The sequence below is a fragment of the Thermobia domestica genome, chromosome 2 (genome assembly GCF_964235325.1).
Source record: "Thermobia domestica chromosome 2, izTheDome1.hap1.1, whole genome shotgun sequence".
NCBI lineage: Eukaryota > Metazoa > Arthropoda > Insecta > Zygentoma > Lepismatidae > Thermobia > Thermobia domestica.
The window spans coordinates 315,293,895-315,365,983 of record NC_137455.1 but is presented as its reverse complement, the minus strand read 5'-3'; the positions used below and the strand labels follow the sequence as shown (position 1 = coordinate 315,365,983).

Genomic DNA, 72,089 nt, shown 5'->3' with positions numbered 1-72,089 from the left:
TTTTTGAGAACAGTTACTACAAACATTATTTACATCTTTTTTTACATTTATTTTTAAACCAATTCAATCAAAGAATGTTACCCTAATAGCTACAGAAACAATTCGTTCGAACTAGAAAAACACACTGTTTTCACCAATTAGCACTTTCACTTTTCTATGGAGTGATATATTGTCCTTGATTATTGAAGTTTCTATACATTTTCCTTCAGTGTATATAAATTAAATATTTGCTCTTGTTATAATGAGAAAAGGACGGTTGATTGTATATTCCTTACAAGTAGAAGTAAATGTTAATGAACGTACGAGGGCTGTCTAAAAAGTATCCGACCTTTGGCCAGAAAAATAGTTGCGAATACCTGACAGATCTGGGACCCTAATCCCCTTCAAAGTAGGCCCCTTGTGCTTCCACACACTTAGCCCACCGATCCTTCCACTGCTGGAAACACCGCTTGAAGTCTTCTTTTGGAATATTGTTCAGCTCCGTCGTCGTGTTCCGCATTATGTCTTCTCTACTCTCAAAACGGGATCCCTTCAGAGGCGTCTTCAATTTTGGAAACAACCAGAAGTCACAAGGAGCCAGGTCTGGAGAGTAGGGAGGTTGGCGAACGGTTGTAATTAGATGTTTGGCTAAGAACGTGTGGATCAATTGGGATGAATGTGCTGGGGCGTTGTCATGATGGACGTGTCAGTTCTTCGCTGTCCACATGTCTGGTCTTTTGCTCCGGACTGCGTCACGGAGTCGCCTGAGAACATCTTGATAGTACTCCTTTGTCACTGTTTGTCCTTCCGGTGCGTACTCGTGATGCACAATTCCACGGGCATCGAAGAAAACAGTCAGCAACACCTTGATTTTGCTTCACACCTGCCGCGCTTTCTTCGGCCTTGGAGAATCGGGATGCTTCCATTGAGACGATTGTTGTTTTGTTTCTGAGTCGTACCCGTACACCCATGACTCATCTCCAGTTATCACGGTATTCAGATACACAGGATGAGTGTTGGTGGTCTCCAGAAGGTCTTGTGCAACGTCAAAACGAGTGTCTTTTTGTTCCTGAGACAACAACTTGGGTACAAATTTAGCAGCCACTCGTTTCATGTTCAAATCGTCACGCAAAATTGCATGTGCAGAATCTTTACTCACTCCAACATCTTCTGCAATCTCCCGCACTGTCAAACGGCGATCTGCCATCACCAAATTTCGCACCCGCTCAACAACAGCTGCATTCCGAGCAGTTTGGGGCCTGCCGCTACGCTGCTCACTCTCGACTGATGTGCGGCCATCTTTGAATCGGTTGAACCATTGTTTAATTTGGGTTACACCCATCGCATCTTCTCCAAACACCTGCTGAATCTTACGAATTGTTTGGCTTTGAGAATCACCCAGCCTTTGACAGAATTTGATGCAGTATCTTTGCTCAATTCGTTCAGTCATCTTGCGAGAAACACTAAATCCGACGAACACTACCAACAGCACCTCTTTCGCGACGACCAGCTCACAACTGGCACACACGAACGCGGTGAAAAAATTCAATTTCGCAGAAATAGGAATTTAAATTAGAAACTGAATCCAATTGACTAACGTAAGTAGATAAGTCAATGAAAAGTTTTGTTAATGCTGGAGTCAAGTGCGGATTTCATATGTTGTAAAGTCAGTTAGCTTTAATATTTCATACTGTTTATTCTCTAATAAAGAATGGTTTAAAAAAATTTATTTTAATATTATCTTATTTTTTCTTATTTTCTGAAAAGATGAGAGAATTGCTGGCGGTCATCTTGCCGAACGAGGCCAGTTTCCCTTTATGGTGGCTTACCAAGTGGGTTGCTGCTACTGTGGAGGTACTCTTCTCAATGAAGAATGGATTTTGACAGCTGGACATTGTGTGTAAGTTCGAAACTATACCGTTTTAAGTTCATGTTTTGCTTTAACCATACCTTGTGTTTCTATTAAGTCTTATTAGTTGTTTCCAGCAAGAGTTCAAGCTACCAACGCATGATAGTAACCTATCTTGACGATAGATAGGGGCAGCGCAGCTAGAAAATATTAAGAGTATCAAAACATTTTTGCCTAGATGTATATACATGCACTATTCGTAATTTTTAAATGTTTTGAAGTTTGCATATTAACATGAGTAACATACTGAGGTGTTCTTGCATTGTAGCAAATTATCGTATGTTTTGCACATGTTAATTATTTCTATGCAGATAATAGCGAACAACTAATATATATATATATATATATATATATATATATATATAGACAAATTGATAGATAGATAGATAGATAGATTACAGATCTTCGAAAATTATATTTTATTATACATTTTAACTTTTCATCACACAAATGCCATAAAATAATGGGAATATCAAATTATTCTGGACTACTTTTCAGTGGCACACCGATATGTAGGTAGTAGAAGATTTGGAAATCTTATTGGTGACGGCTTATAATGATGAATAAAAAATATTACATATTCTCCAAACCCAAAAAATAATAGTTTTGACCTTCAAAATATCTTATTCATGCAGGAACTAACTTTCATGATCAAACTATGCATCGATGTTTGTTGGAAGGTAGCCGTTAAACAAGAAATATTAATAAAGGCCATGATAAAAGAAGGAACCCTATGAGCAAGAAAATACAGAAATTAGAGAATGAAAAACCGGCTCTGTAATTAAAGCCACTTTTTTATTCAAAAGTTTCGGACTTAACACATTCGTGAGACGTTAGACGAGTATATTCCACCAAAACACATTTACCAAACAGTTAAGCACCCAGTAATGAAGATATTTTGGGGAGATACTTCTTTACAGAGTGCTAAGATTACTTATTCATATTGAAGGGACTATAAACAGTAACAAATACATCTACGTGCTACAATTCAGAGTAGTACCAAAATTCAATAATTTCTACGGAATGGATCTGCCATTTTTAGCAAGACTTAGCACTGTGTCATATGTCTTTTTAAAAACAGTCAAACTACTTTACCAAGAGAATGAAATAAACGTTTCAGACTGGCTGGAAACTCTCCTTTCTTGTCGGAAATTTGTGGTATGCTTACTAGAATGAGATCAGAAGGAAGAATTGCACAAGAAAAGACAAAATTGTTTCCATTCTAAAGAAAGTAAGGTTTCTTAATAATGCACTCAGAGCAATGTTGGAAATACTTGTGGACTCAATGCCACAGTAAATATAAATGTTATTTCACGTCAATGAAACACGTTCACGACAATAAAACTCTATTATGCTCCCATAAGTTTGTGTATTATGTGAATATATGATACACAGTATAAAATGTCGTTAATTTCATTATTTTGCACAAGGGATTACGTACAAGGATTTACGATTAAAAAATAGCAGAAATTTATTTTACGCAAATGGTATAACGTTGTAATATAATGTTGTAATGATGTAATGTTGTAATACTGTATGATGTCGGAAATATCATAAGCAGTTCAAACAAAATATTTTAAATTATTCATAAAGATACAGTACCATATGCAATTGAAATAGTAAACACATGACTACATACTAATAAGAAAGACGTTTGTGGAATGTGAAAATAGTAAATGGAGAGAAAGTTCAGAAGCCCACGAAATTCATATCTACATTTATATAACCTTGAATCGAAAGAAGAACTTGAATGTATATACATCCTACCACTCATTTACTATGACTTTATTTCAAATTTTCGGAATTAACATTAAACGAGTACTATCAAGTTTCGCTGTCCCTCCTTCATCTACCTAAGAAACGCCGAGAACTTCATTACTTCTCTGCAGCTCAGCCTTGTATGAAGCTTTCAATTGATGATTCGTTTTAGTCAAATCGTGAAACATTTTAAACATATTTCCAGCATAATGTATTGATTATATTGAACTTGAATATATTTCTTTCATTTTAGACACTCTAATGAGTTCACTGTAACTTTGGGAGCTCTTGATCCATATAACCCTAGCCAAGATCCTGGGTCTTTGGTTATAAAGGGAAAGGAGGTTCATGTACACCCTCAGTATGATTTTCCAATCAATGACCTAGCACTTTTGAAGCTGCCACAACCAATCAATTTCACAGGTAATTACTTTGTCTTACTTTCATTAATTGTAAGGTAGCATTTTTCAGGAAATTTCTACAATGATTTATGACAAATTCCAAACTATGTGGACTCTAATAGTGTTTAAACAAAGGATGGTCTAAACTTATCCCATATTGTTTATTTTCTGAATAGTAAGAATAGACAATACCTACTCTCAATATATCTGGTTTTTGATGTGATTTCATTCTTTCCTCTTCTAACTTTGAATTATTTTGCTTTTTTCTATGATTAAACAATGTTTAAAATGCTGTCTACAATTTTCTCTGCAATCTAATCAAAATGGTCTTATTTTCCCAAACTGGAAATTTGTTTATCGGTTTTGGCTTTTAGCGATTCCAAGTTTCAATGAAATTTGGGAAACGAGTTAAGCTAGTTATTAATTATATTTAGACATTTTTACGGGAAAAAATCCATTCGTATAAAACCAGCACGCTATGTAATCTCATATAGAAACTGTAACGGATTAGATACACTTTTCATTTTTCACAGATCTTTCTAAAACACTTCCAAAAGAACATTGCTTATCAAAAAGAAAATATGCAATGAATTTCGTCAACTTCAAAGATTTCCTTAACAAGCAATTTCACAAAACACATTTTAATTTGAGCGTCAGGCTAATCTATACCACCTGAAAGAACTAAAATCACAGTCTTTTCTAAACTGGTTTTAATCTGAAGCACAAGAATTACTGAAAACAGTCAACAGAATGTACAACATAATCTAACAAAACCGAATGAATTTTTATGTAAAACATCGTGAAACTCGAAAAAATCACGTGAAGATAGTAACCAGCCTACTTTATTCTTTACTGATTTTCTCTATGCAGGGCGATTGGTTGGGAAACTTTGACAAAACTTTACGACATATTATACTAAAATCGAAAAGTTATAACGGAAATAATCGATGAATATATTTTTTAAATTTAGGTGGAGGGAGAAATTGTAAAATCTCTATACAACTTGAGAGAAGGTAACAAAGTTTAATCCCAAACACTGGGAATTACGAACAACAGTCAAAGAAAACGTATATTATATTGTATGAAAACAGAATGAGCTTAGAAAATTTTACGCGCAACTCTGGAAGAAATTGAATTGAGAGTCAGGGACAGGAGAGTAAATTCACTAGTATATAGTTTGCTAATTTTAACTTCTCAAAGAGGAGATAATTGGAAAGACTTTAACAAAATGTAAGACGTATTACACCAAAATCGAACACTTTTGAACGAAAACAATCATTGAATGTATTTTTTTAAATTTATAGGGAAGATGAGTTAGTTTATAATTTCATTCTTGGGAGATTTGATACTAAGTTTCGAGAGCTGGTATTCACAATGCCATAAAAATAATATACAAATATACTTGAAGTTATATAATAAACGAAAACTTTTTACGTGATTTAAATAGGGAAAAATAGTTTATTCTTTTTTAAATTTGTACGGCAGCAACGTGAGGTTGATTTCATCTCTTCTGCATACATTGTAGTCAATAGATTGTGTTCCCGAACAACATAATTAATTTTGCAACTAAAACCAAGGCACTCACAACAAGCTTATTCGAAATCAGATAATCATAACTAGTAAAATATTTGCTAACGCTTGCTTTATTATTATTATTATTATTATTATTATTATTATTATTATGTAAAAGAAACTATTAATATTTTCATACTTTGAAAGAATAATATTGGCTTGCATTTAATATGTAAAAACCCTGAACCCTTAAACTCATTGGTACCCCTAGAATAACTTGCTGTCTACGATCCTGCAATAGAAACTAAATTCACTGCAGCACATGAAAATCTTAGTCGGAAAGATTCAACTTTATAATACGCAAATTTCCCATACGTTTTTCCTTTACTTTTATTTGGTCATTGCTGAATTCGACTAAGTACATTCTACTACGATTCTTACTTTGGTCGTCTCGATTATTACGTTTTAAAACATTTCTTTTATTGTTCTGCAATTTTAATGTCACTAGTAACATATTTATGATCACGTGGTTTTCAAGTCAATGGAAATCTACCATTATAGAAAAGTGACCTCAAGGTTTAGATGTTAAGAGATAATATGTCGTATGTGAGAAGCACTTTGTGAAACAATTGAAAATGTTTCTTATATAAAACATATAAAATAAGATTATATTACGCATAATACAAACAACAAAACAACTTTCGTTAATTGGTGTAATAGGTTACGTTATTGCTTTTGTAAACAAAACAATATGGTGATTTTTTTTAGCAGGTGAGATTACATTAAAATTCAAAATAACAATCAAAAACAATTTAATCTAATACGTAGTTTTGTTGTAAATAAAGTAAGTATTCGACAAAATAAATGTTACTTTCATTCAAAATATCTCACATTAAAACTAAATTATGGTTGGTTTTGCCGTAGACACCATTCAACCTGTTGCCCTACCATCTAGAAACGCTGGAGATTTTGCCGAAAGTTCAGCAGTTGTAACTGGATGGGGAAAGGACGAAAGTCGTAAGTCAAATTGTACTTTTAATATAGGAGTGGATAGAACACGAGACATTGTGAGTTGTGTTTCACTCCACTGCAACTTTTGATATTTTTCTTCGATTTATGCATTAATGTATTTTAGATTATGAATACTAACAGTACCACTTTAATCTATTTTACTTTAATTTGTCTTTTGTAATAACTACTTCATTCAGACTTCAATATACATTAGTTAAGAGTATTGATATTAGTATTCAATTTTCATGCGGTGGTAGAAGGCGAATGTCAAATCAAATACCAAATAGTAAATTACTTTCTAAGAAATGAAGCCTCTATGAAGAAAGTTGAATTTTCATGTAAAACTCAGGTAAACAAATGATACAGATTTCAGATAACTTTTACCAGTATTTGTGAGTGTCAATTTTCTCGACATGTGAAGAGCCCACAAGAACATTCAGAGTAAAAGTTTGACGCATAAAGAATCAAAATTAGAACACATAATCTTCAGCATTAAACTACACTTTTGCAGTGATCATTCTAAAGTAAGACTTTTTTTTGCATTTAATTTCTTACCTTCTTCCATGTTTGCGGAACATTGCAATGAGGCGCAAGAAAATAATAACTGAGCAACAAAAAGTTAAAAGCATGTGATATTGATAAGTAATTTGAAAGCTGTCTTTTTACATACCTCTCTTTAAGAAAAAATAACCAAAAAATATGAAACAATAAAACTACAATAAATCGGTTAAAGGAGTAGGATCAGACTGAATAAGGGAGACGACTTAACCCTCGGACTACCAACGAGGTGTACTTTGTGCACCCCCTCTGTATATTTTTTGTATCTACTCTTCCAATCAGTTCTTTAAAATTGTAAAAAAAAAAATTAGTGCTCAACATGTTTAGCTAAAGCGTACACCTTACAGTAGTTCAAATTAAATGGTAGTGTGTTAGTCATAAAATTTGCTATTTTAAGTTGGTGGACACAAAGTTGATAAGAGATATGAATGAGGTTTAGTAATGTTATTCCTAGACGGAAGTATAGTAAATAGCAGTATCCCGCCTTTTTGAATTTGGCGGTTAAACTTATCTCACGTTCTGTTAATTTTGAGAGTTTTAAGTTAGTGTGTCTCATAAATTTATTATTTTAAGTTGATGAAGACAAAATACCCCCTCTTGGTAGTCCCCCTACAAAAAATACCTAGGTAGTGCGAGGGTTAAAAATTCTGCAAATGCAGTAGATTCCAAATATATAAAACTGTCGTTGAGGGAAATTAGCAGATTTAAAGAAGGAAAGAATAAATCAAACACGATAGAATAATTAGAATAAATAAAGTGCAATAGCAAAAGAAGGAAACAGAAGTTTGAAAATCAATTAACACTACGTGATTGAAGGGTGCATAGTAAATTGAAGAGAGATGATGAAACTGTGTCTGGTAATAAGAATATAACCAACACATTATTCGAAATTTTCTGTAAACATCTATACAATTAGAATGATAAAAATGGATCGATAGAGAAAAATAAACATAAAGAAGCATTAAATGTATTGGAAAAAGAGGTGGACAACTTATTAGAGGGAAGAAGAATGGACATTTTCAGCGGACGACAGAATTTCACTACAGGTGATTAAGTGTTGAGGGAATATTAGCGAAGGTACTTTCAAACATATTTTCATCATTCATCAACAGAAGGAAAATATTAAACTGGGATGAGACTGATACATATTACGCATCTTCTGTTATAGAAGAAACGGTGTAAGGAACGTGTAGATACCAGCAACAATTCAGTCAGTAATGTAGACACCATCCACTAACATTAGTTTGAATCGACATTAGTAAGTTCTAGAGTTTAGTCACAGGGAAAAGAAAAACAGAAACAAGTCATTTTTTTACATGATTCAGAAGTTCTTACTTTAAATCAAGTCGTGGAAAGAAGTAATAAATGCACATCTCTGCATTGGAAGTAATATTAAGTGAATTAGACGTAATGAGATATAATTTATCGACAATTGTCGTATTGGAAGAGGACTTTGGGACTTTACACAGGTAATGAATAACGTTATCAACTTATATTTGCAGATAATATAATTATCTTTCCTTTGAGTCGAAAATAACTTTAAGCTGCTATTGTACATTAGACGAAAAGCGTCTTATTAATTCTCTTCTCATTTTCGAGATGATCCGAGTGCAACATCTTGAGTCCCGTTAACAACACTTTTTACCTAAGTGTTAGATTTCAAACAACGTTTTTCTATTACGTAATTCATAAGTATAAAAGACAATAAATTAATAAAATTGTTGTACACAATGAAGATCGTTGCTCAACGTTAAAAGATGAGCAGGTATTTTGATCAATATATTCCAATAATAAATATAGCTCGTATGTAAAATATCGTACATGACTTTACAAATCGAAATTAGAAAAGCTTTGAGCTAAAGAAAGAATTCTTCCAGAACTAAGACAACACTTCTCAAAAACTTACCAAAATGGGACAAGAAAGCTATTTCTCAGCTCGTGTGCAACACTACTTTAAACCATAACGAAAGAGTTGACTGACTGATTTAAAACATAAAAGTTGGACAAAATATAAATTTATGTAAGACAAACGAAAGTTAAGTAACTACAGGAATAAGTCAACATTTTGTTCAAATAAACACCCGAATATTTTTTTAACCAAAATCAAGACTTAAATTAGTAAGTCCTTACGTAAAACACTAAAATATACTACGCTGGTAATTCTTTCTTGAAGTTTAAAGCCCTTTTCAGTACCGAGCTTATATAATACCTGGAACCAAAGTTTAAGGTAGAAATCAAAACAGCGTAATGCGTTAATGCATCAAAAATACACTCTCGTGTCACTAGGTTACCGAAGATTGTATACCACACTTTTAAATACATTAAGACTTGATCATTTGTTTATTTTTCAGATCATTTCCGCGAGTACCTCAAGTGGACTGAGAGAACGGTAATTAGTAATGAGCAATGTTCTAAATACTATCATGTTAGAACATCGGGAGTTTGTGCTGTAGGTGCAGCTACAGATGGTGGATGTAATGTAAGTATTATGAATATATTATTATGTAAAATGAAGTGGAAAAATACTATAGCATATCTATATCTTGTCAGTCCAAAATATTAAGTTAATACTATTAATTAATATGCCAAACCTATTCTTCCACTATCACTTCTATCCTTTTCCATCAAGTTCAAATTTATACTAGTTACAATATTTCTCCTAGCCTGCTGCAAGGTGTTTCTGCAACATATATTGCAACTGCAGGCTTTTTCCGTCTACTAGTAATGTGCATATTAAACATCTTGACTATATATTCGCACCATATTTCAGTATTAATTTTTACTATGGAATTCGTTTAATTTGGCTATCGTATCGTTACCTGACTGACTCTGCACACAACTCAAAAGGTACCCAACACAACTTAGTGCTTGTTTCTGCTCGTCCTCAACTTAAATAATTTTATACTTATTCGAAATTCCAAACGAATCAGCATTTAATCTCTATTTTGCTTTTTTCTCCTGGCTCTTCTTTCTTTCTTTTCACTTTAGCAGTAAAGAATATCACCTTAGCAGTACAAGAATCCTCATTGTCCCAAGCCAAGAAAATAGAGTACAAGAATATCACTTTAGTAACACAAGAATCCTCATTGTCTCAAGTTAGGATTGCTATTCATTTACTTTTTAGAATATTTTTGTACATTTTAGAGCATTTTATTATTGTGAATAAAAATATTGCTTTAACATTTTCTCAATTTATCTTTATGTTTTTAAAGAAAATGTCTGTTTGTAATAGATGATATTGTAAGCATTATTTAAAAGTCTTAAAACTCATCAAATGAAATCAATCAACATAACGAAAAAATAAACTGTTATCATTAGTGTTTATTTATGGAACTATTAGTATCTTCTTTAAATTTTATGGATTCTTATATAGTAGTTCATGTATAGAAGAGCATGTCGCAGTTATTCATTTAAGTTATACAGTTTTTAATAACATGCTGCTTACACATATTTCAGTAGTAATGAATATCCAGATTACGCTAATTTGAAAATCCATCTTTAGAATTACAATATAATTAAAACAAATTTAAATATATTTTCAGGGAGACAGTGGCGGTCCTCTTCTAGTGAATGAAGGAGGTCGATATGTTCAGATTGGAGTTTACTCATGGTATGATGGAAAGTGTCCTCCACAAAAACCTCAAGGTTATACCCGTCTCACCTATTTCTTAGACTGGATTTCAAATACAACAGGAATACCACTGTAACATGGACATGCAACAAACTTGTAAATATTGTTGTATAAGAACAATGAATGAAATAAAGTTATTATAGTTTAGTTATTTATGCTACCACGATGTTTACATATTATTTCAAATACAAAAATATTATTATTATTATTATTATTTACAGTTATTAATAATGATAATAATGGTTATAATTACATATATTGGTATTGCATACTTCTTAGTAGTACAAGTTTATAGTTTTGGTTACGGCTTGTGGGATTTGCAATGAACAACTTTCGTATGATTGAAGCTTTTTAAAGTCTGTGGCATAACTTACCACAGTATTAACCCTTGTATATGTAGTAATGTACGTATAATACAAAGCCGTGACATCTGTTTTGCAGTACACAATAAGTTTTCAGTGGAGAAGGCGCCAAACTCTCGTACTGCGGTCGGTGGGTCTAATTACTGAACAGGCGTGCAATGAAAGTGAGAACTGAATTCAGTTTTGTCATTTCAGATTTTGTTTCAGAGGGAGGTAAATTCTCCATTATTACCTATGAATTAGATAATAATAATAATTAGCTAATAATATTGGTTTAGTCGGTTCTTATAGTACATACTCCAACACTAGCGAAGGAAGAAATTAATTTTAATATGCAGATGGAGAAAGTTTTGTTACAGAACGGCAATACAGTTTGAAAGATTTTAATAATTATTTTGAATCTCAATCTATAACAATAACGCTGGTAGAAAATCATCTAAAAAGCAAAGTAACAGAGATGTTTTTCTTGGTTTTGAGCATTAAAAAGGTTTTAAAAAGAATAAATTACATATTGGACACAAATTACCAAGATTTCACTCTCACAACATAATTAATATGCACAGTAATGTGGCTGATGGTATGTTTGTGGAAAGCGATGATGAAAAGTTTCCAAACAGATGAAAAGTTAAAATTTAAAAAGAAAAAATACTGTTCTATTATTTCCATAAAGTCTGATACTTGGTTTTTTTATGTCATGATAAAGATATAATGCAGAAGAGAGGAATTGAGAATAACATACACTGAAGATAATAGCAATAATGATCTTTAGGATAAATGGACTCGAACTGTATCCGGCGCAACTGCATCTCATAATGAGAACACAACTATAAAGAATATGGAAGTAAGAATATCAATAAGTTCATTATGAAAGCAAGTTAAATTTAGAAATATTGAAAGAACTGCAAACCATTTATTCATTTAATAGGTACTCAAAAGACAGTAACTGGCTAATTCTTACAGATTTATGTAACTACGTAATATAACTCAAGATGACTCAATATGCCTAATTTTGTAATTGTAACTTTCAAAACTGATAGAATTCAATATTAGACTAAATGATCATCATCATAAGTATTCTGTCACTAATGCAGGCCATTTGTCACAACTGAGAAACTTTCATAGTACACGGTCTTCAACTAACATCTTCGTCTTCACTTACAATTTTTCTGTTTTGATATCGTCCATCATTTCTAGCCACCTTATCCTTATCTCTTTCATTCCTGCTACCATACCTCTAGTACGTCCTTCATGATACAGTTCTTCCTTAGCCTAAGTCAAAACGAATCTCTCTATTCCTCATTTCAATTACATCGCAAATTTTTATTTTCTACCTCACCATTTCTAACACCCTCTTATTTGTTTCCTGCTCGATCCAGCTTATTATTTCCATTCTTTTCAACACATAATGGTATAACAACTGCATTACCTTTACCATTCCTGTAAGACTTGCATATTGGGTTGCCCGATCTTACATTTCTTCTGCAAGTTTTTAATTTTTCGTTTACATTTTATACTATACGTTTTCACGTTACTTTTAAAACGATTTCTTCTGTATTTTTAGACGAAAACTATTGTTCTCGACGTTTTTAGAATGTTTAATAAATTAGTGCATGTTTTATAAAAATTAGAGTAAGTGATTTTACACAATTTTGACAATGCAGCTTGACGTTGAAACTTAGTATTCATTGAGATAAGCTACACTCAGCGTTTATATTTTCTATTTAACTAGCACTCCAACCCGATTGAGAATAATTGGTTTCAGGATCTAATTGATTGAACGCATAAAAGAGGATTGTTAAGAGACGCAAAGTATTTATTAAAATACAATAAAAATGGAATAAAAATTTATATAATATACTGGTTTGATTGGAATTGATTTTAGTGTCTAATTCAATACCAAGGTTTCCTAATAGAGAGATTACTTTAATGACTTACTACTTAGCTCCATAAAGCTTTGGAATGTCTGAGATGAACAGATTTAACTGATTAATAGGTACTTTTGCATTCTTCAGGAAAATAATAATTTTGATGCTCCTTTAAAAATGTCTTCACTAGAAGATGGAAGATAATTTTACCCAAGGGTTCCGACTACTCTAATTGCTTTGGAACAACCCCCAAATTTACCATTTTCAAGTTCCCTTGTAACATTTTCAATGAAAAAATATGCACCCTCAAATAATCTCATTGGAGCAACCTATACCCAAAAACCTACCTGTGAGCAAACCTGACTTCCTTTAACATTAACAGAGCTTTAACATTTCACACGGAGTTCTTACCTTCTAAAACCACAAGTTTCACCACAAAATAAACAAAATTTATGTTCAACACTGCACTCGAGTCTGCGAATTTTTTGGGTCAAGACATTCCGCCAATTCTGATATTAGATACACCAATACTGACGCATCTGAGAATGTTACCAAGACTGTGCTACAATTGGGTTACTTTCATATGCATAACATAGAATATATACTTTAGTTTTTAGGTCAGAACAATACTTTTTTTATGCTGTATAAATTGCTCTACATATGCTGGAATATATTCCAGAAATCAGTTTCTCCGTACAATGACTTGCATACACTAGCGTTGTCAGCTGCTAGACTTCACTCGAGTTCTTGTTTCGTGGATAAAATTAAATAATAATAATAATAATAATAATAATAATAATAATAATAATAATAATAATAATAATAATAATAATAATAATAATAATAATAATAATAATAATAGTAATAATAATAATAATAATAATAATAATAATAATAATAATAATAAGAAGAAGAAGAAGAAGAAGAAGAAGAATGAGAAATGCAACTATGGTTGCCAGAATTTTTCAGAGAAAAAAAGAAAATTTACTATTTTTAATACAAAAAACGGAAGATGTATGATATTCAGAATACATATAAATCAAAAAGCATATACTTTTTTTCATAATAACGTAGAATAATATTAATTAAAAATAGGCAGTGTCATTAAAAATAATCGCAACACATAAACCATTACAATGTTACAATTTCCGGTGGTAAGTTATGTGATTTGGATCAGACTTTAAATCATTTCGGTGAGCAGCTGATATCACTCTTGGGACCAGTAAATTGGCCACATAAATCGTGTGATATCGTACCTTTGGACTATTTCTTTTGTGGTAGTTTGTAGTTTTATTCTTACACGGGGAAACCAGCTTTTATTGAAGCCTTGGAAGCAAACATTACTCGCGTTATTCCCCAAATTACAGGCGTTATGTTCGAGCGATTGGTCGAAAATTGGACCTTTAGAATGGATCACTTAAGAGATCTCATCACTGCGAAATTAAAATACCGCTAATTTTACAGTAATTATGTGGCATCTTCAAATAGATAAATGATAATCTAAATGTGGAACAAGAGCGCCCTAGACAATATTCTTTTGCATGAGGTACCGTTATCACCTAGTAGTTTTCCGTTTGCAGCCATTTAGAAACGCGAAAACAAATTTCGATTTTCTAAATGTATTATGATACTGTAAATCACTGTATTTTAATTTTGAAGTGATAAGGCCTTTTAAAGCATAGCTATGGCCAACATTTGATTAAAGTGTTTCACCGTTTCTACTCACAGGAAGCAAATGCATAATTTATTTGTCTTCTAATATTATTTTGCATTGATTTTCAACAATCTGGCGCAAATTCAATGTTTGGACCTTTCACAAGTAATTAAAATTTAAAAATTTGTAGGTAATGTTGACACCACCATTACAAAAATGTTGGAGGTAGGGGACAAAAATTTCTTCTTTAAGTATGCAAGTTTCAGTAATTATTTCCTCCGTACAACTGCTTGCAAACAGAATGCTGCCAGCTACAGGATATGATTTGTATTGAAGCCATTAAATCTTTATACAAGTAAATCTTTTCTAGGTCTAATTCGCTACTACCTCGTACTTAAATTAATATATTACAACAATTTCTATAAAGCTCGCAGTTTGTTCCAATTATAAAAGATTCGCCTCGATATGAAAGATATACGTTATTGTTATTATATACGTTAACATATACGTTATTGTTATTATCATTATTATCTGTTGTTTAAAATATATGGTGGTATAGCATTAGGGAAGGTGGAAAAGTTGGCGCAATACAATTATTCATTCTGGATATGGAATTGTCACCTACATCATTAGCATGGTAATTTAATTTCGCCCTAGGCTCCGTAGGTCTACGAGAAGGCCCTGAGTCAACTTGAACAAACTCAGATATGGTGTCAACTGTGTAGGAACGAAGCGATCCGATATTGTACTTTGTGCCTACAGTCAGGACGTATTCTGTTTTTAAGTATAATATACATGGTGAGTCAAAAGTCCTTGGACACCTGCATAAGTTTGAAAATCGACCGGAAAAGTAAAAATGATGATGGGAACAGAGGTTTGATAAGGGGCCGCAACTTTTGGAATGTATCATTCATGGCCTCTATCTTGAAATCCAACCTTTTTCTACTCAAGTCAATTTTTTTAAATGGGAAGTGTTGTGTGACACATCAATTAACACTAGCTTGAGCTCAGGAATTTAGTGGTGTAATTTGTTTTTTCTATCTTGTACAGTTTAGAAGTTATTAATGTTCAAAGGTAGGAAACTACCTTGATACTGAATGCTACAACACATGTTCTACGTGTTGTCTATCCCGTGCAATGCACAACTGTAGTCCCCGCAACCACTCTGACTGCACACGGAGGAGAATGTCTCCTGAAATTCGGTCACAGGCATGTTGGATGCGTTCCTCCAGGTGTCTCAAATCACGGATTGTCTCAGCATACACTATCAGCTTAAGATGCCCCCATAGATAAAAATCAAGGGGCGTTAAGTCAGGGGATCTGGGCGGCCACTACGGCGACCAATCCACTTCCCTGGCAGTTGTTCATCCAACCATTCACGGACACCATGTCCATAGTGTGGAGGGGCTCCATCGTGCTGAAAATAAAATGGAAAAATGCCGTTAGCGTTCAGTGTGGCAGGGAACACAAGGTCCTGCACCAGCATCACATACTGTGGTGCAGTTAAGGTGTTGTAAATGAAAAATGGCCCAATGATGCGGGTGTCCCATATGCCACACCACACCATCACCTTCGCTGGACTATGTTCTCGACTATGTTCAGGTCAACCCAGTTGGGATTGGCGTCACACCAATATCGACAATTATGTCGATTAACCTCCCCGTTCAAAGTGAAATACGCCTCGTCACTGAACAATATGCCCTTGGTAAATGCAGGATCCAGTTCTTGTTGTTCAGTAGCCCACATGCAGAACTCCAACTGGCGATCAGGGTCATTTTCGTTCAGTTTATGTTGCATGTGCAGCTTGTAAGGATGCCACTGATTGGCGTGCAATATCCGGGCAACGGAGGATTGGCTTATTGCACATGCTAGGGACACACCACGGGTACTTCGTTTAGGACTTTTCACAAACGACGCAACAACCGCCGTTGCAGTTTCCTCATTGGTGGCAGTCTTTGGTCGCTCACTACGTGCCCTATCTTGAACAGAGCCCGGCTCCCGGAATTTGGTGATCACGTGAGCCACCGATCTGTGCGATACCGGTTCTCTGTCTGAGCGCCGTCTGTTGTAGTCAACTGCTATTGTTCGGTAGCTGCGTTCCCCTGATATAAGGATGATTTCGATCTTCTGTTCACGTGTCAAACCCATTTTAGATCACCTGGAACAAAGAGAGAACTGGGTCTGTATTAAGGTAATTTCCCACCTTTGAACATTAATAACTTCTAAATGTACAAGATAGAAAAAAAAAACAAATTACACCACTACATTCCTGACCTCAAGCTAGTGTTATTTGATGTGTCATACACTCCCTTTCCATTTAAAAAAATGACCTGAATCCAAAATGGCGGATTTTAAGATGATGGCCATGAATGACATACACTCCAAAAGTTGCTGCCCCTCATCAAACCTCTGTTCCCATCATCACTTTTTACTTTTCCCGTCGATTTTCAAATTATGCAGGTGTCCAAGGACTTTTGACACACCTTGTATATATATATATTTCTTGTAGTAGCAGACTGGCAACCCTTAGTAGCAACGTCTATTATCTGTCAATATTTACAACACTGATAACAACAATATTGTGGCAAATTGTACCTGAATTTGATATTGGATCTCAATAGTTGTTCTGTTTCATCAAGACGAGTGATGGGCACTTTTTAGGAGAGGGTCAAAGAATAAAAGAAGAAACTTTAGACTGCCAACATAATTAAAAACAAAGGGGTATATTTTACAAAATTCTTTTATGCGAGGTTGTATTACTGATTCAAGTTTCTCAAAATCTTAAATGAGTAGAGATGCATTGACTTTCAGAAGCGAGGTTAAGTCCCTGATTCTGATACAACTCTTTCAAAGAAATTCTATTCTTCTTTCCATTCATCAGATTAGAAATCATATTTCGAGCCAGACAGAACCTTTCATTGTGCTATGTCTAGCCCGCGAGCCATAGTTTGTTCACCATTGGTATATACCATGATGCCCGTATTTATAAATATAAGTGGAAAGCATATGTAACCTCCTGCGATATAATACATTTTTGATATGTACAAACAAACTAACACCACAACACGAACAATGGCGTACACATACTTCGTCAATGTGATTTCAAGCTCTGAAGTTCATATCATTTAGGTGGTTGTGTGTATATATATACCTTTATTTTATGTTCCCATAATATCCTGTTCAAGCAGGAAGGGTTAAAAGCCTGAAACTTCTTTTGGGCTCGCCACTACCTATAAAACAAGTCGTATGTAATTCATTATTCAGCTGGTTTTACACGTATCATCCACCGATGGTTAATCATGCTTGTTTAGCCACAAATGTCTTTCAAATGGTTACACTATACATTTGTATGAGGCTTGACGCGGTATCTCCTGGCACTTACAAAATTATATGATGCCTCGGGTTCTCGAGAAACATAATTTTTTAACTTCCGAACATGAACTTAATAGTGCCATTACAGTATATAATATTGTAGAACACATTTTATGAGCTTCCATTCGTTCATGTTTTCATAACAAAAAAAATGTTTAACGTAATTTATGATTCATATCTTTTTCGATCCTAACGTGCCCTATAGGGAACATGAAATAGCTGTTTTTTAAATAAGTCTAGTGGGTAATGATTGAATAATGATGATTGGAGTTTGCAAGATTGACTTCCGCCTTTATATGTTGTTGAAAGATGTGAGTGCGTAAAGAGATGCATTTTTCGAACCAAAATTTTCTACTTCGCTCTTCAAAAGTGTTGGTAATAGTCGCAGTCAGGAAGAATGGAATTTCAGCTAGCAGATGTAGGTAAGTACATTAATTTTTAGTTAGAATTTTTCCTTGTGCTGTGAAGGTGATTTTAATTATTCCTAAGAGAATAGTAAAGACATATATAACAGTAATTAATCATTGGTACTTTCGTGGATACTAGAGTATACATGTAAACTTGAATGCTGCCTGCAGGGGACATTCGGTTTTATATTGAAGAAAATATTGGAACATAAATTCTTCCAAAGTTGGGTGTTCTAAATAGACGAGCTGTTTATCGTGTATTTATAAATTTTATAGTATAATATCTTATTATGTTATTTTTGTAAACATCTACATACCATAAGAGACTTAGAGAAGCAATTGAAACTAAAAGTAAGGATCTTAATATTAAAAACTGCACAAAAATTGATTTTTCCATAATTATTAAATTATTTTGAATATGCACATCAGATTTGAACTTTAGGATCTACTGTAGTTGCTGAAAAGTTATATGTATATTTTCCGGAAGGATTACTTTACGAACTGCAAACAATATTGAAAGAGAATGCTAATTTCAACATCTCTTGTTTCGAAAAGAGACATTGAAATAAATTTAGCAAAGTACAATGAGGTAGAGTTTTCATTATTCCACTTTCTCCCACATTCTTATTCCACTGACTGTTTCACTATCACTCACTTCGAATTATCCACATTTTGTTAAGATCACAGAATAAATGGCGGTCGTTTAAAAAATATATATTTATAAAAAAATACAGAAGAAAAACTATGATTATCAGCTTACAGAATTTTATACTAAAATAACTTAACTTTGCAGTGGAAATTTCTTATATTACTAAATATTGGTTTATCTGTTTTTTTTTTTTTTAATTCAGCAGCTGTCGTTAACTTTATATGCTCAGAACTGAGCAAGGATTATTAGGAGCACGGTTTATTAGATGCTGAAGATAACGATCCAAGTTGGATTTCAAATAATAACCACGTTGTATTTGATAAGATGGTGATGTGTTCGATGTGAAAAAAAGACTGTGTTAATTGCAGTATAACTCAATCTTCATCAGATAATGGTAATCATCAAAGAAGACAGCAATAGAAAAAGATGACTTGAGTTTCATCCCCTTCCAGAAGCTCCAGAATATGATGAAATACTACCAGTTCCTATTAACCTGCCAACAGAAGAATATTTCAGAAGATGAAGAAAGAATGGATTTTTTCCTGGCGACGTGATTTTAGTATCTCTTCTCGAGCTATCAGCCAGGTGAAGGTATTGAATCCCGACGTTTCGAATGCAGACATCGCATTCATTTTGAGGGATTTTGATCTTCTTACAATCCCTAAAGATGAATGTGAAATCTGCAATCGAAATGTCGGAGGGCAATACCTTCACCTGGTTGATATCCCGAGAAGAGGTTCTAAAATTTGTAATAAATCTTCTAAACCATATTTGAAGCAATCTGCTTACATACTAATCAGAGATACTTATCTGATACCGGAAAGCTACTCAATAGTACAGTACAAGAAATCAAAACTTTTTTGTCATTAGTATTATTATGTCCGACCTGAAATTCCCCAGAACTCCAATGTAATGTGAAACACAATCAAAGGTTACTGTTGTTGCTCATAACATGCGAAGGAACAGGTATTGCATACTTAGAAAACAGTTGAAATTACTTGACGACGGAAAAGTTTCAGCGGAAGAGAAATCTTGTAACGTTTTTTTTGAAGTGTAATGTAAAACTTTACACTTAAATGTAAAAAATAATACATTTGTTCTTGAATCTTTAAAAATATACAAGAAGAATTTAAAAAGTAAACTTACATTTGCAATTTCTTTTTCCAGGGATTGGCAACACTGCTTGTAACCTGCGCTGAGTATGTGTAGTTGGCAACACCTCGAGACGTGTTTCGTATTCCTGTATTAGTCGTTGGAGTGTAGCTTACTGTTAAACATGGCAGCTTCATTGGCGATCTGCACCAAAAAGAAATGAGAGCAGTGATTCGCTTTTTGTATGCGGAAGGTGTAAAACCTGTGGACATTACTCGTCGAACTCAAGCACAGTATGGTGGCAACTGTTTATCGCGAAGAAAGATCTAAGTATGGATAGAGAGTTTCAAACAGCGAAGAACTTTATGTAACGTTGAAACATCCGGCAGGCCAACGACTGAGGAACTTGGATACATCATCCCGAACCGCAAAATGAGGCTGAGAGCATGGTTTTGAACCACCCATCATCACGAGAATTTAAAAAATTTAAACGTCAGCCATCAGCTGTACATTGATGCGGTGCAAAATTGGTTACAGACGCAACCGAAAAACTTCTATTCTGAAGGAATTAAAAAAAAAAAAAGAACTTGTGAAACTTTGTGAAAAGTGCATTGATGTCCAGGGAGGTTACGTAATGTTTTAGTTTTCTATCATTGCAATAAGCACAGCTTTTCTCAAAGTGCCTTTAGTTTTTAAATTGTTTTCGTATAATAAAAGCGTAAACAGAGATTTAACTATTCATCGTCTAAGATAAACGTAATCAAACAAAATGAAATCTCAATGTAACGTATTACTGCTATAGCGTTAAAGGCTAAAGGAGACAAGTAATAAGGAAAAGTGATAAAAAGTAGCCGAATGAGAAAGTGGGAGGAAACAGAACAACCCGGAAAGCCCACGACCTCAATGTTGTCCACTACAAACGCGCTTGCCAAGGGGTCGAATGAAGGACTCTTCGACCGGGAAGTAACAACACTATCATTGAACTGCCACACCACAAGCGTAAAGAAACAAAATTATAAATATTTCTATACCGAATACTCCGTTTCAAACAAAAGAATTAAAATAAAATAGCATTTTTTTAAGAAGTTATAAGGTAATTATTGTATACAAGAAGACCTGATATCCCATGAAGGGGTCATGGGGTTACTCGTAACCCACCCTAAGAACTAATATTTTAGGACTTATATTAAATATATATAAAGCAAAATTAGAAATATGAGATTAGTAAATCCCAGAACTGAGGAGGATAGAGCGACAATTTATTTTAGTAATAGCAGTTTATGAGGACAATTTTGTAATTGTTGATTCAGGTTTCTTATGCTAAAGGAAGACAACTACGTCAGAAATAGTCAAAATTATCCAAATATTGATTTTTCTTTTAGATTCTTGTTTATGTAATGCGGAGTACTGTGCTTATAATATGCTACTGAAATCACACAGCTATACTTGGGATATGAACTACAATCTTTGAAACAAAATAGAGAGTAAAAAGTAAAAAAAAAAAAAAAAAAAAATCACTTATGAACAAATCATCTGCATTGCTATTACAAATAATAAATAATATAAAATTGGAATATTCTTCTGAACCGAAAGGCTGGAGCCCAACACCTTCCCAATGTACCGTTCTGCCCCCTCCCAAAATAAATAATAATAATAAAAAGAACTTCTGTTTCGTTCTATAGTTTCCAATGAAAAATTATATCCCGCAAGAAATCTCTTTGGCAAAAAATAAGTCCTGAAAAACGTCTGAAACCATCCCTGACACAAAATAATATAGTGCTGTGAATAATCTCTAGAAATTCTTTGTTAATCTTTACGTGATAATGTTCTTACATATTAGAACGTGTCAGTATTTATAAACGCATTGCTATGATTCATGGTTTGGTGATAATCCTTTATCTTGCGCTCTTATCTTTTGAGAATGTTATCAAAGTAAATTTGCTGTTGTAGATTCAACAAATGGAATTTCCTCCACAACAGTAGTTCTAAACTTGTCACTTCAAAGTAGCATTATTAAACTAGGGTTGTGACCTAGACCTGAAAAGAAAACTACATGGTAAAGGTCAGCTTTGCATTTCCTCAGTTTGCATAAAAGACATAAGCGGACCATTCTTTTATCTAAATGATACATTGTCCAAAGTCCTTTACTAGACATCTTTGCATTAGTTGTCATTTCTTAAGAGATATAGTATTGCTTAGTATACACTACGAACACTAAACCAAGGAAGTATGAACTGTTTCGTGATATTATTTTTCCTTTCTCTAACACAGGTATTTAATGTGGATTCGACATCCTCATTATTTTTTATTTTAATTTTTAAATAGGACTAAGATTCGTGTAGCTTAATTTGTTTTCTAACAAGTAACTTTTTTTTGCTACTGTTATTCAACGGAATGTGTAAATATAAATGTACAAGGGCGCCCATCAGGGGGGGCAAGGTGGGGCGCTTGTCCCCCCTAGAGGAAATTGTACTTCGGAATATCGAAAACCCAAAAGAATTTTCAGAATAGTTACAGCAAAATTTGAAACTATATTTTGATGTCTCTTTTTCTTGCCCCCCCCCTTGGAAACCACAACATGGGCGCCCTTGTAAACGTATACATACAGTGCCTCAACCTAAAATTTGAAGCAACCATATGTATTATTTGATTCATTTCTTATCAATTGTATTGATTGTTCTTTCACTTTGTGACTCAGTAATATATTTCTGCTAGGTTTAACCCTTTTAACTTTTATTACCTGTTTCTAGATGATAGGATAGTGTCTCCCTTATTCGAATGAAGAAAAGTACCAATATAGCTCCCTTTTTTTAACCTTAGGGGATAGTAGAGCACGTTACGTATGTTTTCACGCCTTTCTGCGTCGATGCATAGATGATGACGTCCTAACATCAAAAATATGTTTTTGCTATGCCTATTTTTGTTATTTTTGGCGGGCTTATTTTTGCACCTAGAAGTTTGAAATTTTCCACTACATTCAGTGCATCCTTTGGATTTTATAAAAGACCTTTTTGGTCTCTGCGTTAACACGGAGTCCAAAGGGACAAAAGGTAAAAAAAGGTATTTTTTTAACAAGAATCACTTTTTCGCGATATTTTTTGCCTCAGATACATGATGGAGAAATGTAAATGATACCGTTTGAAAGGCTGTTCTGTTCTGAAGAGAATGAGGTGCAAACTATGATCTTAGGATACACAGGGATGTCTCAGGAAATTTATCTATCTGGGATCCTATTTTATACGGAAATCTGAGATATTGTGGGGATATTCTTAGCACATTGGTAAATACGCTTCATCTTACCTTTAAAGATATAAGCCTGAAATTTCGTACACGCACTCAGTATACCTGTTAGTATTTTTCAGTTGATTTTAAGATTGTGTGCTAACACAGGGGACCAGAAGGATGAACGTAAAAAAAAAGGATATTTTAACAAAATATCCCTTTTCTCGATTTTCCTACTCAGATACAAGATGGAGACATGTGAATAATACGGTTTTGGAAAGCTGTTCTATTCTGAAAAGAATGAGGTACAAAACATAACGCTAGGATAAAAAGAGATGTCACAGAAATGTTTATATTACATTCGAGTCTTTTGGGGTAACCTGGGGCATTGTGGGACTCATTGGTAAATATCCCCCATTACTCTTCAAAATATAAGCTTGAAATTTTGTGCACACATTTAGTACATCTCTTCGTATCTTTAAACTGATTTTGATGTTTGTACGTTCACAAGGGAAGTCCAGAGGGACTCAAAATTGAAAAAAGAAATAATAATCAGATAAATCCCGATTTCTCTAAAACTTTCCCACCTCAAGGACATGATAGAGAAATCTGAAGGGTACCGTTTAAAAGGCTGTTCTATTCTGAAAAGAACGAGGTACAAGCCACGATCATACGATGATAACGGATGGTGCTGTAGCTGATTGATTGAAAGTCTATAATTTACCTTTAAAACACCAAAAGTTAAGAGGCTTAAATGCATTGAAGTTCAAACAGACCAAAATATGGATAAACTGAATTCTTAAATATCCGAAGGAAACAAATAAGAGGTTTATTATTGCAACAAATAAGAACAATATAGCAAAATGCTTAATTCAATGCATTTTTGATGCGCTCAGTTCACAAGAAATTCAAGCCGAATTACCAAGTTGTGATAAAACAAGGCGTTAAGTTTCTGTGCTTCGCCCGTTTAATATATGCAAATGTGAATCCTATTTTATATTATATTGTAAATTATTTAAAATATCTGGACATGAATCGTTTAACTGGATTCATTAGGTAGAATTGAGTATCAGATATAGATGTCAATTATAATTAAATGCTTCAGCTTTGCAAACTAGATATCGTTTACCGTTTTTCTTTTATGTAAACTAGTATTGAAATTGGAAGTAGTAAAAACATTCAACCTCTTCTTGTTTCCATAGCATGTTGCGGATTGTGTGACTTGTTCTCTTAAGATCGTGAATCGATTACGAGAAACTACTTGTTGCTATATATTACAATTTTTATTCTATGGTGACAAATGTTGAAACTGGAAGAGTTTACTTTTTAATCACTTTAAGTTTGAATAGAGCGTTAATGAAGTCTATTCTATTCTTGGAGATGGAGTCTATTCTTAGTAGTACGTTGAATTGATTGCAAAAAGACCGCATCTCGGCATCTCTTAATATGTTTGCTCTATTGAAATCAGTACTGAAACCTGAAGTACAAATACACATATACAAATATATATATATATATATATATATATATATATATATATATATATATATATATATATATATATATATATATATATATATATATCAACCACTTCTGGTTTTGAGAGAGTGTTGCAGTTCAGTGGCGTAACCACGAGGGTATCCACCCGAAAATTTCGTAACTTGACTAACATGTGGAAATACTTAACAGTACTATACTTGGTTAGAGAAACGATTAATGTAGGCTAAAGATGTAAATTCACCCCTCACCTGTTCTTTTCTCATAAAGATAATCAAAGTCTATCATCTTTTTAAAATATAAGTGGAGTAGGCCTAATTAACTATTACTTACCGTCTCTTTAGGTTCACAGTAAGACAGGTCCAACATTACATATACAAACTGGAATCTAACCAGCAAACTTTTCTGGGTGCGGACCTGTTGCATGTTGTATCTTTTTTGAGATCTTGAATTGATTACAGAAACCGCTTGTCTCGATCTATTGCAATTTCTGTTCTATAGCAATAAATGTTGAAGCTTAATTTAGGCCATTTCCGATCTGAGTAAACAGTTAACTTTGGTATGTGAATCACTTCCAGTTTGAATAGAGGTCTAGTGGAGGGGATGGAATCTACCTATTGCACACGGAATTGATGCGAAAAACTGCTTCTCAATATCACTTTGTGTTCTTGCTCTAATATCTGTCGACAGGTGGATAGGTGGGCATATATATTTTATAAGATTTCCGACAATTACGCATAGTATAGTTAGGAAGTCAAATATTAGTTTAGAGGTCTCTAATGAAGATGACACACAAACAAAAACAAAAGCAAAAACAAAAAAAGATGAAAAAATGCCATTGCTTTCAGTTTTAAAATGTGAACAAAATTTTGTGGTCTCAATTACAGTTAAAAACGTACAAATGTCTGAGAAAGTTTTGGTAGGATAAAATTTGCATTGTAATAGTAAAGTTCTTCGTTGTAAGTGGAGAATGTCCTTTCAACGGTAGAAGGTGTGATAGCTATATGCTTCACTTACATCCCTGTCATTATCTTTGTTGTAATTGGTTCTAAGTGAACAGGAGAAAAAAAATAGTGCGCTGGCTTTTTTTTCTTTTTTTTTTGCGAAAAGCTAAACCAGTCTTTTTAAATTTTATAGTAGAGTTTTGCTTTCTATTGTACATTAAGAATTGGGTGTTCGCATACAGTTAACATGCAAGTAGTAAATGTAAAGTCCACTCAAATTTCGTAGTTATGAACGAAGGGGAAAATAGATTTAAGATTAGTAATAGAGACTATTACTAGTGATAGAGACATTCATCAGTAGTACTTATAAACGAGAAGAAAACAGACGAGAAGGCAGACTTACGGAGCAAAAAAACATCTGATTAAAGGTGAAAACAACCATTCGAAAAATACTGGATATTATGTTGTGAAAAATTAAACATTACCTTTAAACACTTATAAACAATAAGAAAATAACTATTCTAAAAGTAAATTTGTAAAGCTCTTAGGCTTTTAACATACATTAACAGTTGAAAATAACATATATGAATATGAAACAGGTCAAAATCCACTGAGCTGGATAATTCTTTAATGGTTGTAAGTAATGCTATGCGGTATCTAAATGTATCAGCAGCAGTGAAGTAGGTGCAAAGGTTATCTTTTAAATTGATTTGCAACTTAAAATTGAAATAAATGTTAAACTAGCAGTATGTTAAACAAACAGATTGTAGATAACTACCCTTCAGTTAATAAAACATTATACCCTTCAGTAAACAAATATAATTATTAAAAATTTTACTGAACTTGAATTTCAAACTTACTTTAAGAATATAACAGTGCCAACACTATAGGAACTCAACTAAACCAAATGCAATATAACTTTACGAAGTAAGGACATCATCCGTCCCCTATTTCAATGATTTTTTTCTCTGATATAGGGCATCAATGCATTATTTGTGATGACAGAAATTTTTGCCATGGTGCATGCTTTATATATATATATATATATATATATATATATATATATATATATATATATATATATATATATATATATATATATATATATATATATATAATTTTTAAGATTTGTGATGTGGTTATTAGAGATTACTGCTGAAGTCCCTTACTACCGCTTTTCTGCGAAAGGCTAAACCAGTCTTTTTAAATTTTATAGTAGAGTTTTGCTTTCTATTGTACATTAAAAATTGGGTGTTCACATACAGTTAACATGCAAGTAGTAAATGTAAAGTCCACTCAAATTTCGTAGTTATGAACGAAGGGGAAAATAGATTTAAGATTAGTAATAGAGACTATTACTAGTGATAGAGACATTCATCAGTAGTACTTATAAACGAGAAGAAAACAGACGAGAAGGCAGACTTACGGAGCAAAAAAACATCTGATTAAAGGTGAAAACAACCATTCGAAAAATACTGGATATTATGTTGTGAAAAATTAAACATTACCTTTAAACACTTATAAACAATAAGAAAATAACTATTCTAAAAGTAAATTTGTAAAGCTCTTAGGCTTTTAACATACATTAACAGTTGAAAATAACATATATGAATATGAAACAGGTCAAAATCCACTGAGCTGGATAATTCTTTAATGGTTGTAAATAATGCTATGCGGTAACTAAACGTATCAGCAGCAGTGAAGTAGGTGCAAAGGTTATCTTTTAAATTGATTTGCAACTTAAAATTGAAATAAATGTTAAACTAGCAGTCTGTTAAACAAACAGATTGTAGATAACTCCCCTTCAGTTAATAAAACATTATACCCTTCTGTAAACAAATATAATTATTAAAAATTTTACTGAACTTGAATTTCAAACTTACTTTAAGAATATAACAGTGCCAACACTATAGGAACTCAACTAAACCAAATGCAATATAACTTTACGAAGTAAGGACATCATCCGTCCCCTAATTCAATGATTTTTTTCTCTGATATAGGGCATCAATGCATTATTTGTGATGACAGAAATTTTTGCCATGGTGCATGCTTTATATATATATATATATATATATATATATATATATATATATATATATATATATTATAATTTTTAAGATTTGTGATGTGGTTATTAGAGATTACTGCTGAAGTCCCTTACTACCGCTTTTCTGCGAAAGGCTAAACCAGTCTTTTTAAATTTTATAGTAGAGTTTTGCTTTCTATTGTACATTAAGAATTGGGTGTTCACATACAGTTAACATGCAAGTAGTAAATGTAAAGTCCACTCAAATTTCGTAGTTATGAACGAAGGGGAAAATAGATTTAAGATTAGTAATAGAGACTATTACTAGTGATAGAGACATTCATCAGTAGTACTTATAAACGAGAAGAAAACTGACGAGAAGGCAGACTTACGGAGCAAAAAAACATCTGATTAAAGGTGAAAACAACCATTCGAAAAATACTGGATATTATGTTGTGAAAAATTAAACATTACCTTTAAACACTTATAAACAATAAGAAAATAACTATTCTAAAAGTAAATTTGTAAAGCTCTTAGGCTTTTAACATACATTAACAGTTGAAAATAACATATATGAATATGAAACAGGTCAAAATCCACTGAGCTGGATAATTCTTTAATGGTTGTAAATAATGCTATGCGGTAACTAAATGTATCAGCAGCAGTGAAGTAGGTGCAAAGGTTATCTTTTAAATTGATTTGCAACTTAAAATTGAAATAAATGTTAAACTAGCAGTATGTTAAACAAACAGATTGTAGATAACTCCCCTTCAGTTAATAAAACATTATACCCTTCTGTAAACAAATATAATTATTAAAAATTTTACTGAACTTGAATTTCAAACTTACTTTAAGAATATAACAGTGCCAACACTATAGGAACTCAACTAAACCAAATGCAATATAACTTTACGAAGTAAGGGCATCATCCGTCCCCTATTTCAATGATTTTTTTTTTCTGATATAGGGCATCAATGCATTATTTGTGATGACAGAAATTTTTGCCATGGTGCATGCTTTATATATATATATATATATATTATAATTTTTAAGATTTGTGATGTGGTTATTAGAGATTACTGCTGAAGTCCCTTACTACCGCTTTTCTGCGAAAGGCTAAACCAGTCTTTTTAAATTTTATAGTAGAGTTTTGCTTTCTATTGTACATTATGAATTGGGTGTTCACATACAGTTAACATGCAAGTAGTAAATGTAAAGTCCACTCAAATTTCGTAGTTATGAACGAAGGGGAAAATAGATTTAAGATTAGTAATAGAGACTATTACTAGTGATAGAGACATTCATCAGTAGTACTTATAAACGAGAAGAAAACAGACGAGAAGGCAGACTTACGGAGCAAAAAAACATCTGATTAAAGGTGAAAACAACCATTCGAAAAATACTGGATATTATGTTGTGAAAAATTAAACATTACCTTTAAACATTTATAAACAATAAGAAAATAACTATTCTAAAAGTAAATTTGTAAAGCTCTTAGGCTTTTAACATACATTAACAGTTGAAAATAACATATATGAATATGAAACAGGTCAAAATCCACTGAGCTGGATAATTCTTTAATGGTTGTAAATAATGCTATGCGGTAACTAAACGTATCAGCAGCAGTGAAGTAGGTGCAAAAGTTATCTTTTAAATTGATTTGCAACTTAAAATTGAAATAAATGTTAAACTAGCAGTCTGTCAAACAAACAGATTGTAGATAACTCCCCTTTAGTTAAAAAAACATTATACCCTTCTGTAAACAAATATAATTATTAAAAATTTTACTGAACTTGAATTTCAAACTTACTTTAAGAATATAACAGTGCCAACACTATAGGAACTCAACTAAACCAAATGCAATATAACTTTACGAAGTAAGGGCATCATCCGTCCCCTATTTCAATGATTTTTTTTCTGATATAGGGCATCAATGCATTATTTGTGATGACAGAAATTTTTGCCATGGTGCATGCTTTATATATATATATATATATATATATATATATATATATATATATATATATATATATATATATATATATATATATTATAATTTTTAAGATTTGTGATGTGGTTATTAGAGATTACTGCTGAAGTCCCTTACTACCGCTTTTCTGCGAACGGCTAAACCAGTCTTTTTAAATTTTATAGTAGAGTTTTGCTTTCTATTGTACATTAAGAATTGGGTGTTCACATACAGTTAACATGCAAGTAGTAAATGTAAAGTCCACTCAAATTTCGTAGTTATGAACGAAGGGGAAAATAGATTTAAGATTAGTAATAGAGACTATTACTAGTGATAGAGACATTCATCAGTAGTACTTATAAACGAGAAGAAAACTGACGAGAAGGCAGACTTACGGAGCAAAAAAACATCTGATTAAAGGTGAAAACAACCATTCGAAAAATACTGGATATTATGTTGTGAAAAATTAAACATTACCTTTAAACACTTATAAACAATAAGAAAATAACTATTCTAAAAGTAAATTTGTAAAGCTCTTAGGCTTTTAACATACATTAACAGTTGAAAATAACATATATGAATATGAAACAGGTCAAAATCCACTGAGCTGGATAATTCTTTAATGGTTGTAAATAATGCTATGCGGTAACTAAACGTATCAGCAGCAGTGAAGTAGGTGCAAAGGTTATCTTTTAAATTGATTTGCAACTTAAAATTGAAATAAATGTTAAACTAGCAGTATGTTAAACAAACAGATTGTAGATAACTCCCGTTCAGTTAATAAAACATTATACCCTTCAGTAAACAAATATAATTATTAAAAATTTTACTGAACTTGAATTTCAAACTTACTTTAAGAATATAACAGTGCCAACACTATAGGAACTCAACTAGACCAAATGCAATATAACTTTACGAAGTAAGGACATCATCCGTCCCCTATTTCAATGATTTTTTTCTCTGATATAGGGCATCAATGCATTATTTGTGATGACAGAAATTTTTGCCATGGTGCATGCTTTATATATATATATATATATATATATATATATATATATATATATATATATATATATATATATATATTATAATTTTTAAGATTTGTGATGTGGTTATTAGAGATTACTGCTAAAGTCCCTTACTACCGCTTTTCTGCGAAAGGCTAAACCAGTCTTTTTAAATTTTATAGTAGAGTTTTGCTTTCTATTGTACATTAAGAATTGGGTGTTCACATACAGTTAACATGCAAGTAGTAAATGTAAAGTCCACTCAAATTTCGTAGTTATGAACGAAGGGGAAAATAGATTTAAGATTAGTAATAGAGACTATTACTAGTGATAGAGACATTCATCAGTAGTACTTATAAACGAGAAGAAAACAGACGAGAAGGCAGACTTACGGAGCAAAAAAACATCTGATTAAAGGTGAAAACAACCATTCGAAAAATACTGGATATTATGTTGTGAAAAATTAAACATTAGCTTTAAACATTTATAAACAATAAGAAAATAACTATTCTAAAAGTAAATTTGTAAAGCTCTTAGGCTTTTAACATACATTAACAGTTGAAAATAACATATATGAATATGAAACAGGTCAAAATCCACTGAGCTGGATAATTCTTTAATGGTTGTAAATAATGCTATGCGGTAACTAAATGTATCAGCAGCAGTGAAGTAGGTGCAAAAGTTATCTTTTAAATTGATTTGCAACTTAAAATTGAAATAAATGTTAAACTAGCAGTCTGTTAAACAAACAGATTGTAGATAACTCCCCTTCAGTTAATAAAACATTATACCCTTCTGTAAACAAATATAGTTATTAAAAATTTTACTGAACTTGAATTTCAAACTTACTTTAAGAATATAACAGTGCCAACACTATAGGAACACAACTAAACCAAATGCAATATAACTTTACGAAGTAAGGGCATTATCCGTCCCCTATTTCAATGATTTTTTTCTGATATAGGGCATCAATGCATTATTTGTGATGACAGAAATTTTTGCCATGGTGCATGCTTTAAATATATATATATATATATATATATATATATATATATATATATATATATATATATATATATATATATATATATATATATATATATTATAATTTTTAAGATTTGTGATGTGGTTATTAGAGATTACTGCTGAAGTCCCTTACTACCGCTTTTCTGCGAAAGGCTAAACCAGTCTTTTTAAATTTTATAGTAGAGTTTTGCTTTCTATTGTACATTAAGAATTGGGTGTTCACATACAGTTAACATGCAAGTAGTAAATGTAAAGTCCACTCAAATTTCGTAGTTATGAACGAAGGGGAAAATAGATTTAAGATTAGTAATAGAGACTATTACTAGTGATAGAGACATTCATCAGTAGTACTTATAAACGAGAAGAAAACTGACGAGAAGGCAGACTTACGGAGCAAAAAAACATCTGATTAAAGGTGAAAACAACCATTCGAAAAATACTGGATATTATGTTGTGAAAAATTAAACATTACCTTTAAACACTTATAAACAATAAGAAAATAACTATTCTAAAAGTAAATTTGTAAAGCTCTTAGGCTTTTAACATACATTAACAGTTGAAAATAACATATATGAATATGAAACAGGTCAAAATCCACTGAGCTGGATAATTCTTTAATGGTTGTAAATAATGCTATGCGGTAACTAAATGTATCAGCAGCAGAGAAGTAGGTGCAAAGGTTATCTTTTAAATTGATTTGCAACTTAAAATTGAAATAAATGTTAAACTAGCAGTATGTTAAACAAACAGATTGTAGATAACTACCCTTCAGTTAATAAAACATTATACCCTTCAGTAAACAAATATAATTATTAAAAATTTTACTGAACTTGAATTTCAAACTTACTTTAAGAATATAACAGTGCCAACACTATAGGAACTCAACTAGACCAAATGCAATATAACTTTACGAAGTAAGGACATCATCCGTCCCCTATTTCAATGATTTTTTTCTCTGATATAGGGCATCAATGCATTATTTGTGATGACAGAAATTTTTGCCATGGTGCATGCTTTATATATATATATATATATATATATATATATATTATAATTTTTAAGATTTGTGATGCGGTTATTAGAGATTACTGCTAAAGTCCCTTACTACCGCTTTTCTGCGAAAGGCTAAACCAGTCTTTTTAAATTTTATAGTAGAGTTTTGCTTTCTATTGTACATTAAGAATTGGGTGTTCACATACAGTTAACATGCAAGTAGTAAATGTAAAGTCCACTCAAATTTCGTAGTTATGAACGAAGGGGAAAATAGATTTAAGATTAGTAATAGAGACTATTACTAGTGATAGAGACATTCATCAGTAGTACTTATAAACGAGAAGAAAACAGACGAGAAGGCAGACTTACGGAGCAAAAAAACATCTGATTAAAGGTGAAAACAACCATTCGAAAAATACTGGATATTATGTTGTGAAAAATTAAACATTACCTTTAAACATTTATAAACAATAAGAAAATAACTATTCTAAAAGTAAATTTGTAAAGCTCTTAGGCTTTTAACATACATTAACAGTTGAAAATAACATATATGAATATGAAACAGGTCAAAATCCACTGAGCTGGATAATTCTTTAATGGTTGTAAATAATGCTATGCGGTAACTAAACGTATCAGCAGCAGTGAAGTAGGTGCAAAAGTTATCTTTTAAATTGATTTGCAACTTAAAATTGAAATAAATGTTAAACTAGCAGTCTGTTAAACAAACAGATTGTAGATAACTCCCCTTCAGTTAATAAAACATTATACCCTTCTGTAAACAAATATATTTATTAAAAATTTTACTGAACTTGAATTTCAAACTTACTTTAAGAATATAACAGTGCCAACACTATAGGAACTCAACTAAACCAAATGCAATATAACTTTACGAAGTAAGGGCATCATCCGTCCCCTATTTCAATGATTTTTTTTCTGATATAGGGCATCAATGCATTATTTGTGATGACAGAAATTTTTGCCATGGTGCATGCTTTATATATATATATATATATATATATATATATATATATATATATATATATATATATATATATATATTTATAATTTTTAAGATTTGTGACGTGGTTATTAGAGATTACTGCTGAAGTCCCTTACTACCGTTCGGAAACTGAGTGTTAATGAAAGCAGAACAATGTAGATACATATAAGGCCTAGCGGAAGTCGTATAGTAGGTACGACCTTGATGACAACCATCTTGAAATCCGCCATTTTGAATTAAGGTCAAGTTTTTTTTAAAAAAAACGAGAATGGGGTAATATGATACATAATTTCGTTCTAGAATTTAATCAGGAAACCAATCGTGAAGTTAGTTTTAAGATACACACAAAATGAAATGAAACGAAATCTTTGAGTTTTACGTCCAACGATTATGCCGGTTAGACTAAAGGAGATGGTGATGATGACAGATGAGTGAAATGGTGGAATGAAAAAAGTGGGAGGAAACGGGGGAACCCCGAGAAAACCCACGAGCACGGAGTTTGTCCACCACAAAGTTCACCAGAGGTGAATGCTCTACCATTGAGCCACCGCGCCCCTAAGATACACACATATGGGGAAAAGTTTCAGCATACTAATTGTTTATACTTACTATGTGCGTAAGCCCCTTACCTCCGCTTCAAGCCTGCGTATTAATGATAATAAGTGTACAAAAGCTTCGGTAATACATATTAGGCCTAGAGGCAAGTGGTATGGCAAGGGTAACCTTGACGGCAGCCATCTTGAAATCTACCGTTTTGAATTTAAGTGAAGTTTTGAAAAATGACAACCATATCACGTGACTCCTCATTTTAATAGCAAATTTTTCCAAAAACCAATGGTATGCTTATTTTTGTTCTGTAGTTAACCAGTATGAATTTAGGTCTGCTTCTAATGTGCACCAAACGTCCATTATTCGAACTTTCAAATTGGCAACACTTCTAATTCTCACCGCATGTTTTAAGATTCCAACTGGCACTTTGCAATTGTTACCATGGCTCATGTTTCCTAAATTTATTACATTTTTTAAGAGTTGCGATTTGTCAGTTCATGAATAGTGTTGAGATAAGCATCCAGCAATCTTTCTGAATTTTGAAGACTTGCAATGTAATTATTTATTTCAAACCAGAATACATGAGAAATCTATGGAACTAAGTGACTTAAAGAAATACAAATGAAATTATAAGAAATTGTTGTTATATGAACACAAAATTATCAAGAAATGTAGCGTACATGTTGCGCAAATGACAAACAATAAAATTATTTAAAATAAATAAATACTTCAAAAGAACAGCAGGAATGATAGAAAATATCAAAGAGGCATAATATGTCTGTTCCCAACACGTGTTTGTAGCATGAATATAATATGAAAACAGGTAACTTGTTTATTATGAGGTGAAACTTAATCAAGTTCCCGATCAAAACTGATTAAAATCTTAAAAATATGAGCCTTCAACTACAATCGCTAGAAAAAGGACGAAATTTTTGTCTGACTAGCTAAACAATTGACATCTAATATAAATAAAATAAAGAGTTTGTTCGTGTGTTTGTATATATGTCTGTGTGCGGACTGGGGACCAGACGAGTAGACCGAGAGTTACGAAATTTTAGTCACGGGTACTTTGGTTCAGGTCCCAGACCAAGACGAAGCACTTTTGTTCAAAATTCGAGCCAGGGGAGTTTCAGCGGGGGAATTTACCGGGATATGTAAAAGTAGTAGAAAATGAGAGATATTAGTGTCGAATTCATAGTTTTCGCGGTCATTGAGATCAATGATGAAACCCTGATCGCATTAAATTTCAAATTCACCCCATTAGGTTGCGGTCCAGGAGTCACCGGGAGAGGGGACGATACCGAGACATGTAAATAAAATCCAAAATGACCGATATTAGTGTCAAATATATAGTTTTCACGGTCACTGAGATCAATGTTGACGTTTCCATTAGTGATGACAATCAAATTCACTTACAATTGTATGCAGGCCGAGGCCACCTGCGGGTGGGGGAGAGTTACCGAGACTTGTAAAAATAATCCAAAATGACCGATATTAGTATATCCTTAGTTTTCACGGTTGCTGAGATGAATGGTGATATATCTACTTCCACAGGGTTGACTTCGAAATACAGCCTCATCGGCTGGGGGCCAGAGAATTAAAAAAAATCAAACCAGGGGTCTCAGGGGCGTTTACAGGATATGTAAAAGTAGTAGAAAATGACCGATATTTTTTCTTTATTTGTTCAGTTTGTTTACATAGATATTTTATCTGACCCATGCGAAGCATAGGTATTTCGGCTAGTAGAAATAAATAAATAAATAAATAAATAAATAAATAAATAAATAAACAATAAAGAAATAAATATAAAACAAAACTAAAAACATTGATTTACACAAAGATTATGTTTCGTTTTTCTTTTTGAAATGAATTTTCATTTGATTTCTCGTCTCATCTCTGCCGTGTCGTGACAAAACGCTGTAACTTTGGCGGAGAAGTTTTGCGAAAATGAGCCGTAAAGTTTTCATCCGAAAATGTGATCTGTATCGTGTATAACCAGTGCAACTAGGCAATAATGGTCAACCAATCAATTTTCACCAAATTTAATCACACAACATGCATTTACGTAACATTACATGTAACCACGTGTTTCCAAAGTCAAGATACACTGGTTCTACACGATACAGATCACATTTTCTGATGAAAACTTTACGGCTCATTTTCGCAAAACTTCTACGCCAAAGTTACAGCGTTTTGTCACGACACGGCAGATCTACTACCCATTACAAGCTACATCTTCAGTTTACCTGAATGCAAAGTTGGAGTTGTTTCGTTGTGCGACGATTCATATCAGTAAACGAGTTTTTGAAGGGCAGTAAACGAGGTATGGGAAATAAATAATACTGTGCAACAAATTAAAATTTTTTCTCTCCTTCAAATGAAATTATGTGATGTTAACTAAATGGCAGGTGCTGAATTCATTGGTGGAAACCAAAATGTTCTATCACGTCCCGTTTTTGTTGGGCAGACCAAAACACATTATACGAAATGTACATATTTACATATATTTTCTATCCAATGTAGGCTAGGAAAGCATATTATACTAATATTAAATTTTGTTGACTTACCCTTTAAAATCCTTTGTTTAGTCGCTTACGCTTGTAGACATCTTCCGGGGTCTCTCTGACGGTAGACCAGCAATACTCAGCAAGCATACTTTCAGTGCATTTTTCACTGTAACGCTTTTGAAATGTGGCAATGTCCTGGTGAAACCGTTCTCCGTGTTCATCACTTACTGCGCTAAGATTTTGAGAGGAAAAGTCGAGATGTGAATGCAAAAAGTGTAATTTTAATGACATGTGGCATCCTATGACTTGAAATCTGCGCACCATGTCACTAACAATAGCTTCACAATTTTCATCGTTTACATTTCCAAGAAAACCTGAACATCCCGATTTAAATGACAGCGAAGCTGATTTCTCAATTTCAGAGAGTTCAGTTTCAAAGTCTTCATCCTGCATGACTGTTTTAATCTGTAGACCAACAAATATTCCTTCTTTAATTTTTGCCTCACTTAAGTTTAGGAATTTCTCCTTAAGGTGCGTGAAAGCAATACCTTCTCTATCTAGTGCTTTAACAAAAGTTTTCATCAACCCAAGCTTGATATATAGTGGTAGCAAAAATACACCTTTAAGGTTAACAATTGGTGTACGAGATACCTTCTTGGTGCCGGGAATGAAATCATGTTTTTGGGGCCAGTATTTACGGACGTAGTGGTTTGCTTTGTCACGGCTGTCCCACTCACAAAGAAAACAACAATACTCGGTGTACCCTTGTTGCATTCCTATGAGAATACCGATAACTTTTAAGTCCCCTTACACATGCAATTTGAATTTTTTTATATTCAACAAAGTCCAATATCGCACTCACAACTTCATACGTCTCCTTTGTATGAGCCGGGTATGCTACAAGAACAGATGGGTGAACATTTCCAATATGGAGAAGCACTGCCTTCAAACTTAGTTTCGAGCTGTCAATAAACAAGCACCACTCGGTAGGGTTACGTTCATGTCCTAAAACTGAAATAAGCCATCTACATCTTTACAATAAGCAATGCCTCCATTTTCAACAAAATAGTTCTCAAAATTACTTTGTCGTTTTCTAAACAAACTTATTTTAACATCTTGAGCTAAGAGATTCCAACCTTGAAGCCTGGAGCCCAATAATTCCGCTTTTTTTTAGGAAGATTTAAGTCTCGAACAAGATCGTTAAGCTCTTTTTATTTGATCAAATGAGGTAACGTTGACTAAATAGAATGTAGAAGGGTGAAAGTCTACATCTTCTCTACTGCTTGGAATGTCTGAGGTATCTTCTTCCGAATCAATAATGTAATGTTCTGGAGTTTTAGGTACTGGAAGATCTGCACTGTGGGGAACCTTCGGATAGCTGACTTTAAATTAGGGTACTAAATCTTATATTTAGATTTAGAGGAAAAACCCTTTACGGCAGCCAAACAAAGGTAACAGTCAGTTACATGATCTATTTGTTCGCGCCAAATCATAGGAACAGCAAATTACATAGAAATACGATTTCCTTGTAGCCAGCTTCTCAAATTCCTGGAACACGTAGTGTAACATATGTGTGAGGCCCAAGACTTATCCTGATCTCCAACCCTGCAGCCAAAGTACAGTTCATAAGCCTTTTTCACTAAAGGTGTAAGGCTACTTTTTTGAGTTTTAAATATAATTTAACACACACATAACAAAACAAATCGGGCTTATTTTTACACGCACGCAACATTGTACTTCACTGCATATAACTAAACGTATTTTCAGCACTTTCTCGAAACCCAGATGCGCAACAAACACTACCACAAAAAGACAAAATGCGACAAATCCGACCACTCGAAACGAAACACAGTTAGTAACTAAGAATACAATCGAACCAAAATGTACTCAAATCCTTGAATATCTGGCAGCAGAGTTAGGCAACACAAACTTGAACTCGCTTATTACTAAATGTTAATGGGCTACTACCTGAAATAAAGATAAAGAGTAAGGAGAAATATGAGAAACTAGTGTTTCCTACTATAACGCAGAAAGAGAATCTTACGCAGTAGGAGAAAATTAGGGGCTGAGAACTCCTCTTTAAACAGCATATTCCTTCTCCAAAGAAGAAAAATTGTCGTTTGGATGATGTTTAAATGAGCGTAAGTTGTAAGGTATATTACATATGCAATAATTTTAATCTTAAGTACATTTCTGCCTCTCCACTGATCTAGTGGGTAGGGTGTGTGCCTTTGGTGCACGGGGTAAGAGTTTGATTTCCGGTAGGAAAACATTGAGCGACACGGGCGCTTGGATTCAACCTTAAACTATAGGCCCACGTCTCATATAGCTTCGCTGCTAAAAAGGTACTCTAAATTCCAATAACCAAACCAAAATGTGATCATATTTCATCACTTGCCGTAAACATACTGGATTTCATAGTACAAAATTTCAAACTTTTCAATTTTTCACAAAATTGGGACGTTATATATAAAAAGTAATCACAAATTTGATTTTCTCATGCAAAAATACATAAGAAAAACATATTTCCATGTAAAGGGCAGATTTGGTGTTGCACAGTGTAATTACATTGCAAGTCTTCAAAATTCAGAAAGATTGCTAGATGCTAGATTGCAATATATTCTCTTTAGAATGATGTACAACTTCGTGCCAAAAGTATTTAATGTCATACAGATTTTTCCAATTTAAAAAAACGGCGGGAACTTACTTGCCAACCCAATATATCGCAACTTATGGTTTTCCGTTAAAGTAAGAAATGGATTCCTATCTATAATTAGGTAAGCATTTCATATGAGTAGAAACTAATAAAAAAACAATTAAAGTGAAAGAACACATTTTTATTAGTGCCATGTGCATGTTATGACTCCGCACATGTCCTTAAGTTATCCGATTAAACGAAGCATTTACGAGTCAAAAAAATAATGTAAGAACACTACATACGAAGATCTACGTAAGAACACTTTATTATAAGAAGATCTTCATAAATATTACATATCGTCTGTTTTACTGTGAAAAAATTCTTCCAAATTTTCAGGCATGTTACATTTCATTCGCTGAAATTGATACTTGGCCTGCAGATCACGTCTGTAAATAAATGCAAAAACCATTTAAAAGTGAGCGAATGTAATTATCTGCTAATCGTAATTAATAGAAAGTTGTATCTTCCATATTTACCAAGCATGATGTTCAGGTGAATAACAACAAGAAAAATATTCTTGTATTTACAACAATTATAAACTTATGAATATAATTATTTCCGTCACAAAGAAGAAAACAACCCTCTTTCTTTACATAATTAGACTTACTTAACTCTCTATTACTAATCTTAGATCTATTTTTTCCTTCGTTTATAACTACAAAATTTAAGTGCACTTTACATTTACTACTTGCGTGTTAACTGTATGCGAACATCCAATTCTGAATGTATATACAATAGAAAGGAAAACTCTACTATAAAATTTAAAAAGACTCTTTTAGCCTTTCGCAGAAAAAACAAGCCAGAGCACTATTTTTCTTCTCCTGTTCACATATAACCAATTACAATAAAGATCACGGCAGGGGTGTAAATGAAACATATAGCTATCAGACCTTTTACCGTTGAAAGAACATTCTCAACTTACAAAAATATGTTGGAGAGCAGCATAACGGATTTCATGTGAGAAAACTTAGAAATTATACATTTTGCATAAAACAATGACAGAATTTTAAGTCTATATTGGCTTGATACTGATTAATACTCTCAAGGATTAAGTAATCACCTATAATGTGAATATTATTATTATTATTATTATTATTATTATTATTATTATTATTATTATTATTATTATTATTATTATTATTATTATTAATATTATTAGAAAAACATATCCACGAAGAAATTAAACGTCAACTGAAAAAAGGAAGTTCGTGTTTTATTCAGTTCAAAATCTTTTGTCGAGGAATATGAAACTCAAAATATGTAAGACGATAATCATGTACATTGTGCGATAATCATGCTGTATGGTTGCGAAACATTGTGGCTTACTCTGAGGGTAGAATACAGACTGAAAGTAACAAATATTCGTACGAAGCTGAACGGGAATAGGGAATGGTGGAAATTTCATGGCGAGTTATTGCATAATTTATACTATTTACCAACCATTGTTAGCGTCATCAAGTCTAGGATGCTCAAGTGGGCAGATTATGTAGCCAGAATGACAGAAAGTAGAAACGTTTTTAAAGTTTCAACTGGAAATCACATCGGAAAAACACCATTAGGGAGACCTGGACGCAGATGGAGGACAATATTGCGATGGGTCTCGCAGCAATGACGAGAAACATGTTTAACCCGGCGGCACTGGCGCCAAGTCTCACAGACCAGTGCCACCTATTTTTTAGCTTGTTACTAGTAGCTGGCCGTTGGTTCTGATTGGGGTTCAAATTGAAAATTTTATTTTTCAGTGTATACTTCTGAACATGATTTATTACCTTGTGATAACAAAATAAAATTATCAACAAAAAATAAACAAAAATTATTAGGTAAAGAGTTAAAATTTGATTGGGTCTGTGAGACTAGGCGCGAGTGCTGATGTCCCATTGACAGGCACCAGTGCTCATGTCACATAGCAGGCGCCATTGCCCCCTTGTTAATAAACTATAATAACTGAATTCATTAGCATTACATTTCATTTTATTTCTTAATGTGTTTAGAAATTGATTCTGACTATATTGTCAGAGTTTATAATAACATCCATGTATAGTACTACAGAATAGCATTGAATTATAAGACGGAGTGCTGTACTTTTGCTTTCAGGTGATCTTATTACGCTGATAAACTATTATTATTATTATTATTATTATTATTATTATTATTATTATTATTATTATTATTATTATTATTATTATTATTATTATTATTATGTACAAAAGTCAATTACATAAGCACAATTACATTTATTAAGCACTATTAGTTTTAAACTTTTGTTAATCTCATTCACTTTTCAATCTACGTAAAGTTTAACATTAACACGTTATTTCTGGAATTATTACTATGGCTTTAGCTGAACATTTTTGTTCTTTTTTTAAATGTAATTTGCACAACGTAACTAAGTTAGTAAAATAAAATCTTACTTGTCTTGTTTGTGCTAGTAATCTCAGGTTTCCAAAGAGAAATAGTTAGTTCGATATTGTTCAAATGAGTATGTATGGGTAAAAACACTGGCAAAAGTGGCTTACTATTATAGCGTTTATAGAAATGAGCATAATTCGTTGTTAAGTATTTCCGTGCATTTCTGTTAAAATTTTCTATCAGCAAATTACGAAAGTTCTTACATATTTTTAGTAATAACGAGTATTTAATGAAGAGCACAAGTTTAGACACGCTAAGTCTATAGATCAAAATGCGGACAACACGAAAGATGGGATATTTTGTACTTCTGTCGTAGACTAAAGCACATCACAAGCAGGAATAAGTGTTTAAATTAAAGTAATGCCAGTTCCACTCTGCGGTGGATGAAGTGATATGGAATATGGCAATAGAAGAGAAAAACTCTTGGGCTAATCTTCAACGATCGTACATGACACCTCAACAACGGAGACAGAAAGCAAATACTGCAGCTTCTTGGTCCATTGCTAGCAATTGACTAAGTGATACGCATTTTGTCGTTCGTAGTCCTTCAAAAGAAGAACGTTTATCGGAAAATTCCATTTGATTCTACTTCTATTTACAGAAGCCAAAAGACATCATAATTCGGGCGATGTATTCTAAACAAATGAATGCGTGTAGTATCTGAAAATTTAGAACGAGTTTTGGTGTATCAACCGCTGTAACGCCCCATTTCCCAGGAGTCAGAGGTTGAAAACTAAAAAAAAAAAAAAAAGAATCCTAAACCAACCCCGGACTCCACCGAAGAAGGGACTACGGCAGGTGGATTCGCGCTGCTCAAGCTCACCTGATTAACTTGTGGCTAGACTGTGATTATCCAGTATTCACTCTAGTATAAGGTTAAACAACAATAATAACAAAAAATAACCAACCAAAATTCAGTTTTCAAATAACAAATTTTATTTCAATAAGTATAGGTGAATATTTGCTCAATCGTTTGAAGAACAGATATTCACCAACATGATTAAAAATATCCAAAAAAATTTAAACAATGTAATTAAATTCCGGAGCAATTAACCAATTTTTCTTTATACTAAAATCTAGAACCTTCAGATTGAACCCTGAATTTATAGATTTCTCTCAATATTTTTTAGCTAAGAGCAATTCGTATTACTAGCAAAGACTCTAGAAAAAAAAATATTCAATATTTCGCACCTGTTCAGAAAAAATATTTTTATTGAGCAAAATATCTTAATTGATCAATATTACTGATTAAAGAAATTCAAACCATTCAAATGTTTTCAAATGCATGAAAATGCAAGAAAATATATTCAAAAAAAATATTTGTTCTTTACTGATTTTTTTTTCCGGCAGTATTCGGAACTCTACCTCTTAATTTTGTCCGCAAGGCAATTTTTTTTAAATACAATTTCTTATTGTGCAAAACGAGGTCCTTATCACAGATTATACTAATATAACCACAAAATAAAGAAGTCAATTCCAGCTTAGTACGATTTAGGACCCAAAATTTCAATCCAATTCAATCAATCTGTCCCATTCAATTTCTTGAATTCAAATATACGAATTTACAATTTCAACCCTCTTAATAGCCTCTTCAATTCTGTCTATTCAAACTTTGCAAACAGCATTTCTGAAAACCAGTTTCATTATACCCAAAACAACTGTGACTCCGAGTCTAATAATGACGTGAGAATAATGACGTGAGAGAGAGTTTGCATTAAACGCTAAGCTCTGATCAAACAAATTAACATTAGAAAAGGTAATTCAATGAATACTGGACAATCATACCAAGAATTTCCACTCAAAACAGCATTTAAGCATTACTAGTGAGGTGAGTCTAAAAATTTGGGGGGGGGGGGTGAATTTTCAATTTTTCGCAAAAAATCTGAAAATATCACTCTTATTCTCTGGAAAATACCCGAATACATATCAGCGATTGAATGCAAGTTATATTAACCCATTTCCAGCTCATTAATGATACTACGTAACCAACTAAACCCATATGTAAACTACTAGTTAACTGCGAACTTACCAGGATTAAACGAAACGCAATTTAGCTCCAGCAATATTTTACCTTTGCAGATAATTTTACTTCCCTCTGGTTGGAACAGCTTATGTCCTATGGTCTAGTACTGACTTTCTGTTAACTTGGGCCCGAGACGAAGTGAGTATAATTGATTTTTTCTTTTTGAGAAAAAGGCGGAAAAATAGCTTTAAGAAATTACAACACATTGAAATCCAAACAATATAATCAAAAATTGGAGCAGATTGGAGTCACTTTAATGGGCACTTTTGTCTGACCACCAAGGCTCACTCATGCACCGTCTCCTCGATGCCGGTTTAACTCCATTAAATTTCAAGAAAAATACTTTCCACAAGGGAACAAAATTCTCCAAGATCGCAATTACTAACAAAACACTCAGCTATGATCACTGAAAGCATTTCAATAAACTCACTTCACCTTTGGCCACTTTTATTCTTTTCACTTTTAACTCTGCATTCAACTACAACACGCGCCATGCAAGCTATGAAACAACACACGGTGAACAAGCATACGCGAGCCCAACTCCACCAGCGGAGGAGTCATTGTAACGCCCCATTCCCCAGGAGTCAGAGGTTGAAAACTAAAAAAAAAATCCTAAACCAACCCCGGACTCCACCGAAGAAGGGACGTTTCAATGACAAAACAGCAAATCCCAAATAAATTTTAATTTGTTATTTTCCTGATTACGTTAAAATTTAGAAAATTTTCACTTGTTAATTATATATATACTGTGTTTTCATAAATATTTGTGACCTCCACCTCCGGTTAAATAATTGATGGTTGTGTTTTGTAGTAATATTATTGGAAATTTGAACAGTATTAATCATTATTTATATTTAAAAAAAAAAAGTTTCTTGAATTAAAATTTGAAATTTCGATTGGATTAGTAGTTCTTGTATGGGTTGTTTCCATTTGGTCACTGGTAGCTTGTAGATTTTAGTGGTAACTTGGTTGTATGTTAATTATAAGTGAAATCATTTTGTTTATTTTGGTATTGATATTATCTTATCAGCATTGTATCTCAAGGATGGATAATCGAAATTATGAAAGAGAATACATTAGTATTGATATGCCTATTGATATCTCAGGATTTGTAACCATGGATAGGACTGGCCAGGTAGATTTAGATCAGCATTCGAGTCTTGGTTATGCTAATATGTCTTTTACACCTCCGACTCAAGGAAGCTTTTATATTCGTCATAGGCCTTCACTAGTTCAGAATAATGAGGGAATGCCTAGTACAAATGATTCGACTTTTGGATTTAGTAGGCAAGTGAATCCCAGTTTAAGTAATGATGGACGGGATTGTCGGCAGGTAACCTTTTCGGAAAGTTTGAATGGACCACCTTTAGGAAATCATATAGGGTGTCCAGAAAGTAATATCGAGGCTCAGAATCCTGAACCTAGTAATAGGTATTTGAATTTGGGTCAATACTATCAAAGAGTTTCAAGGATCAGGAACTCAACCCCTAGGGTAGTTAATACTAGGAATGAGCAACAACCTTATGTCAACTATGCTAATTTGAATTACCCCGAATGTTATAATCGTGATTCAGGAAATGCATCAGCAAATTTTGTTTCTCAGGTAGAGAATAAGCTCATGATTAAACATACTTTTAGTAAAACCTCTGAATATTTAGAGAATAAATTTAGAAATTTTAAGAAATTAGATGGAAATGATAGTATTCAGATGTTTGAGGTTATGGTTAGCATCGAAGAAATCTTATTAGATACTAGTTATTCTTTGGGAATGATACTGACAGCTTTGATTTCGCGATGTGAAGGTACAGTTTTGAAAATAATTTTGTCTGCCTTACATGATAACATTGGTTGGGAAGAGTTACGATATTCTTTGTTGACAAAGTTTGTGACACCAGTATGTATTCATACGCTAATATCTGAACGTGTTTATAGGAGGCAGAAATTGAATGAATTAATTAATAATTATGTTCGATCAGTCATGGTTGCTATGAATGTGTTAGGAATGAGGGCACCTGAGATTGAATTAGTTAATATAATCCTGAGCGGAATGAATCCGAATCAGAGACATAGAATGTTAAATGTGTATATTCCTGTTGATAGAAGAGAACTTTTGGAAATAGCTGATCAGTTCGTCCTGATTAATAAAAATCAAATTGATTATAATAAACAATCGGGTTATATCAAAAATAAATCAAATGTTGTTCTTTCTAGTAGTAATGCTAGAACTAATCGATTGTATGGTAATGGGAAAGATAATTTTAAGGAACATCCTAATAAAAATAATTCGAAATCGAATCAAATGGGGATCGGGTCTCGAAATTCGATATCTTCAGAGACTCATTCGAATAAGCCGAATTATTTCACAGGAGAGAAACCCAGTCCCAGGGGAAATATTCCATCAGAACTAAATGTCACTATAGCATCCTTTGTTGTTGGGAAAGTTAATAGTCAATTGACTGATATTTGCGTAGACGGCGGATCAAGTTTCAATTTGGTGACTGAAGATCTTGTGCGTCGTTGTGGGGCTGAACATTTTGTGAAGGAAGCGGATGAAAGAACGGTGAATGCTCCGTCTGGGTTGACTTTTTCAACTAATAGGGAAGTGTTACTTAATATCAACCTGTCCGGTCATTTCGAGCGAGTTAATTTTCGTGTAGTGAAACAACTCCCATGTGACTGTTTGTTGGGCACTCCTTTCCTGCGTGAAACCAAATCAGTTATCGATTATGTGAACAATCGAATAATGTTGAATAATGGAAAGAAGGTAATTCGCTTGAACTATCGGCGTATGTTAAACGATAAAAGAAAGTGGTTGCGATCAGTTGATCAAGGTGACCAGTTCGAAACTCGGAACGATAGTGCTTCGAACTTAGTCTGGTTTTCTGGGCAAAACTCCGGTATGGCTTCGATATTTGTTAGGGAGGATGTAAATTATTTGGGAATTGCTAGCAAGGGAATACAGTGTGAATTGGAATGTGAACAACTAGAAACTGAGTTATTAAAAATTGAACATCCTTCAGCCTCTCAGTTGTTGAATTTGAGGACAGTGGTTGAGTGTGAACTTGGTAGAAGAGGTGTTCAGGGTCCTGATTTGTTACCTCGGTCAGTGGATACTGGGTTTAAGGATATCGGTTTCGGAGATATTTCGTCGCATCAAGAACTACCTTGGACTTTGATAGAAAATTTAAACAGAAATAGGGAACAAAGTGGTTCTGGAAAGATTCCTGTTGATTTGGCATTTATCACAGACAAAATTGACACTAAAAATTTTGTTTTGAATTCGGATGAAATGGCAGTTCCTGAAAGTCATGTGGAATGTCCTGTTGGAGGAAATAGTAGTTCTTTGGTGGCAACGACTAATTTGCAGGATGAAGTACCGGTGGAAGAGTGTCGAGCGGATTCTGGTTTTCCTGGTGTTCCCAAAAGACAACGTAGAAGAAAGCGAAAGAAGAAACAGAGTGATTCCAGAGTTGAACCTTTGTCACATGAAGATGATAGCAAACCAGATGTTGAAATTCCTGCTAAAGATGGATCCAAGAAGACTGTTGGAAACTCTTCAGATGCTAAAATGCATGTATCGTCATCAAAAGGGGAAGTGGATAGAAAACTTCAGATTACCGATTCAGAAGCATCTGATGTGGATATGGAACAGTCAGAGAACTTCAAAAAATTAATAAGCCAGAATAGGAAATATTTGCCTCCGGATAACTCATGTTTTAATAAAAATTTGAAATCGGCAATACAGGTGAAAAACCTTGATAACACACAGGTGGAAAAACCGGTGATTCCTAATGAGTCCTGGAGATGTCGGGATTCGGAGACCTTAGCTTTTATTGATTCGTTAAAGGAGAAATACTCCGATGTAATATCGGATCGAATTGGCTGTATTAAGGATTTTGTAGGTAGGCTATATTTAAGTGAAAATAAGCCATTTAAGCAAACACCATTTCCCATCCCACGAAATAAAGAAAAAGAATTTGATCAGCAAATTCAAACTTTGATCCAGCAAGGCATATTGGTGGAAGTTGACCACAGCAATTATGCCAGTAGTTGTTTTTTAGTAAAAAACAAGAATAATACGTTTAGAATTGTGGGGAATTATGTAAAGGCCAACGAATTGATTGTGAATGATGGTTATCCGTCTCCACATTTAGAATCTTGTTTAGCAGGCCTAGCCGATAAAGCAATTCACAGTAAACTGGACCTCCGTAAAGCTTATAACCAAATATATTTGGATGAAAAATCACGTGAAATAACAACCATCGTTACCCCCAAAGGGTGTTACCAGTATACTCGAGTTCCAGTCGGAATAAAGACTGGTAGTAACATTCTGGCTAGGGCAATGAATAAAGTATTGGGAGATCTAGAGTCAGATGGAGTAAGAGTTTTTTTTGATGACGTCCTAATTTCTTCAAGGTCACTTGAAGAACATAGGAGGGTCTTGGAAAAGGTCTTTGAAAGATTTAGAAAATATAATATAACGATATCTCCTGATAAATGCTTATTGTTTTATAACAAAATTAATTACCTTGGATATGTTATAAGTGGTGATCAAATGGAGATAGATCCTGCAAGGGTTTCTGCTATTCGTAATATTCCACCTCCGAGAAATAGAAGAGGGCTGATGAAAATCCTAGGACTTTTTAGTTATTATTCGAAGTTCGCTCCTGAGATGCAAGAGATTATGGGACCCTTGAGTTCTCTTAAATCTGTTAATAACAAATTTGTTTGGACAACCGAACATCAGTGTATTTTGGAGAAATTGAAAAATACACTTATTGAAAACGTAGTTTTAAAAATACCAGACTCGAATAAGCGTTTTATTGTTAACATCGATGGGTCTGGGAAGAGCATCGCGGGATGCATTTCACAAGAAAACAGCAACGGGGAAATCCAACCGATCGCGTTTTATAGTAAGAAACTCTCAGAAGCCGATAAACACAGATCTATTTATGAGATCGAGTTTATAAGCTTGGTAAAAACTATATCCAGGTTTAGGCATTATTTAGTCAAGGAATTTGATATTCTTACTGACAATAAAGCCTTGACATGGATCTTAAATAATTCAAAGCGTCTCATGAAATATGGACCGTTTGTTGAAACATTATGTCAATTTGATTTTAAGATCAAGCACATTAGATCAGGGGAAAATTTGGTTGCAGACATACTTACACGGGTCTATGATCCTTACGAATTTCACATCATGGATAGTCCAGTTGGTTTGGCTACATTTTCCAACAATATGAAGCTTGCCAACCTGTGGCGGTTACCTTTGGTGAAAGAACCTATAGAAGCTCTTCAGAGAGAAGATCCAGAGTTAAATGAAATAATTGACAAGTTGGAGAAAGGTGAAGCTTGTCCAGCATATGTTTTAACCTTTTGTCACTCGCGCTGTTGGAAAAAAGCAAACAAGTGAATAAAAACTAATGATTTTTACGAACGGTCGCATTAACGGAGTCAACCTCACTGCTATTCCTCAAGTGGTTCCTCTCCCTCTTCCACCCAAAAGCTCGCTGACGTGCTGCAATTGTAGTAGCTTCCAGTACAGGTTGAAGAAATAGTTTCGTCTGTGTTTGCTTTTTTCAAACGCGCGAGTAGTTCCGTGATTAAAGTAGCAATCATATATTTTTATGGAGTTTGAATTTTCCATCGCGCGATCGTTAATGTGATAATTACTGTTTATGAGTGAAGTTTTGTTTTTCTAAGCGATGTCTCGCTTCTTGAATAGAAGCGAGATACAGAAGTGGCTTGACAATATTAATTATGAGTCTGATATTAACTATCGAAAATTTGTGGCTTCTGAAAGTGATGCGGATTTAAGTAATGAAAAAGTGAATGAAGGTGATATTGATAATGATAGTGAAGCAGATAAGAACAGTAGATGCAAAGTAGATGATAAGTAGATTCAAACTCAGATGCAAATGATATGGATGTGAATTACAGTTACAGTGAAAATAGTGAAGACTGTTTCATTAGGAAAGACAGAAAAACAAAATGGAAGAAGTAACTTGCAGCATCGACAAAGACAAAGTGTAAAAATATTGTGAAAGAAATGCTAGGACCGAAACTTACTGGTAAGGGTATCACTGAGTAAATTAATGCTTTTTTTTTTTTTTTTTTTTTTTAGATTTATCGATATAGCCGTAATTGATGAAATTGTAAAATGTACTAACAAGTATTTGGACAAATTATGAACAAGTTTCGACGAAGAACGCACTGCAATTGTACAGCAACTTCAAGAGCGGAATTAATGGCTTTATTTCGACGTCTTTATTTGACTGCCACAAAGAAAGGAGCACGTGATGATGTAAGATCACTTTGGGCATGTGTTGGGTCAGGAATTCAAATCGTAAGAGCAGCAATGAGTTACACGAGCTTTTTACTGCTACTCAGGGCATTAGATTCGATGATTTCGAAACCCGATCTCAGAGAAGAGATATTGACAAGCTATAGATATACCACACTGACTTGTCTTCTGTTCGAAGCGCCGCTATCGCCTCAAGGAATACACTCCCTTTCGCCAAGGAATACACTCCCTTTCGCCAAGGAATACACTCTCTCGTTTAGCAACAGCTGAACCCTTATTGGCTCAACGCGTGGTGTGTCGATGGTTTGAGCTTTAGTTCGCATTTTTGCCACATATCAAGACATTTTGACAGCACTATAGCAGCAATTCGAAATGTTCTAAGTAATTTACTCAACAATTGCATGCATTACTTCAAATAAATGTTACTAAATATATTATTGTATCTGAAAATGTCAATGTTGGAAAAAAGCAAACGCGCGAGTAGTTATGTTACTAAATTTGGCGCGAGTGACAAAAGGTTAAATAAGAAGATCTTAATGAAGCGGACAAATTCAGCCATAAATCCTTTTAAGATTGTTATTCCTAGAGATTTGAGAAGACTCCTGATTGAATATCATCATGACGATCAGTTGGTCGGTGGACATTCGGGATCTTACAAAACATTGAAGAAGTTGATGAAAAGATTTACTTGGAATAATATGGTAAGAGATGTGAATGAATACGTGAGATCGTGTCAGAATTGTCAATTATCGAAGGAGGATAACAGGAAGAAAATGGGTCATCTAATGTCAGAATTCAGCAAGCGTGTTAATTCACATTGGATGTTCGATTTGCTGTTTTGTCATTGTAACGTCCCTTCTTCGGTGGAGTCCGGGGTTGGTTTAGGATTTTTTTTTTTAGTTTTCAACCTCTGACTCCTGGGAAATGGGGCGTTACACCGCGAAACTAGGTATAACCCACTATACGTTTAGCATTTTTAACACTGATTATGTTCACAATCAGTCTGGATTCTATAACTTCGAAAGGATTAAGAACAGGCCTAAAACAATTGGTTGGTTAGAGTTTAGGATGCCGTTTGGGTAGCAACGTTATATGAGATGGACTTACAGTTTAAGGAGCAATCCGAATTACCTTAAAATTGTACTATCTCTTCTCCGATGTAAGGAAGACAGACAATGTGTAACGTTGCTACATTGCTAGATATAAATTTGTACCGATGAAACTCTGGACGGTATCCATCTATAATCCCTTCGGTTCGCCACTGAGATTTTAATCGCGACAAAATAAACACTTCCAGTTCTAGGAGAGAAGGGGCTACTTTAGGAGAGCGACGCATAATTTAATCCAAATAATTTAGTCCAAATCGCGGGTAATATATATATATATATATATATATATATATATATGTGTGTGTGTGTGTGTGTGTGTGTGTGTGTGTGTGTGTGTGTGAGTTTTATCATATATAACAAATGAAATAAAAGTACTGGATATCATGCACTAAAGGACACTTCATGATTATCATTCATTAATAAAATTTCTGAACACACAAAATATTTATCATAATATACAATATGATAATTAACAATTTGATCCGAAAATTTTGATTTTTTCACTATATTTATTGTTCCAGGGAGCGTTTTCGTCTGTGGAGTTCCTGAAATCCCCTAGTAAAAACATAGAATGTAAGTCTATTTGCACATTTAATAATGAACATATTTTGCTATCTATATACATAAAAATACACTAATAATATACTAATGAATTTTCCTTTCAAGTAATATGTTACGATTTTTTTCTACTAGCATAAATAGGTAAAATATTACGTCGAATGTTAATGAAGAATTAGCAGGACTTGCTTAGTATAACTAAGACTACAGAATTAAGCTTTTAACTTTTCACACTGTTCTCTTTTTCTAAGTGCAATTATGTTTTTGTTATTTTTAAAATAAAATTGTATATTATTCATTGAAGAACGTTTTGGAGAATCTTAAATGAAAGTTGGTTTGATAACCATATCACTGCAATGTTCTTTCCTGATTCTTCTTACACAATTCTACAATCTTGCCTGTTCTTCTTACTCTCTAGTTCCTTGATCTCTTCCTCCTCGTTATCTTACACATCCAGTGCAGCATTCTTGTTTCGGTAAAAAAATCACTTTCTTCCTGTGCTTTCCTTTATTGGTTATGCTTCTTCACCATGTATTATTGCTGATTTAATTACTGTTTTGTAAGTCATCCCTTAATCCTTTACTCTTATTCTGCGGTCACACAATACTTTCTTCGAATTTCAATATATCTCTTACATCTTATGCCTTATTTCTATGTTCAAATCACTGCCGTCAACAACGGATGAGCCTAAATACTATCACATCGAAAATCTAACTCAGAATTACCGGCAAGAAACGAACCTTAATTATAAATAATAGAAAAAGAAAGCTGTTTCTGAGCAATACATTTCAACGGGAATACTTTACATATTGTCTGCTTCCTGTATTTTGAATTTCTAACAACATTTTCTGGCTGTCCATTAAGAAAAAGTTGCGGACGTAAATCTCATTCACAAAAACAAAACGATAAGATCCTGATAAAATCCCTCGTCGTAAATAGAGTTTGTCGGAATACAGTGAACAGAAATATAAGTGAACTTTTGTGAAAATGACAGCAATGTTATCCTAATTATGTTACAGTGTTAGTAGAAAGAAACATCGTACACACAAGTGATACTTTATCATGATATTGCAGATTATAAGATTACAGAATATGACATGTATTATTTATTATGGTATTTCATGTATTCCGTAAGAGTTAGTCTATTATATCCTGCTTAACTTTATTTATTTACTGGAAAGATGTGAGAATTGCTGGTGGCCATTTTGCTCAACGTGGCCAATTTCCATTTATGGTGGCTTACAAAGTGGGTTGCTGCTACTGTGGAGGTTCTCTTCTGAATGAACAATGGGTTTTAACCGCTGGACATTGCGTGTAAGTTGACTATATATATATACTCTTATATACCGGGATATTCATACCCAGACTTTTATATCAGGACCTCGAAAGATGAAGGGCGAATCCTGAAACGGGGTGTTGGAAAATCGAGCTGAAAGTTTTGCAAGTACTCCAAAATAGCAAAAGTGAATCTTTTTTAAAAATCTAGAAACTGTGAGAATATTAAGGGCGAAACAGGGTAAACCGCGGTATCTAGGTACTCACCAGTACTGTCTGACGCGAAGAAAAAAAACCGATTTTTCGAGTTCGCACTTTTACTTCCAAGGTCCTCATATCTATACGTTATTTATAAGGATGCAATAAGGGTAGAATATGCACATTAAATTTAGGACAACAATATCAAATTTTATTTTGCCCTATATACTCATGATTTATGTTGAACAGTGCAGTAATAAATATTTTAATTATTGTTCTGACAAAGTCTATGATCTGTAATCATATTTTTATTAATTTTTCATTTATATATATATATAGCAATAATAGTAAATGTAATACTAAGTTAATAATAAGCATTTAAAATATAAATAAAAATCATGTTATCAGTCTACAACATATTCAAAGCAAAAGTATTAAAAGTTTCAGGTTTATTTATTTTATGTTTTAGAAACAATATGAATGCAACAATTTGTTTACAGTTTGTTTCATTAAAGTTCCTCTGTGTTTCTGAAAGTCTGGAAAGCAACCATGGTAGTATAAAGTATTATGAAAAAGTAAATCTAAACAGACAATTTATAACACATTGACAGTTCGTTGTGTATATAGTCAGTTTCACATCATTTGCAATAATATTTCCGACTTCAGGCCAGGGCTACAATATCAGAAACGCTCAGAAATGTAAATATGGCTATAATGGATAAAATAATAATTATCATTATACAGTATATGTGGGAATTAACCGGAACATTTCTAAAAAAAAAAAAAAAAAAAGTATTAAGGCGATTGGAAGTTGGGTGGCAATATAAGATTTATGCTATAGTTTAATTCTGAGTGTGGTTCAGAAAGTAACTATGCAGTGCCATGTTGTGGTGTGCTAAGGGATGACTAATTTGATTGTCAAATAGTAATAAAACATTTTCCATTGTTTAACATATTTGAACCATATTTGAACTATATTTGATCAGGTATTTGTATTTTGTTCACAGGTCCGGTTTGATTGAAGACCAACGTCTTGCGTGACATCATTCTGATCCAAAGGGGCGCGGTGGCTCAGTGGTAGAGCGTTCACCTCCGGTGCTTGGGGTCTCTGCTTCAATCGCAGCTCGCGCCGTGTGGACTTTATGGTGGACAAACACCGTGCTCGTGGTTTTTCTCTGGGTTTTCCCGTTTCCTCCCACTTTCTTGACTCCATCATTTCACTCATTTCTCATCATCACCGTCTCCTTTAGCCTAACCGGCATAAGCGTGGAAAGTAAAACTTAAGATTCAATTTCATTTTTCATAATTCTGATCCAGGTCATCATGCTGACGATTGAACAAAAAGTGTTTGTTGTGGAGCATGTGTTCCACAATGGAGACAAGTTTACCTCAGCAGTAGAAGCTGCATTTGCAGCAAAGTTCTCAGGAGTGAAGATGCCTAACCGCAATGCTGTATATTCCATGACATTAAAGTTTAGCTTCGAGTTAATTTCAGTTGTTTAAAGTGGTTTATGGAAAATAAAATACGGCAAGTTATGAACGGCATAGTTACTTTCTGAACACATTTACTAGAAATAATAGAAGGAGACGAAAAAAAACCTATAAAACAATTTGCATAAAAAATCTGACAAAACTGGAATCAAAGCATAACCACATTTAATCAGAGATTAATGTTCTACTGCCTAGCTATTATGCCTCCACGAATTTATACATGTAAAATTTAAGATTATCACATTTAGAATGTGTAAACAGAGCATTAGCCTTCCTTATTTATTAGCTAATGCACTACAATGAAGAGTATTCCTCTTGGAAAACCATTTTAGTTTAGCTATGAAATAGCATTAAGTGTATTTATTAGATTTATTGATCGCATCGTAAGATTACCAATCAGTAAATCCAATTAAAATATTTGTTTCAATTTTAGAGAGGAGAATGAATTCACCTTAACACTTGGAACCCTTAATCCATACAAACCTGATGAAGAGGAAGGAACATTGGTTGTAACAGGGAAAGATATATATATTCATCCCGAATTTAGCTTTCCGTATAATGACTTAGCTCTCTTCAAACTCCCACAACCAATCAACTTTACAGGTAATTGATTTTATTGATATAAAAAAAGAAGTAGTTGTGTTCGAAATGAACCAAACTTGCATGAGTATAGTTGGGAATAGTGACCGGAAAATTAAACAGAATCTCTACCTACTGCCTTCCCACTCGCACTGGTGGGTTATTCTTGCACATTTTGAAAGACATGGACCGAGACTGTTGTAGTCATTTCCATGGCTTGTCTGTGGGTACTTTCTAAAATTACTGTTCTCTTCCTTCATACAGTAATAATTTTTGTACTTGCAATTACAAGTTATCGTGCTTACATAATTTTAAGAAATGTTTAAATTTTGTACAATGTTGATTATATTTCAAGAACTGTTTGAGATGTCAAATTGGTATAAAAGGTATTATGATCTTTATGTTTGTCAAAAACTATTTGTGTGATTGGATTTTGGTATTGAACTAAGTACTTTTTCAAAAGTAAATATTTTGAAAAAGTCAAATTTTAAATTCCTATTCGTTTCTATTTATTACATATTTATTATTCATAACCAATGTATTTAACAATGAAGTAGTTTCAATATGCCCCGCCCATCTCAGTTGCGTTATTTCTATTGTAAGCTTGCATTTAGCACATTTACTTTAAATATGTAGTAACCTGATGTAATGATGTTTGAGAAAATAACAGATGGAATGGCAACTCTCTTAACGTTATGGTTTTCCACAGTATGTCATACAATGTATATCTGTCAATATTTCAATCATGTTAAATTCCATTTTTTAAAAAAATAAAGTAACACATACATTTTCAGATAGATTTTTTATACCTTGTGTAGAAAAAATTAAGCACTTAATCAAGCATTTTCGGAAAATTCACTTCGCTTCTGAAGGAAATAGTTGTAGATTGTATTTCATTTTCCATATATATTCAGACAAGTGTTTGTCTCTCATGGAATACTGCTCTATTATAATAATTTTTGAACATAGAACTTTGTTCGGCCCGATTTGTTTATGTAATTCATTCATTAGAATGAATATCCTAAGACGGAAGATGGTTCAGATTTTATACTAAAATAGAGTAGCTCACGATTCCCTTAAGTTCGTCACATGAAACTCTGTATATGAACTCACCATCAAACATGACTAGACACGCTTTCCAGCACTTCTAAAAATATCGCTTGGAAACTGTAAAGAGGCAATATATATAACTTCCTCTTTGTATTCTTATAATGAAAAAGACAAAGGAAATGTTTGAAGTGTTTAAACTGAATCCCTAATCATAGCACTTGGTTGGAGCTGAACTTCTACCAGTGCACTTTGATTGTAATGTATATCATAAAGGGGTAAACATTTTCCGACAAAATAGTGGTAGCATCATTTAAAATGTGTTTCCGAAAATAAACGTCAATGCAACTGATATTCTACCATTTAATTTTGATTCAAATGCCGGTGCAAAGGGAGGGAAAGTGGAGATTAAATATAACACTGAAGTAGTTTTCATAAACTTGCTTTTCAACTTCAAAGAACCTGGATTTCAGCTAGCTAGCTTCTAGACTTTATAAATTTATTTGGAAACAACATTTTTTTTTACCAGTTTTAAGTGGAATGTAATTTTTACTGTGCTAATAATTTATATCTTCTTATTGCTATCTTTAACAAAAAAAAAACATTCAAAGATAAAAAATTCTAAATTCAAAATGATTTAAGAAAACTTAAATAAATCTTTTTCTACAGACACAATTCAACCTGTTTCTCTACCATCTAGAAAGGACAGAAATTTTGCTGGAAGATCAGCAGTAGTCGCTGGTTGGGGATTGAATGAAGATCGTAAGTCAAATTTCATTTTTGGAAATATCTTTCATGAAGATGTTTTTATTACATAAATATTAGTGTAACTAGAAATATAACATATTTAGTAAAATATGCTTTTTACACATATCTCCCCTACTATTAGGGATTTTTGAATAATGAAGGCTGTAAAAATTAATACAATCGTTTGTTACACCAGATCATTTTGTAGAGACCACAGTAGTATACAACCGTAGAAGACAACCTAAAGGTAACCTAATTCATCTAAGTCTTTACTTTGACAATATCACTTGTTAGTAAAAATAGCTATCAAATTTGGTACAACAAGTAAAGTAAAACAATATACTGAATGTTATTGACCTCATAATGGAGAAGCAACAGAATCCAGAAAATAGTTCTAAAGGACATTAGTTAACCTAGTTTGTCCAAAGTATCAGTGTTCAAATCAACATATTTTAAACTCACATGGTAAAGTACTAAAGTCTGTTCCAGGCAACCTGATAGGAAACTTCCCTATCTCCCACCACTTATCACTATAGAAGGGGAAAGCAAGTCGTTGACCTACACTGGGAGGGAGGGAGAGGGGAGCTTCTAATTAATAGAAACGTGTAAACTCTAAATTCGTACGTCAATTTGCTCGCACCTGATGTTGAGAATGAATTGCCATTCCTTTTAGCTATCAACAAGGGCGCCGATCCTGGGGGAGCCGAGGGGCCCGGGCCCCCCAAAGCTCTTGTGGGCTCCGTATTGTATTTATGAGTATACAATATTTGGCATATTTGAGTGCAATTTGTCTTAAAATCTTCATATATATACCTTCTGCATCTGAATGCCCCCCAATTTATAGAGAAATCTTCGCCCTTGGTTATCAACCCCGAGTACGAACAATTGTTTTTAAGTTTTGTCTTCTTGGAAAGTATTGCATATTATTTATGTACTAAAGTTTACCCCACTGTAAAACATTTTATTGACTTAAGAAATCTCGAAAACATTAAAATCAATAACAGCTCAATCTACCCAATTTTGTATGAATGTGGAAGTTGATCCCTGGCACGAATACAAGAACGGGAACTGCGGGGTGTCGAAAATAAAATGTTGATAAAAATATTTGGAGCAAAAGAGGCATACATTCAGGTGAATTAAAATGCTATACAAGCTCTTATTTACAACAACTACAGGTTACCGAGTATTATAGAAATAGTAAAGTTAATACATATAAGATAAGCATGACACGTTGCTTGTATGGGAAATGCGCACCAAGTCATTAAGTCCTATTTAAAAAGCCTAGGAGAAGGAGACTATTAGCTGGGCGAAAGAAAAGGCTTCCGGACAATGTAAAGCAGGGTACATTGATTTTTAGCAGATTAAAAACTAGTGGAAATGTTTGTTTCTGCTACGATGAGCCTCTGAGCTCTTTAAGCCAAAGCGTTCGTTATTTTTGTATAATTAAACGAACTTGTATTTATCGTACTCTTTCTTTCTTATAGAGCTCCCTCGTAGCCAAGAGGTTAGCGTACGCGCCTTTGGCGTGGGAGACCCAGGTTCGATTATCGGCGGGAGCTCATGTGGTTCGGATTCCACGTTAATCAGTAGGTCCACGTCTCATGTAGCCTCGCTGTTGAAAGGGACGCTAAACTAAAATCAACTCAACTCTTCCTTTCTTATACAATAATCAACACTTGTTACAACATTAGACTATCATACACGTTTGGGGCCGCGGTCACTCAGTGGTAGAGAATCACCTGTGATGCATGGGGTCCCTGGTTCGATCCTAATTCGCACCAAATGAACTTTGTAGTGGACAAACACCGCGTGCGTGGGTTTCTTCTGGGATTTCCCGTTTCCTCCCACTTTCTTCATTCCACCATTTCTTTCATTTCTCATTTCACCGTCTCCTTTAGCCTAGCCGGCATAATCGTTGGATGTAAAACTTATAAAGACTATATTTTTGGTTTTCGGTTTTATATTATGAAATTATTGTATTAATAAGTAAATACCCATTCAATTACCAACCCCACCATTACTTGCCATTCCAACATTATGTCACAACCCCGACTGCCAAAGGAAGAAAAATGAAGAATACAACTGTTCAATAAAATTTCCATTATAATAACACGTGTTACTTACCTCACTAATATAGTCAAATGTAATTAAGTGTTTTAAAATACGTAGTGTTATTATGAAAGTTGTAATTTATTATTTAGGCATATTTAGATACACTCCATACATCTGTGTGCGGGGCTGATGGTGGAAGACGGATCATCAACATTCAACTGTACTTGAGTCTGGTGGGGAAAAAAATTCTTCTTTTTCCTATCAGATTACGTGAAACAGACTATAATTGCTTCACTTCAAGAAGAAGCTCATTTTATACAAGAAAATACTATAAGCGTTATACGACAAATAACTCACTCTTGTTTGACCAGTTGGAATCATTTTTTGTCAACATGTTATTTCTCACTTATGTACAAATGCTCATAATTATGTTTTCAAAGGGAAATTACCTCTTACTTCTGTAACGTTTGTTGACTTCTGTGTTGTTATTTGACATAAATAGTAATCACCATGGAATCAAAAGTTTAGGAATTATATGTTACATGATTGACAAAACAGAAAAGTTTTACAAGAGTTGGGCAAGGCAGGAATAAAACGATGACTATATTCAAATCCTATTAATAATAATGAAAATATGAAATTATTTTTGTTATGTACCCTATCATTTAAAATTGATAAAAAATTATTATGTTAATGTAGGGTTAGCTATTCCCGTTCTTTTCCTGGTCTATAGATATTTTAAACATTATAGCAAATATAGCAGAAACAAAGAATGCATTATTTTTACAATCGTTAAGTAAATCATCTTTATTTGTTTTTCCCCCATCCATTCTCACACACATACGTACATACACAACCAATCAAACATTTTCTTTCTCTCCAAATTTACGAGGGACTATATTTATATTTTGAGCCTTACAATGAAAAACAGTAATTTGTCATTGGAAATTGATTTATTGTTTTCCGAAATATTCTCCTTTATGATCAATACACTTTTGCATTCGTTCGAACCATTTGTCAAAGCATTTTTTCCAATCTTCTTGAGACACCTCCATAATATGGTTTTTGAACGCATCAATGGCTTCTTCCACCGACGAAAATCGTTGTCCACGCAATTTATTCTTGATATTCGAGTACAAGAAGACGTCACTGCGTGCCAAATCAGGTCTGTACGGCGTATGACCCATCAATACAATGTTTTGAGTGTTCAAATAGTCGATTCTTAGAAGAGATGTGTGAGAGATCATATTGTCTTGATGATGAAAGATCCGACGGCTCTAGTTTGTTTTCCGTATTTGACCGAAGACCTCCGGCAAACAAATTGTTGTGTACCATTCATAGTTGACCGTTCTACGTCCCTTTAAAGGCATAGTTGCCACATGACCAGTCTTCCCGAAGAAACAGGCGACCATTTCTTTTTATGTGCTTTGAGCGCGAACAACTTTTGTTGGATTTGGTTCATCTTGAAACACCCATACAGTGGACTGCTGTTTACGTTCCGACTCATATACATATATCCATGATTCGTCACCTGTTACAATCTTAAATATGTCTTTTGAAGCACCGCCGTTGTATTTATTGAGCATTTGTGCACCAATCGACGCGAGCTTCGTTTTGAGTTTTTTTTTTTTAATAATGTGAAATCCAACGAGAACAATCTTTTCTCACAGCTAAAAGGATCATGTAATATTTTATATATGCTGGTGGAACTAATGCCTACGGTTGCCTCAATATCACAGTATGTCACATGATGATCTTGTAGTCCTAGGTTTTGCACAGTATCAATGTTTTCTTGAATAGCAACTGATTTTGGATTACCTTCTCGTGAGTGAGCGAATGACGGCCACGAGTAAAATCGTTATACCAGCGTTTCACAATGACAAAGGATGGGGCTTTACCGCCAAATGTGGAAGTAAGTTGATCGATGCACTCTTGTCTTGCTAATTCACGTCGAAAATCGTACGAAAATTTACACAAGTTAATTCCATTTTTCTGTTGTCACACAATTATCAATTCAACGTAAACAACATAATAAAACTATTGACAAAACATCTGAAGTACGTTATGGTCAGCAATGTCAAACGTTTCTATGCAAGCAAAAAATAGCGCCTAACTACAATGTGTTGCCAAGGCTCAAAACATAAATAGCGATCCTCGTACAAAATAAGCACTTTGCTTCTTGAATAGAGACTTGCTATAAGAAAACTACACGAAATAGACTGTTCACAACGTGGTAAAAGGTAGCAAGTGCTTCTAGAACAAAATGTTTGAAAATATTACAGGTTTAAATACATTAATATTTATTATCCAGGTTCTTACCTTATTTACTTTTAGAGGAGTTTGGTGAATATCTCAAATGGACGCGAAAAACTGTAATGAGTAATGAGGAATGTTCTGAATATTGGGACGATTTACCAACATCTGCAGTGTGTACTGAGGTCTCAGTGGAATATGGTGCTTGTTCGGTAAGGAATCACGATTTCAAGAAAAAGCGAGTTTTAACGAAGCGCTATGATTAATTCTAATAATAAAAGACAAACTTTTTAGTCTTTGTGGCATACTAATAGATGCCACTAGCTGCACTATCGCTTGTCTGTCTAATGCTAATAGGTGTCGCGAATAGGTGTACACTATAGCATTAAACTTGTATTCGAGTATTACATTTGTCGATTTAAAACTCAATGTAGTTATTTTAAAATAGGATAAGGATTGTAAACATATCGAGATTTGAGCATTAATATTTGTGTAACTGCACGTTAATCAGAAAATGAACTATCTCTATGCACTTGGTATAGTTGATATGTAAACTTCAGAAACTGTTAAATGTAATTATTATTGCTTTTAATTAACACGATTATATCCTATAGTGTACAGCAAGCTGAGTAACCAGTTGAAAAGCTAGGATAAAACCTGATGTTCAAATGTTTGTCTAATATAGTGTAGTATACATTATCAAATACTTTGTCTAGCTCGAACTGAAAAAGAAGAATTTCTTATAAGTTCTAAGTCCTATATTTGGTAATATTTAATTTCAATAATTTTAAAATGTTCAGTGAAAGTTTTAATTTCATTGCGTATTTTTAAATGGTGATTTTAAACGTGGAAAGCAAGTATATTTCCTACTTTTAAATATTTAGTTTGTTTTTTCTATTGTGCGAGTTCTTTTACTCATTTTTTTAAGCATCCATTAAAGATAAGTATGACAAAAGATTTAGATGCAGATTCAAAGTGTTAAATTGCTTTTTTATTTTTTTCGACAGTTACACACAAGTATAGCAAGCATGTAATTACGTGAAAACTGAGTTTTATGTGAAGGCTTTGATAAGGAAACTAGTTTAAATGATATTTGCAGGGAGACAGTGGTAGTCCAATTTTCCTGAATGAGGGAGGTCGATATGTTCAAATTGCAGTTCAGTCATTTAATGACGGAAACTGTCCTTCAGAGTTTCCAGATGGAGCTGTCCTCCTTACGCAGTACTTGGACTGGGTCTCTGATACAACAGGAATACAAGTGTAAAAATATCTGTGAATCATTATTTAACCAACAGTAAATCAATAATAGTGTACCAACATGATGAATAAAATAAATAGTATTATAAGGAAGGGCAAAGATTACTATTAAACTTCACGATTGATGATATTAGTGTAACATTACTTATTATAATAGGGGAACGTAGGGCACGTTGCAACAGGGGGTACGTTGCAACAGTCCTTTTTCTGTTTTAGGGTTAACTTCACTGTATTGAATTCTGGCGTGTTTGAACACGAAATGGAAGAGGTCTATCATGATCACTTTAACAATGAGTGCCGAAAGGAACAGAGATGGAGTGGGTCAGTGGGTGAATGGGTTAGTGGGTCAAGTAGGTCAAGTTTTCTGAGTGGGTCAGTGGGTCGTGGATCAACAGCATGTGACCCACTGTGACCCACCACCCACCATGACCCACTGTGACCCACCACCACCATGACCCACTACGACCCACCACACACTGCGACCCACGGACTCAGTATGATCTACCGACCCTCTCTGGTCACTGCATTGTAGACAGTATCTTCTGAAGACTGGTAAATTTGTCTCCGTTTTACTTTCAAGACCTTCATTTCCCTTCCTATTCCACTTGTTTCTGTCTACTTACCTGAGGCGAGTATATCTAACCAAGTGAAAAAAGAACTTCAGCCACTTTTGCATATTGATATTTTTAATTGTAATAATAGCAATAGGACTTACACTGCAACTTGGCTTTCGAGACCTGTGAGTTTTTAGAGCTAACTACTGGAAAAAATACATTTTTGAATCACTGTAATATATAAATTATTATATATAAAAAAAATGAATGTAACTATATGTGCCTGATCATCACGGTCTAAATGCAAAGTCAAATGAAATTACTTTGGTTATATAGTTAGGCCTTAATCGAAATTGGGATGTTATATTGCTTTTATTATAATGCATAATATCCTAAGGAGGTAGTGAGGATCCGAATTTTTGCGGGAAACAAAATGAGTATCTCGCGAGCCGTTAAACTTACGGAGCTGAAATTCAGTGTATTAACTCTTTATTGTAAATAAACAAAATGTGTCCTAGCATTTTTTAAATTCTCCTTTATGTGGGGCGGAGGGCACTTTCTATATATGGAAAAATGGTAGTGAGTTGGTTTGTAAAAATGATCGAAAACGATCGATGTTATTTAAGAAAAATAATCAGAAACAAAAAATACAGTGCTTGGCTTCATATATCCATTGCTTTTTGCTATAATAATTGCTGAAGCTTATGTTTATTATATGGAGCGCTTACAGCACAGGGCAATCAACCCATAAAGTTGTGAGAAAAATAGGCATAAAATTTATACTGTAAGCTTAATTACACGGAAATTTGAAGTTTGGATTGTACGCATAATTGCATGGAAAATTTTACACTTTTTTCCCCTTTACGTTGGTCTACTTACTTTGATTTGGCACTTTGAAATTTCATCCTTTTTTCCACTGAAAAGTATTGATAATTCAACAAGGAAATAATTATACTATGGTAACTTAATTGAAATTCATCGTAATTTGACACATGGCAAACAGCAGTGTGGTAATGGAAGTTGTAGAAGGAGGAAAATTCCCATCCACCTCTGAACACTTTCCAGGAACCTCGTTAACTTTCGCTTTCTAGACGGGAGAGGGAACTTGGTAATGGTATCAAACCTTCATGTGTAATTACAAAAATTAAATTTGTAAACAAATAAGAAATCATCAGTTTATCAGCCTTTAATTGATAATTTATTCACAAGATTCCCTATCAAAGGCGTGGTAGATGGAAGTTTCTGTTCTACATGGGTCGACATTGCCTACTAACATGGTCGATATGGGAAAGATATTGTATGGTGATAGAGAGATGATACTTCTTGCTGATTATTTCAAACCTGACCAAGAAAAATGTTATCAGACTTAAGTCTAACAAGTAGATTGTCGATGAGAAGTTGCAAAAATTGGGTAGAAGTATTATCAATTTCCACGAGAGAGTGGGAATATGGATTTCCCCTTATGAATTTACAGATGACTGATATTAGAAATAGACTAAGTGCTCAAACATTGTCTAAGTTGTTGCTCATCAATGTTAATGGCCCACCGCTAGACATGCTCAAAGTAGACGAGCTAGTTATTTCTTGGCTGAAGGATGGACAGCATTCCACTGCGGATGATTTACCGCCAAAAAGTTACCAACAGGAAATAAATCCGATTTCAGATTTGTTTTAAGGTGGAAAATTACGAGCTACGGAAAATGTATACTTGTATTACTAATGGCTTATTTGTGTTATTCAACTTTGTACCTAATTTTTAGTAAGTCTCTTTTTTGCTTTAGGTAAACTACTTTGAATAAATATTCATAATAATTGCAGTTATTCATATTTGAAACTTAAATTTAACGTGGTGTTTTAGTGAGTACACAACTTACAATTATGAGCATCCTTTATGGAGATGCTCTCACATAGGGTTCCCGAGCACCTTTATACCCTATGAACAACTGGTTTTTCAAGTCTTTTGTGAGAAAAATACTGTGAACTGAGAAACCATAACCTTTTCCATATTTTACAGGGGTATTTTCCTGTGAATAGAAGTTTCTTGTGGAATGCGTTCAGAAATTAACACTTGCAAGAATACTTTCTTAGTACAAGTATATTTTAGGCGCACACTAATTTTCCCCCACCTCGAACTGTTTCAATTTCCTCACTGACAAACACTTTACCATTTTATATCGTAAAGGTCAGATCCACCGTTATTGTAACAGAGTAGTGTTTGAGCGATTGACTAGAAATTCAAACTCCGATTAGTGGCAATTTCAGTCTTGTTTTATTACAAGTGTAAACTCTTTAGTCAGTTCAGAAGAGGCCGTGGATCGTGTTCAGAGTTGGTGACGATGGATTTTGGTGAGTCAGAGTAGGTCAAAGTGGATGAGAGTGGTTTATGGTGGGTGGTGGGTCACGGTGGGTCAGAGTAGATCACGGTGGTTGGTGGGTCAGAGTGGGTCATGGTGGGTCGTGGGTCAGAGTGGGTCATGGTAAGTGGTGGGTCAGTGGGTCGTGGGTCACGGTGGTTGGTGGTCAGTGGGTCGTGGGTGAAGTTTTCATTGACCCACGCCTACTCTGAGGAATTGTAGACGTAGCGAACGAAAGTTTTTTTATATATATATAGAGGTAAGTATTTTTTTAAAACTTACCTTTTTTACTACACCTTACACATATCTAACAACAGTAAGTAACATGTAGTACCCAAATAGTATATCCATTGCAGTATAATTACATTTCCGTTCTCGTGTTACTTGCTATTTCGTGGCTAGAAAAGCTTTTATAGACAAACATGTCGATGAGGTACCTTGCAACATCTGTTGCAACATGTTCCACGGCATTGAAAATAATTATAAGAACCTACAACAGGAAGACCAACAAAGGAACAACGCCACCAGACGTTATGGAAAGGTGAGTAAACCTTGTTACATAACATAAAGAAGAAAAAGACGAAGTTTAAGGCGGGTGGCTGCAAATTTTAAGGTGCATTATTCAACATTATCCAGATATATGAAAAAGAAGGCAAAAGTAATAAAAATGGTGAGGACCAAGTGGTCTTTCAGACAAGCCGGACTTCTCTCCTGAACATGTACGGCCCTATCCAGAAGCTGGACCTTGAGATCTGACAGCTCGAAAAAGGAAGAGATGTTCTACTCTCACAGACACTCCAGAAAAAGTGCTATCAAAATGGAAAAGAAGCGTCTAAAAAAATGGTGGAAAGGTGAAATCAGCAGCTAAGAAGAATTTATTCTCAAGTCCTTCTACAGAAGATTGTATCTGCTTAGTTTGTGAAGAAGCATACGAAGAACAGGATACAAAAGAAGACTGCCCATAGTATTTACGTTGTGAGAAGTGGTCTCGTTGATCGTGTGCGGAGAGAAATTCTTACTACATCCGTATAGATTGTAAAGACATTGAATGCCATAGTGAAAGTGAGTGAAGCAATGTTGAAACTTACATTTGATAGCATTACACGATGTTGAAACTGTAGATTTTAACCAAGTTTGATTGTTGCAACTTACCTCAGATGATGTTGCAATTTACTCCATGCAAGAGTAAACAGTCGGACTTAATTCAAAAAATTGATGATATCAAATGTACCGTTTGATCTTTTGCACTTCTATTTTCTTGGTATGTAGCTAAGACATGTACATTTTAGTTTACTCAATACAGTTTTTATAACTACAATAGTTTTTGAGTAAAAGAATAAGACCTGAAAATTGTTGCAACTAGCCCCACCTTCCTCCTACCATAGTATCACTACTACATTTGCGCTCACTATGACTATGTGAAGTCGCAGATTCGTCCTCAGACCATGTAATTATTGCGATGTGTAAATGTTGTATCGTCAATATTTATATGTCAGCTTCCTCGAAAAGCACAAAAAGTATTCAATAAATGCAAACGTATATAAATTACAGTACTAGCAAAATGAGCAATGGAATTATTTTTCATAATACTTTATATTTCCACATGATATAATATATTCATTGTCTGAAATTAAGACTCGAAATCATGCAGACATACTTTCAATGTTTACATAAATTCAAAAATTCAAAGTTTACCTTAGAGTTTGTTTTACCAATACGGTTTTGTCGTAGTGGTAATTTTTATGTCAGGTTGTGTTATATCAACTTGATGCAGTTCTTTATTTGGATTAATTTTCAGCAGTAAGTATTAATGTCTAATCTGTTGACATGTTCGGACATAGTAACGCCCCTCACACATAGTGAATACTTAAGGTTCTTCCCTCCTTGCAATTAAATTTCGAAGCTAGGAAATTAGATGGCGCAACTGTCACTTAATAAAAGTATAATATTAGAAATAAATTTCAGGCCTAAATAATTACTTTATTAAGAGCCGTAATAAAACCATACTCAGGAAATTAACTGCCTCTGCAAGGACTAGTGCATTATAAATGTAAAAGTTTGATTTTAATTGTTTTACAGTGTACATTTCCATTGTTCTAAGCAGTCATTGTTAACAACGCGAGCCACGTTATCTCCATCATAAACTAAGCAATGGCTGCCTTCTCACGCAGGTGTATAGAATACTACTGTATAACCTCTAGTGTATTATCCATCTGAAATTTTAATTACCTCATTATTTCCATTGTTGTAAGCAATAAATTATTCAAAAAATAAACAACGATATCTTAGTCATAAGTTCAGCAATAGCTACTATTGTACAGAGAAGTATTCACTACTGCCTGTAATTTCTAGTGCATTAGAAATTTTAAATTTTGATTACACTTAATTATTTCTATTGTTGTAAGCATTCCATTGTTGGAAATGCGATTAACCATATATTCGTCATAAATTCTGCAATAGCTACGACTTTTCGCAGACGCATTTACTACTAAAATCTATTACATTACCAACACCCTCTTATAATGACCCATTATAAGAGGGTGTTGACATTACCCATCTGAAATTATGATTGCATCATTATTTTCATTGTTAAAAACGTCATGTATCTACTAATGGCTACCATATCACGCAGGCGTATAAACTACCGAAATCTTCACTGCATTATCTATTTGAAATTTTTGTTACTTTATCATTTCCATTGTTGTAAGCATTCCATATTTGAAAACGCAAGCCACGATTTCTACGTCATAAATTCAGCAACGTCCACGACTTCAGCACACACATTCAATACTACAAACCAGACCATAGTAATGAACTGCATAGAAACTCCAGAAACTAAATTATCTTGGGATCTTGAGCCCCTCCCACTTCAACGATATTCTGCTTATGGTACTGGTTCAGATCTTATCCAATGACGAATTTAGGGTAGGTATTCCTCTCCTACAAACACGGTCACCTATTGTGAGAATATCCTATCTTTCACATTATCTTATACATAAATCAGATTGCTTTCCGTGCTGTTCTCCAGTAAACTACGAATAGGGCCTATGTTACAATGATTATTTGACAAAGAGAATTGTTAGGTTTTGCTCTATGGTTGAGTTAGTTAGGCTAAAAAAAGTACAAGAAATGAATGACAGTAGTGAAGTAAATGGTTAAAAGACAATGCATAATACCCACGCTTTTCAGTGGAAATCGAAATAGCAATGAACGAAACCTATGATAGGCAGCATAAGGCCCGTATACTACTTGACTACATATACCACAATGTCCTTTGAGTCTGGTGCGCAACCAAACTCAACATGCGACCGAGCGGTCGCATGGCTCGGAGACCAACATGCGACAAGTTTTCTGGACACACGGCAAATAAGAGTTCTAAGATATTAGCCTGGTGACCAAAAGACCTGTTATCATGGGTTCGAATCTCATCAGTGCTTAGGCGTATTTAATAATTTATTTCCTTATCATCATTCATTTCCCATTGTTCTCGTTTAACATAATGGGTGCAATTACGAGATTTAAAAACAAAAAAATGTATCCAGGTGAATTGGTGTGGTCGCACTTGTGTTTAATCTAAAAAAAAAAAAAAAATGCAATCAAATAGCTATCTTAGCAGGAACGGATTAAAATAAAAGGAACAGATTCCAAGCGGACAAAATCAAAGGAAATACTTGAGAGGCGGACAAAATTCAAGGAATATGATGTGTTTTTTATATGATATGCACTTATTTTTGAATGATATAATAATATTAAAAATTAATGTAAATGTTTCTATAATTTGTTGAAGTCTGTGTACTGGTAAGTTCAATAATTAGGTTCAAGGCCTCTATACAAGGAAGATAAATCAGCGCCTACATTTGGTGCAATGATTTTGTGTTTAGCATTTCTACCAGTGAACCAATATATTAAAAGTGACCTGAAATACGTAATGGAGAAAGCACTGCAGACTTGATAATTATTTTCTCTTGATAGACATGCGTTTACTGTAAACAAATACCCTGTGTGTGTGTGTGTAATCTATGTTCTTCCTTCGACAACGAGGATATTGTGTTTGATGCTTTGACTCAATGTAATTATGAGAAATCATGGTATTTATTACAAACCTTTGAATAGGTACAAATGTAACATGTTACAATCGTCCAGACAAAGTTGTACTGAACATTATGAAAATAAACTAGATATGACCGAAGATAATACAATTAATGTAATTAATAAAACTATGTACGTATAAAGTATGCTTTTCCGGGGCCACAGGTACGTAGAACAGGACCCGAACCCCCAAACAATCTTTGGCGGCCTTATCACGTATATATATCATTAAGGTCACTGTAGGGCAGCGTTTCCCAACCTTTTTCAACTTGCGGCACACTACGGGTGTAAATTGAATTCTCGCGGCACACTCATAGATATTATTATTATTAGTAGTGGTAGTAAATAGAAAATACCGTTGTAATTTTTTCTGTTATTACTGACCTTCTCACAGAGAAAAAAGCTCGATCTCTGGTTTCCCCCCATCGTAAATCATTATTTTATTTTTCATTCTAATTCAAAAATAGAAAACAATTTCAACGAAATATAGGACTCAGGCTTTTAAAAAATACACTTTCTTTTTGAAGACTGTATCCAACCTTTCACTAAGGAAGATCACTAAATAACAAACGAACAAACAAATCTCTTGTACTTTTAAAACAGATGAAGGTAATTTGTATGTGTATCCAACCTTTCACTAAGGAAGATCACTAAATAACAAACGAACAAACAAATCTCTTGTACTTTTAAAACAGATGAAGGTAATTTGTATGAGTGTTTGCTTTGTCGAAAGGGTAGAATGAGATTTTAAAATTTCAAGTTACGAAATAACCTGTAACAATGAAGAAGCAATAATGGTCATAGCAATAATAATAAATACTTTTTTTTAACATTAAAAATGTATAGACAAGTAACAGTGTGAAACATAATTTATTAACGGTTAATATACGTCACAATTTTTAAATATTAATAAAATTCTGTTTTCGAAATACAGTATGTGTAGTAGTAATGTATGTATATACAATAATATATTACAATTACAGTATTTTTTTCCATTGTAGAGGTTCATAGTAATGTGAAATACAAATACACATTTTTCCTGTCTTGTAATTTGGTTGCTGTATAATTAATAATTTTGTTTTCATTTCCTCGCGGCACACCGGTTGGGAAACGCTGCTATAGGGGAAAGAAAAGACTTTCACTCCATATTTCACTATGGGGCCTCCCCTAACTTCTTTATACAACCTCACAACGTTTGTAGCTGATTGCGGATCACTGCTTTTCAATGTTGTATTAGAATAAGCTTATGTTTCAATATGTTCCTTCCTTGAGGTGTATTTAAATAGCCTATAAGTTTCTAAAGACTCATTTGTCAAATAGGGTCCCTTTCTGATTCATCCTAAATAATCAACAATGTAACTTTTCACTTGTTTTTCTTAATCCTCTGTCGCACAGTAACGCATTCTCTGTTCGCGTTGTTTTGTGAGGGTTGTGTACAGAGATTACAAATACAGTGTGGGTGTTTATTAGTACAATATCATTAGGACTTGAAACAGTGGCGTAACAATAGAGTAGACATTGCCTAGGGCTGCAGTGCGCTTTAGCATATTAGGGAGAATATGGGAGCGCCGCTACGGATTTTGTCTAGGGACGCCAAACACCATTGTTATGTCACTGACTTGATTTTTTATGTTACGTCATATTTTAATCTTGGCTTGCTTGTCGAAGTTTAAGTTGGGCCGAAGAAAAGTTATTTCGAGGTAATGTAGCACGGTACCGGTAACAAGTAAGTAACTCATCATTCATGCATCTCGTTGACATGTAGGAATTGTATATTTTAAATAGGTCTACTTTTAAATTTGAGGATGTAGTATATACTCTTAGTTTGCTGTTCCCATCCGTTGTGAAACCTATCAGTATTATTATTATTAGTATCACTATTATTAAACCATATATATTGTTTTCCCATGCCATATATATTGTACTTTTCAATAAAAGTGTCATGTTACAATTGTCCCAAAGCTCTGTTACAATTGACCCAGATATGGGAACGTTTGTAACAAAACAGATGCTGCCATAAAATGCTTCGTAACTTTCTACATTAGAAATTGTCATGTATGAAGAAAAAAAAAATGAAAGGAGCAACAAAGCTTCATTTAAGATAGTGTATACTTCTCAGACATACTGGAGCATAAACATGTGAGTAAAAACTGTAAAATTTGTAACAATTGACCCCGGTATCACCTACG

At 33.6% G+C, this 72,089-nt stretch overlaps 2 protein-coding genes across 2 annotated transcripts in view; both read left to right on the top strand.

The window, feature by feature from the left end:
• The window catches only part of LOC145678636 (epithelial serine protease-like), a 16,300-nt gene extending 5,381 nt beyond the window's left edge, over nucleotides 1–10,919 (top strand). Inside the window, exons 3-7 of the mRNA XM_081749003.1 lie at nucleotides 1,747–1,879; nucleotides 3,900–4,069; nucleotides 6,484–6,576; nucleotides 9,480–9,607; nucleotides 10,671–10,919. Of these exons, the coding sequence (XP_081605129.1) occupies nucleotides 1,747–1,879; nucleotides 3,900–4,069; nucleotides 6,484–6,576; nucleotides 9,480–9,607; nucleotides 10,671–10,835 (689 nt within the window). The 3' untranslated portion in view covers nucleotides 10,836–10,919. The remainder of the gene's footprint in view (nucleotides 1–1,746; nucleotides 1,880–3,899; nucleotides 4,070–6,483; nucleotides 6,577–9,479; nucleotides 9,608–10,670) is intronic.
• Nucleotides 10,920–22,278: 11,359 nt separating this feature from the next.
• Nucleotides 22,279–62,992, top strand: LOC145678635 (brachyurin-like). The gene is made up of 7 exons (XM_081749002.1): nucleotides 22,279–22,431; nucleotides 51,968–52,019; nucleotides 53,186–53,318; nucleotides 55,402–55,571; nucleotides 57,264–57,356; nucleotides 61,728–61,858; nucleotides 62,746–62,992. The coding sequence occupies exons 1-7, from the start codon at nucleotides 22,390–22,392 to the stop codon at nucleotides 62,908–62,910; spliced, it is 786 nt and encodes a 261-aa protein (XP_081605128.1). The 5' UTR covers nucleotides 22,279–22,389; the 3' UTR covers nucleotides 62,911–62,992.
• Nucleotides 62,993–72,089: the final 9,097 nt, after the last annotated feature.

Bases quoted from the DNA above. Each gene is read 5' to 3' on its own strand.
- LOC145678635 (XM_081749002.1), top strand. From the start codon at position 22,390: ATGAACTGTTTCGTGATATTATTTTTCCTTTCTCTAACACAG. The intron at 52,020-53,185 runs GTAAGTCTATTT...TTTACTGGAAAG, and splicing joins CCCTAGTAAAAACATAGAAT to ATGTGAGAATTGCTGGTGGC. The intron at 53,319-55,401 runs GTAAGTTGACTA...TTTCAATTTTAG, and splicing joins TTAACCGCTGGACATTGCGT to AGAGGAGAATGAATTCACCT.